The following is a 72,089-nucleotide window of genomic DNA, read 5'->3' on the forward strand; positions in this document are numbered from 1 at the left end:
AGACACCTTAGCCAAGACACATTAGCCAAGACACCTTAGCCAAGACACCTTAGCCAAGACACATTAGCCAAGACACCTTAGCCAAGACACATTAGCCAAGACACCTTAGCCAAGACACCTTAGCCAAGACACCTTAGCCAAGACACATTAGCCAAGACACATTAGCCAAGACACCTTATCCAAGACACCTTATCCAAGACACATTAGCCAAGACACATTAGCCAAGACACCTTAGCCAAGACACCTTAGCCAAGACACATTAGCCAAGACACCTTAGCCAAGACACATTAGCCAAGACACATTAGCCAAGACACATTAGCCAAGACACCTTAGCCAAGACACATTATCCAAGACACCTTAGCCAAGACACATTAGCCAAGACACCTTAGCCAAGACACCTTAGCCAAGACACCTTAGCCAAGACACTTTAGCCAAGACACATTAGCCAAGACACATTAGCCAAGACACCTTAGCAAAGACACCTTAGCCAAGACACCTTAGCCAAGACACCTTAGCCAAGACACCTTAGCCAAGACACATTAGCCAAGACACCTTAGCCAAGACACATTAGCCAAGACACCTTAGCCAAGACACATTAGCCAAGACACATTAGCCAAGACACCTTAGCCAAGACACCTTAGCCAAGACACCTTAGCCAAGACACATTAGCCAAGACACATTAGCCAAGACACCTTAGCCAAGACACCTTAGCCAAGACACATTAGCCAAGACACATTAGCCAAGACACATTAGCCAAGACACATTAGCCAAGACACATTAGCCAAGACACATTAGCCAAGACACCTTAGCCAAGACACATTAGCCAAGACACCTTAGCCAAGACACATTAGCGAAGACACCTTAGCCAAGACACCTTAGCCAAGACACATTAGCCAAGACACATTAGCCAAGACACATTAGCCGAGACACATTAGCCAAGACACATTAGCCGAGACACCTTAGCCAAGACACCTTAGCCAAGACACCTTAGCCAAGACACATTAGCCAAGACACATTAGCCAAGACACCTTAGCCGAGACACATTAGCCAAGACACCTTAGCCAAGACACATTAGCCAAGACACCTTAGCCAAGACACCTTAGCCAAGACACCTTAGCCAAGACACGTTAGCCAAGACACCTTAGCCAAGACACCTTAGCCAAGACACATTAGCCAAGACACATTAGCCAAGACACATTAGCCAAGACACCTTAGCCAAGACACCTTAGCCAAGACACCTTAGCTAAGACACCTTAGCCAAGACACCTTAGCCAAGACACATTAGCCAAGACACCTTAGCCAAGACACATTAGTCAAGACACCTTAGCCAAGACACATTAGCCAAGACACATTAGCCAAGACACATTATCCAAGACACATTAGCCAAGACACATTAGCCAAGACACCTTAGCCAAGACACATTAGCCAAGACACCTTAGCCAAGACACATTAGCCAAGACACCTTAGCCAAGACACATTAGCGAAGACACCTTAGCCAAGACACCTTAGCCAAGACACATTAGCCAAGACACATTAGCCAAGACACATTAGCCAAGACACATTAGCCAAGACACATTAGCCAAGACACATTAGCCAAGACACATTAGCCAAGACACATTAGCCAAGACACATTAGCCAAGACACCTTAGCCAAGACACATTAGCCAAGACAACTTAGCCAAGACACCTTAGCCAAGACACATTAGCCAAGACACCTTAGCCAAGACACCTTAGCCAAGACACCTTAGCCAAGACACATTAGCCAAGACACATTAGCCAAGACACATTAGCCGAGACACCTTAGCCAAGACACCTTAGCCAAGACACCTTAGCCAAGACACATTAACCAAGACACCTTAGCCGAGACACATTAGCCAAGACACATTAGCCAAGACACATTAGTAAAGACACCTTAGCCAAGACACCTTAGCCAAGACACCTTAGCCAAGACACATTAGCCAAGACACCTTAGCCAAGACACCTTAGCCAAGACACATTAGCCAAGACACCTTAGCCAAGACACCTTAGCCAAGACACCTTAGCCAAGACACATTAGCCAAGACACCTTAGCCAAGACACATTAGCCAAGACACATTAGCCAAGACACATTAGCCAAGACACATTAGCCAAGACACATTAGCCAAGACACCTTAGCCAAGACACCTTAGCCAAGACACCTTAGCCAAGACACATTAGCCAAGACACATTAGCCAAGACACATTAGCCAAGACACCTTATTAAAGACACATTAGCCAAGACACATTAGCCAAGACACCTTAGCCAAGACACCTTAGCCAAGACACCTTAGCCAAGACACCTTAGCCAAGACACCTTAGCCAAGACACATTAGCCAAGACACCTTAGCCAAGACACATTAGCCAAGACACCTTAGCCAAGACACATTAGCCAAGACACATTAGCCAAGACACATTAGCCAAGACACCTTAGCCAAGACACCTTAGCCAAGACACCTTAGCCAAGACACATTAGCCAAGACACATTAGCCAAGACACATTAGCCAAGACACCTTAGCCAAGACACCTTAGCCAAGACACATTAGCCAAGACACATTAGCCAAGACACATTAGCCAAGACACATTAGCCAAGACACATTAGCCAAGACACCTTAGCCAAGACACATTAGCCAAGACACCTTAGCCAAGACACATTAGCGAAGACACCTTAGCCAAGACACCTTAGCCAAGACACATTAGCCAAGACACATTAGCCAAGACACATTAGCCGAGACACATTAGCCAAGACACATTAGCCGAGACACCTTAGCCAAGACACATTAGCCAAGACACCTTAGCCAAGACACATTAGCCAAGACACATTAGCCAAGACACCTTAGCCGAGACACATTAGCCAAGACACATTAGCCAAGACACATTAGCCAAGACACCTTAGCCAAGACACCTTAGCCAAGACACCTTAGCCAAGACACGTTAGCCAAGACACCTTAGCCAAGACATCTTAGCCAAGACACATTAGCCAAGACACATTAGCCAAGACACATTAGCCAAGACACCTTAGCCAAGACACCTTAGCCTAGACACATTAGCCAAGACACATTAGCGAAGACACCTTAGCCAAGACACCTTAGCCAAGACACATTAGCCAAGACACATTAGCCAAGACACCTTAGCCAAGACACCTTAGCCAAGACACATTAGTCAAGACACATTAGCCAAGACACCTTAGCCAAGACACCTTAGCCAAGACACCTTAGCTAAGACACCTTAGCCAAGACACCTTAGCCAAGACACATTAGCCAAGACACCTTAGCCAAGACACATTAGTCAAGACACCTTAGCCAAGACACATTAGCCAAGACACATTAGCCAAGACACATTATCCAAGACACATTAGCCAAGACACATTAGCCAAGACACCTTAGCCAAGACACATTAGCCAAGACACCTTAGCCAAGACACATTAGCCAAGACACATTAGCGAAGGCACCTTAGCCAAGACACCTTAGCCAAGACACATTAGCCAAGACACATTAGCCAAGACACATTAGCCAAGACACATTAGCCAAGACACATTAGCCAAGACACCTTAGCCAAGACACATTAGCCAAGACACATTAGCCAAGACACATTAGCCAAGACACCTTAGCCAAGACACATTAGCCAAGACAACTAAGCCAAGACACCTTAGCCAAGACACATTAGCCAAGACACATTAGCCAAGACACCTTAGCCAAGACACCTTAGCCAAGACACATTAGCCAAGACACATTAGCCAAGACACATTAGCCGAGACACCTTAGCCAAGACACCTTAGCCAAGACACCTTAACCAAGACACATTAGCCAAGACACATTAGCCAAGACACATTAGCCAAGACACCTTAGCCAAGACACATTAGCCAAGACACCTTAGCCAAGACACCTTAGCCAAGACACATTAGCCAAGACACCTTAGCCAAGACACATTAGCCAAGACACATTAGCCAAGACACATTAGCCAAGACACCTTAGCCAAGACACATTATCCAAGACACCTTAGCCAAGACACATTAGCCAAGACACCTTAGCCAAGACACCTTAGCCAAGACACCTTAGCCAAGACACCTTAGCCAAGACACCTTAGCCAAGACACATTAGCCAAGACACATTAGCCAAGACACCTTAGCCAAGACACCTTAGCCAAGACACCTTAGCCAAGACACATTAGCCAAGACACCTTAGCCAAGACACCTTAGCCAAGACACATTAGCCAAGACATATTAGCCAAGACACATTAGCGAAGACACCTTAGCCAAGACACATTAGCCAAGACACATTAGCCAAGACACATTAGCCAAGACACATTAGCCAAGACACATTAGCCAAGACACATTAGCCAAGACACCTTAGCCAAGACACATTATCCAAGACACCTTAGCCAAGACACATTAGCCGAGACACATTAGCCAAGACACCTTAGCCAAGACACCTTAGCCAAGACACATTAGCCAAGACACCTTAGCCAAGACACATTAGCCAAGACACATTAGCCAAGACACCTTAGCCAAGACACATTAGCCAAGACACATTAGCCAAGACACATTAGCCAAGACACATTAGCCAAGACACATTAGCCAAGACACATTAGCCAAGACACCTTAGCCAAGACACATTAGCGAAGACACCTTAGCCAAGACACCTTAGCCAAAACACATTAGCCAAGACACATTAGCCAAGACACATTAGCCGAGACACCTTAGCCAAGACACCTTAGCCAAGACACCTTAGCCAAGACACATTAGCCAAGACACATTAGCCAAGACACATTAGCCAAGACACATTAGCCAAGACACATTAGCCAAGACACCTTAGCCAAGACACATTAGCCAAGACACCTTAGCCAAGACACATTAGCCAAGACACCTTAGCCAAGACACCTTAGCCAAGACACATTAGCCAAGACACCTTAACCAAGACACCTTAGCCAAGACACATTAGCCAAGACACCTTAGCCAAGACACATTAGCCAAGACACCTTAGCCAAGACACCTTAGCCAAGACACCTTAGCCAAGACACATTAGTCAAGACACATTAGCCAAGACACCTTAGCCAAGACACCTTAGCCAAGACACCTTAGCTAAGACACCTTAGCCAAGACACCTTAGCCAAGACACATTAGCCAAGACACCTTAGCCAAGACACATTAGTCAAGACACCTTAGCCAAGACACATTAGCCAAGACACATTAGCCAAGACACATTATCCAAGACACATTAGCCAAGACACATTAGCCAAGACACCTTAGCCAAGACACATTAGCCAAGACACCTTAGCCAAGACACATTAGCCAAGACACATTAGCGAAGAAACCTTAGCCAAGACACCTTAGCCAAGACACATTAGCCAAGACACATTAGTTAAGACACCTTAGCCAAGACACCTTAGCCAAGACAACTTAGCCAAGACACCTTAGCCAAGACACATTAGCCAAGACACATTAGCCAAGACACATTAGCCGAGACACCTAAGCCAAGACACCTTAGCCAAGACACCTTAGCCAAGACACCTTAGCCAAGACACATTAGCCAAGACACCTTAGCCAAGACACATTAGCCGAGACACCTTAGCCAAGACACATTAGCCAAGACACCTTAGCCAAGACACCTTAGCCAAGACACATTAGCCAAGACACATTAGCCAAGACACCTTAGCCAAGACACCTTAGCCAAGACACCTTAGCCAAGACACCTTAGCCAAGACACATTAGCCAAGACACCTTAGCCAAGACACCTTAGCTAAGACACATTAGCCAAGACACCTTAGCCAAGACACATTAGCCAAGACACATTAGCCAAGACACCTTAGCCAAGACACATTAGCCAAGACACATTAGCCAAGACACCTTAGCCAAGACACATTAGCCAAGACACCTTAGCCAAGACACCTTAGCCAAGACACCTTAGCCAAGACACATTAGCCAAGACACATTAGCCAAGACACATTAGCCAAGACACCTTAGCCAAGACACATTAGCCAAGACACCTTAGCCAAGACACATTAGCCAAGACACCTTAGCCAAGACACCTTAGCCAAGACACATTAGCCAAGACACATTAGCCAAGACACCTTAGCCAAGACACATTAGCCAAGACACCTTAGCCAAGACACATTAGCCAAGACACCTTAGCCATGACACCTTAGCCAAGACACCTTAGCCAAGACACATTAGTCAAGACACATTAGCCAAGACACCTTAGCCAAGACACCTTAGCCAAGACACCTTAGCTAAGACACCTTAGCCAAGACACCTTAGCCAAGACACATTAGCCAAGACACCTTAGCCAAGACACATTAGTCAAGACTCCTTAGCCAAGACACATTAGCCAAGACACATTAGCCAAGACACATTATCCAAGACACATTAGCCAAGACACATTAGCCAAGACACCTTAGCCAAGACACATTAGCCAAGACACCTTAGCCAAGACACATTAGCCAAGACACATTAGCGAAGACACCTTAGCCAAGACACCTTAGCCAAGACACATTAGCCAAGACACATTAGTTAAGACACCTTAGCCAAGACACCTTAGCCAAGACAACTTAGCCAAGACACCTTAGCCAAGACACATTAGCCAAGACACATTAGCCAAGACACATTAGCCGAGACACCTAAGCCAAGACACCTTAGCCAAGACACCTTAGCCAAGACACCTTAGCCAAGACACATTAGCCAAGACACCTTAGCCAAGACACATTAGCCGAGACACCTTAGCCAAGACACATTAGCCAAGACACCTTAGCCAAGACACCTTAGCCAAGACACATTAGCCAAGACACATTAGCCAAGACACCTTAGCCAAGACACCTTAGCCAAGACACCTTAGCCAAGACACCTTAGCCAAGACACATTAGCCAAGACACCTTAGCCAAGACACCTTAGCTAAGACACATTAGCCAAGACACCTTAGCCAAGACACATTAGCCAAGACACATTAGCCAAGACACCTTAGCCAAGACACATTAGCCAAGACACATTAGCCAAGACACCTTAGCCAAGACACATTAGCCAAGACACCTTAGCCAAGACACCTTAGCCAAGACACCTTAGCCAAGACACCTTAGCCAAGACACATTAGCTAAGACACCTTAGCCAAGACACATTAGCCAAGACACATTAGCCAAGACACCTTAGCCAAGACACATTAGCCAAGACACATTAGCCAAGACACCTTAGCCAAGACACATTAGCCAAGACACCTTAGCCAAGACACATTAGCCAAGACACATTAGCCAAGACACATTAGCCAAGACACCTTAGCCAAGACACATTAGCCAAGACACCTTAGCCAAGACACATTAGCCAAGACACATTAGCCGAGACACCTTAGCCAAGACACATTAGCCAAGACACCTTAGCCAAGACACCTTAGCCAAGACACATTAGCCGAGACACATTAGCCAAGACACCTTAGCCAAGACACCTTAGCCAAGACACATTAGCCAAGACACCTTAGCCAAGACACATTAGCCAAGACACATTAGCCAAGACACCTTAGCCAAGACACATTAGCCAAGACACATTAGCCAAGACACATTAGCCAAGACACATTAGCCAAGACACATTAGCCAAGACACCTTAGCCAAGACACATTAGCGAAGACACCTTAGCCAAGACACCTTAGCCAAAACACATTAGCCAAGACACATTAGCCAAGACACATTAGCCGAGACACCTTAGCCAAGACACCTTAGCCAAGACACCTTAGCCAAGACACATTAGCCAAGACACATTAGCCAAGACACCTTAGCCGAGACACCTTAGCCAAGACACATTAGCCAAGACACATTAGCCAAGACACCTTAGCCAAGACACATTAGCGAAGACACCTTAGCCAAGACACATTAGCCAAGACACCTTAGCCAAGACACCTTAGCCAAGACACATTAGCCAAGACACCTTAGCCAAGACACCTTAGCCAAGACACATTAGCCAAGACACCTTAGCCAAGACACATTAGCCAAGACACCTTAGCCAAGACACCTTAGCCAAGACACCTTAGCCAAGACACATTAGCCAAGACACATTAGCCAAGACACCTTATCCAAGACACCTTATCCAAGACACATTAGCCAAGACACATTAGCCAAGACACCTTAGCCAAGACACCTTAGCCAAGACACATTAGCCAAGACACCTTAGCCAAGACACATTAGCCAAGACACATTAGCCAAGACACATTAGCCAAGACACCTTAGCCAAGACACATTATCCAAGACACCTTAGCCAAGACACATTAGCCAAGACACCTTAGCCAAGACACCTTAGCCAAGACACCTTAGCCAAGACACTTTAGCCAAGACACATTAGCCAAGACACATTAGCCAAGACACCTTAGCCAAGACACCTTAGCCAAGACACCTTAGCCAAGACACCTTAGCCAAGACACCTTAGCCAAGACACATTAGCCAAGACACCTTAGCCAAGACACATTAGCCAAGACACCTTAGCCAAGACACATTAGCCAAGACACATTAGCCAAGACACCTTAGCCAAGACACCTTAGCCAAGACACCTTAGCCAAGACACATTAGCCAAGACACATTAGCCAAGACACCTTAGCCAAGACACCTTAGCCAAGACACATTAGCCAAGACACATTAGCCAAGACACATTAGCCAAGACACATTAGCCAAGACACATTAGCCAAGACACCTTAGCCAAGACACATTAGCCAAGACACCTTAGCCAAGACACATTAGCGAAGACACCTTAGCCAAGACACCTTAGCCAAGACACATTAGCCAAGACACATTAGCCAAGACACATTAGCCGAGACACATTAGCCAAGACACATTAGCCGAGACACCTTAGCCAAGACACCTTAGCCAAGACACCTTAGCCAAGACACATTAGCCAAGACACATTAGCCAAGACACCTTAGCCGAGACACATTAGCCAAGACACCTTAGCCAAGACACATTAGCCAAGACACCTTAGCCAAGACACCTTAGCCAAGACACCTTAGCCAAGACACGTTAGCCAAGACACCTTAGCCAAGACACCTTAGCCAAGACACATTAGCCAAGACACATTAGCCAAGACACCTTAGCCAAGACACCTTAGCCAAGACACCTTAGCTAAGACACCTTAGCCAAGACACCTTAGCCAAGACACATTAGCCAAGACACCTTAGCCAAGACACATTAGTCAAGACACCTTAGCCAAGACACATTAGCCAAGACACATTAGCCAAGACACATTATCCAAGACACATTAGCCAAGACACATTAGCCAAGACACCTTAGCCAAGACACATTAGCCAAGACACCTTAGCCAAGACACATTAGCCAAGACACCTTAGCCAAGACACATTAGCGAAGACACCTTAGCCAAGACACCTTAGCCAAGACACATTAGCCAAGACACATTAGCCAAGACACATTAGCCAAGACACATTAGCCAAGACACATTAGCCAAGACACATTAGCCAAGACACATTAGCCAAGACACATTAGCCAAGACACATTAGCCAAGACACCTTAGCCAAGACACATTAGCCAAGACAACTTAGCCAAGACACCTTAGCCAAGACACATTAGCCAAGACACATTAGCCAAGACACCTTAGCCAAGACACCTTAGCCAAGACACATTAGCCAAGACACATTAGCCAAGACACATTAGCCAAGACACATTAGCCAAGACACATTATCCAAGACACATTAGCCAAGACACATTAGCCAAGACACATTAGCCGAGACACATTAGCCAAGACACATTAGCCGAGACACCTTAGCCAAGACACCTTAGCCAAGACACCTTAGCCAAGACACATTAGCCAAGACACATTAGCCAAGACACCTTAGCCGAGACACATTAGCCAAGACACCTTAGCCAAGACACATTAGCCAAGACACCTTAGCCAAGACACCTTAGCCAAGACACCTTAGCCAAGACACGTTAGCCAAGACACCTTAGCCAAGACACCTTAGCCAAGACACATTAGCCAAGACACATTAGCCAAGACACATTAGCCAAGACACCTTAGCTAAGACACCTTAGCCAAGACACCTTAGCCAAGACACATTAGCCAAGACACCTTAGCCAAGACACATTAGTCAAGACACCTTAGCCAAGACACATTAGCCAAGACACATTAGCCAAGACACATTATCCAAGACACATTAGCCAAGACACATTAGCCAAGACACCTTAGCCAAGACACATTAGCCAAGACACCTTAGCCAAGACACATTAGCCAAGACACCTTAGCCAAGACACATTAGCGAAGACACCTTAGCCAAGACACCTTAGCCAAGACACATTAGCCAAGACACATTAGCCAAGACACATTAGCCAAGACACATTAGCCAAGACACATTAGCCAAGACACATTAGCCAAGACACATTAGCCAAGACACATTAGCCAAGACACATTAGCCAAGACACCTTAGCCAAGACACATTAGCGAAGACACCTTAGCCAAGACACCTTAGCCAAGACACCTTAGCCAAGACACATTAACCAAGACACCTTAGCCGAGACACATTAGCCAAGACACATTAGCCAAGACACATTAGTAAAGACACCTTAGCCAAGACACCTTAGCCAAGACACATTAGCCAAGACACCTTAGCCAAGACACCTTAGCCAAGACAAATTAGCCAAGACACCTTAGCCAAGACACCTTAGCCAAGACACCTTAGCCAAGACACATTAGCCAAGACACCTTAGCCAAGACACATTAGCCAAGACACATTAGCCAAGACATATTAGCCAAGACACATTAGCCAAGACACATTAGCCAAGACACATTAGCCAAGACACCTTAGCCAAGACACCTTAGCCAAGACACCTTAGCCAAGACACATTAGCCAAGACACATTAGCCAAGACACATTAGCCAAGACACCTTATTAAAGACACATTAGCCAAGACACATTAGCCAAGACACCTTAGCCAAGACACCTTAGCCAAGACACCTTAGCCAAGACACCTTAGCCAAGACACCTTAGCCAAGACACATTAGCCAAGACACCTTAGCCAAGACACATTAGCCAAGACACCTTAGCCAAGACACATTAGCCAAGACACATTAGCCAAGACACATTAGCCAAGACACCTTAGCCAAGACACATTAGCCAAGACACCTTAGCCAAGACACATTAGCCAAGACACATTAGCCAAGACACCTTAGCCAAGACACCTTAGCCAAGACACCTTAGCCAAGACACATTAGCCAAGACACATTAGCCAAGACACCTTAGCCAAGACACCTTAGCCAAGACACATTAGCCAAGACACATTAGCCAAGACACCTTAGCCAAGACACATTAGCGAAGACACCTTAGCCAAGACACCTTAGCCAAGACACATTAGCCAAGACACATTAGCCAAGACACATTAGCCGAGACACATTAGCCAAGACACATTAGCCGAGACACCTTAGCCAAGACACATTAGCCAAGACACCTTAGCCAAGACACATTAGCCAAGACACATTAGCCAAGACACCTTAGCCGAGACACATTAGCCAAGACACATTAGCCAAGACACATTAGCCAAGACACCTTAGCCAAGACACCTTAGCCAAGACACCTTAGCCAAGACACGTTATCCAAGACACCTTAGCCAAGACACCTTAGCCAAGACACCTTAGCCAAGACACATTAGCCAAGACACATTAGCCAAGACACCTTAGCCAAGACACCTTAGCCTAGACACATTAGCCAAGACACATTAGCGAAGACACCTTAGCCAAGACACCTTAGCCAAGACACATTAGCCAAGACACATTAGCCAAGACACCTTAGCCAAGACACCTTAGCCAAGACACCTTAGCCAAGACACATTAGCCAAGACACATTAGCCAAGACACATTAGCCAAGACACATTAGCCAAGACACCTTAGCCAAGACACATTAGCCAAGACACCTTAGCCAAGACACATTAGCGAAGACACCTTAGCCAAGACACCTTAGCCAAGACACATTAGCCAAGACACATTAGCCAAGACACATTAGCCGAGACACCTTAGCCAAGACACCTTAGCCAAGACACCTTAGCCAAGACACATTAACCAAGACACCTTAGCCGAGACACATTAGCCAAGACACATTAGCCAAGACACATTAGTCAAGACACCTTAGCCAAGACACCTTAGCCAAGACACCTTAGCCAAGACACATTAGCCAAGACACCTTAGCCAAGACACCTTAGCCAAGACACATTAGCCAAGACACCTTAGCCAAGACACCTTAGCCAAGACACCTTAGCCAAGACACATTAGCCAAGACACCTTAGCCAAGACACATTAGCCAAGACACATTAGCCAAGACACATTAGCCAAGACACCTTAGCAAAGACACATTAGCCAAGACACATTAGCCAAGACACATTAGCCAAGACACCTTAGCCAAGACACCTTAGCCAAGACACCTTAGCCAAGACACATTAGCCAAGACACATTAGCCAAGACACCTTAGCCAAGACACCTTAGCCAAGACACATTAGCCAAGACACATTAGCCAAGACACCTTAGCCAAGACACATTAGCCAAGACACCTTAGCCAAGACACCTTAGCCAAGACACATTAGCCAAGACACATTAGCCAAGACACATTAGCCAAGACACCTTAGCCAAGACACATTATCCAAGACACCTTAGCCAAGACACATTAGCCAAGACACCTTAGCCAAGACACCTTAGCCAAGACACTTTAGCCAAGACACATTAGCCAAGACACCTTAGCCAAGACACCTTAGCCAAGACACCTTAGCCAAGACACCTTAGCCAAGACACCTTAGCCAAGACACATTAGCCAAGACACCTTAGCCAAGACACATTAGCCAAGACACATTAGCCAAGACACATTAGCCAAGACACATTAGCCAAGACACATTAGCCAAGACACCTTAGCCAAGACACATTAGCCAAGACACCTTAGCCAAGACACATTAGCGAAGACACCTTAGCCAAGACACCTTAGCCAAGACACCTTAGCCAAGACACCTTAGCCAAGACACATTAGCCAAGACACCTTAGCCAAGACACATTAGCCAAGACACCTTAGCCAAGACACCTTAGCCAAGACACATTAGCCAAGACACATTAGCCAAGACACCTTAGCCATGACACATTAGCGAAGACACCTTAGCCAAGACACCTTAGCCAAGACACATTAGCCAAGACACCTTAGCCAAGACACATTAGCCGAGACACATTAGCCAAGACACATTAGCCGAGACACCTTAGCCAAGACACCTTAGCCAAGACACCTTAGCCAAGACACATTAGCCAAGACACATTAGCCAAGACACCTTAGCCGAGACACATTAGCCAAGACACATTAGCCAAGACACCTTAGCCAAGACACCTTAGCCAAGACACCTTAGCTAAGACACATTAGCCAAGACACCATAGCCAAGACACATTAGCCAAGACACATTAGCCAAGACACATTAGCCAAGACACATTAGCCAAGACACCTTAGCCAAGACACATTAGCCAAGACACCTTAGCCAAGACACATTAGCGAAGACACCTTAGCCAAGACACCTTAGCCAAGACACATTAGCCAAGACACATTAGCCAAGACACATTAGCCAAGACACCTTAGCCAAGACACATTAGCCAAGACACCTTATCCAAGACACATTAGCCAAGACACATTAGCCAAGACACCTTAGCCAAGACACCTTAGCCAAGACACCTTAGCCAAGACACATTAGCCAAGACACCTTAGCCAAGACACATTAGCCAAGACACCTTAGCCAAGACACCTTAGCCAAGACACATTAGCCAAGACACCTTAGCCAAGACACATTAGCCAAGACACATTAGCCAAGACACATTAGCCAAGACACCTTAGCCAAGACACATTAGCCAAGACACATTAGCCAAGACACATTAGCCAAGACACATTAGCCAAGACTCCTTAGCCAAGACACATTAGCCAAGACACCTTAGCCAAGACACATTAGCGAAGACACCTTAGCCAAGACACCTTAGCCAAGACACATTAGCCAAGACACATTAGCCAAGACACATTAGCCGAGACACCTTAGCCAAGACACCTTAGCCAAGACACCTTAGCCAAGACACATTAGCCAAGACACCTTAGCCGAGACACATTAGCCAAGACACATTAGCCAAGACACATTAGCCAAGACACCTTAGCCAAGACACCTTAGCCAAGACACCTTAGCCAAGACACATTAGCCAAGACACCTTAGCCAAGACACCTTAGCCAAGACACATTAGCCAAGACACATTAGCCAAGACACTTTAGCCAAGACACCTTAGCCAAGACACATTAGCCAAGACACATTAGCCAAGACACCTTAGCCAAGACACCTTAGCCAAGACACATTAGCCAAGACACATTAGCCAAGACACATTAGCCAAGACACCTTATCCAAGACACATTAGCCAAGACACATTAGCCAAGACACATTAGCCAAGACACCTTAGCCAAGACACATTAGCCAAGACACCTTAGCCAAGACACATTAGCCAAGACACATTAGCCAAGACACATTAGCCAAGACACATTAGCCGAGACACCTTAGCCAAGACACCTTAGCCAAGACACCTTAGCCAAGACACCTTAGCCAAGACACATTAGCCAAGACACATTAGCCAAGACACCTTAGCCAAGACACCTTAGCCAAGACACATTAGCCAAGACACATTAGCCAAGACACCTTAGCCAAGACACCTTAGCCAAGACACATTAGCCAAGACACCTTAGCCGAGACACCTTAGCCAAGACACCTTAGCCAAGACACCTTAGCCAAGACACATTAGCCAAGACACATTAGCCAAGACACCTTAGCCGAGACACATTAGCCAAAACACATTAGCCAAAACACATTAGCCAAGACACATTAGCCAAGACACCTTAGCCAAGACACCATAGCCAAGACACCTTAGCCAAGACACCTTAGCCAAGACACATTAGCCAAGACACATTAGCCAAGACACATTAGCCAAGACACATTAGCCAAGACACCTTAGCCAAGACACATTAGCGAAGACACCTTAGCCAAGACACCTTAGCCAAGACACATTAGCCAAGACACATTAGCCAAGACACATTAGCCAAGACACCTTAGCCAAGACACATTAGCCAAGACACATTAGCCAAGACACATTAGCCAAGACACATTAGCCAAGACACCTTAGCCAAGACACATTAGCCAAGACACCTTAGCCAAGACACATTAGCTAAGACACCTTAGCCAAGACACCTTAGCCAAGACACATTAGCCAAGACACATTAGCCAAGACACATTAGCCGAGACACCTTAGCCAAGACACCTTAGCCAAGACACCTTAGCCAAGACACATTAACCAAGACACCTTACCCAAGACACATTAGCCAAGACACATTAGCCAAGACACATTAGTCAAGACACCTTAGCCAAGACACCTTAGCCAAGACACCTTAGCCAAGACACATTAGCCAAGACACCTTAGCCAAGACACCTTAGCCAAGACACATTAGCCAAGACACCTTAGCCAAGACACCTTAGCCAAGACACCTTAGCCAAGACACATTAGCCAAGACACCTTAGCCAAGACACATTAGCCAAGACACATTAGCCAAGACACATTAGCCAAGACACCTTAGCCAAGACACATTAGCCAAGACACATTAGCCAAGACACATTAGCCAAGACACCTTAGCCAAGACACCTTAGCCAAGACACCTTAGCCAAGACACATTAGCCAAGACACATTAGCCAAGACACCTTATCCAAGACACCTTAGCCAAGACACATTAGCCAAGACACATTAGCCAAGACACCTTAGCCAAGACACCTTAGCCAAGACACATTAGCCAAGACACCTTAGCCAAGACACATTAGAAAAGACACATTAGCCAAGACACATTAGCCAAGACACCTTAGCCAAGACACATTATCCAAGACACCTTAGCCAAGACACATTAGCCAAGACACCTTAGCCAAGACACCTTAGCCAAGACACTTTAGCCAAGACACATTAGCCAAGACACCTTAGCCAAGACACCTTAGCCAAGACACCTTAGCCAAGACACCTTAGCCAAGACACCTTAGCCAAGACACCTTAGCCAAGACACATTAGCCAAGACACCTTAGCCAAGACACATTAGCCAAGACACCTTAGCCAAGACACATTAGCGAAGACACCTTAGCCAAGACACCTTAGCCAAGACACCTTAGCCAAGACACCTTAGCCAAGACACATTAGCCAAGACACCTTAGCCAAGACACATTAGCCAAGACACATTAGCCAAGACACCTTAGCCAAGACACCTTAGCCAAGACACCTTAGCCAAGACACCTTAGCCAAGACACCTTAGCCAAGACACCTTAGCCAAGACACCTTAGCCAAGACACATTAGCCAAGACACCTTAGCCAAGACACATTAGCCAAGACACCTTAGCCAAGACACATTAGCGAAGACACCTTAGCCAAGACACCTTAGCCAAGACACCTTAGCCAAGACACATTAGCCAAGACACCTTAGCCAAGACACATTAGCCAAGACACCTTAGCCAAGACACCTTAGCCAAGACACATTAGCCAAGACACATTAGCCAAGACACCTTAGCCATGACACATTAGCGAAGACACCTTAGCCAAGACACCTTAGCCAAGACACATTAGCCAAGACACCTTAGCCAAGACACATTAGCCGAGACACATTAGCCAAGACACATTAGCCGAGACACCTTAGCCAAGACACCTTAGCCAAGACACCTTAGCCAAGACACATTAGCCAAGACACATTAGCCAAGACACCTTAGCCGAGACACATTAGCCAAGACACATTAGCCAAGACACATTAGCCAAGACACCTTAGCCAAGACACCTTAGCCAAGACACCTTAGCTAAGACACATTAGCCAAGACACCATAGCCAAGACACATTAGCCAAGACACATTAGCCAAGACACATTAGCCAAGACACATTAGCCAAGACACATTAGCCAAGACACCTTAGCCAAGACACATTAGCCAAGACACCTTAGCCAAGACACATTAGCGAAGACACCTTAGCCAAGACACCTTAGCCAAGACACATTAGCCAAGACACATTAGCCAAGACACATTAGCCAAGACACCTTAGCCAAGACACATTAGCCAAGACACCTTAGCCACGACACCTTAGCCAAGACACATTAGCCAAGACACCTTAGCCAAGACACCTTAGCCAAGACACCTTAGCCAAGACACATTAGCCAAGACACCTTAGCCAAGACACATTAGCCAAGACACCTTAGCCAAGACACCTTAGCCAAGACACATTAGCCAAGACACCTTAGCCAAGACACATTAGCCAAGACACATTAGCCAAGACACATTAGCCAAGACACCTTAGCCAAGACACATTAGCCAAGACACCTTAGCTAAGACACATTAGCCAAGACACATTAGCCAAGACACATTAGCCAAGACACCTTAGCCAAGACACATTAGCCAAGACACCTTAGCCAAGACACATTAGCGAAGACACCTAAGCCAAGACACCTTAGCCAAGACACATTAGCCAAGACACCTTAGCCAAGACACATTAGCCGAGACACCTTAGCCAAGACACCTTAGCCAAGACACCTTAGCCAAGACACATTAGCCAAGACACCTTAGCCGAGACACATTAGCCAAGACACCTTAGCCAAGACACCTTAGCCAAGACACCTTAGCCAAGACACATTAGCCAAGACACATTAGCCAAGACACCTTAGCCAAGACACATTAGCCAAGACACATTAGCCAAGACACATTAGCCAAGACACCTTAGCCAAGACACATTAGCCAAGACACATTAGCCAAGACACCTTAGCCAAGACACCTTAGCCAAGACACATTAGCCAAGACACATTAGCCAAGACACATTAGCCAAGACACCTTATCCAAGACACATTAGCCAAGACACATTAGCCAAGACACCTTAGCCAAGACACCTTAGCCAAGACACATTAGCCAAGACACATTAGCCAAGACACATTAGCCAAGACACATTAGCCAAGACACATTAGCCAAGACACCTTAGCCAAGACACATTATCCAAGACACCTTAGCCAAGACACATTAGCCAAGACAGCTTAGCCAAGACACCTTAGCCAAGACACCTTAGCCAAGACACCTTAGCCAAGACACCTTAGCCAAGACACCTTAGCCAAGACACCTTAGCCAAGACACCTTAGCCAAGACACCTTAGCCAAGACACCTTAGCCAAGACACCTTAGCCAAGACACCTTAGCCAAGACACCTTAGCCAAGACACCTTAGCCAAGACACATTAGCCAAGACACCTTAGCCAAGACACATTAGCCAAGACACATTAGCCAAAACACATTAGCCAAGACACATTAGCCAAGACACATTAGCCAAGAAACCTTAGCCAAGACACCTTAGCCAAGACACATTAGCCAAGACACCTTAGCCAAGACACATTAGCCAAGACACATTAGCCAAGACACATTAGCCAAGACACATTAGCCAAGACACATTAGCCGAGACACCTTAGCCAAGACACCTTAGCCAAACACCTTAGCCAAGACACCTTAGCCAAGACACCTTAGCCAAGACACATTAGCCAAGACACCTTAGCCAAGACACATTAGCCAAGACACCTTAGCCAAGACACATTAGCCAAGACACATTAGCCAAGACACCTTAGCCGAGACACATTAGCCAAGACACCTTAGCCAAGACACATTAGCCAAGACACCTTAGCCAAGACACATTAGCCAAGACACATTAGCCAAGACACATTAGCCAAGACACCTTAGCCAAGACACCTTAGCCAAGACACCTTAGCCAAGACACTTTAGCCAAGACACATTAGCCAAGACACATTAGCCAAGACATCTTAGCCAAGACACCTTAGCCAAGACACCTTAGCCAAGACACCTTAGCCAAGACACCTTAGCCAAGACACATTAGCCAAGACACCTTAGCCAAGACACATTAGCCAAGACACCTTAGCCAAGACACCTTAGCCAAGACACATTAGCCAAGACACATTAGCCAAGACACCTTAGCCAAGACACATTAGCCAAGACACCTTAGCCAAGACACATTAGCCAAGACACATTAGCCAAGACACATTAGCCAAGACACATTAGCCAAGACACATTAGCCAAGACACCTTAGCCAAGACACCTTAGCCAAGACACATTAGCCAAGACACCTTAGCCAAGACACCTTAGCCAAGACACCTTAGCCAAGACACATTAGCCAAGACACTTTAGCCAAGACACCTTAGCCAAGACACATTAGCCAAGACACCTTAGCCAAGACACCTTAGCCAAGACACCTTAGCCAAGACACATTAGCCAAGACACCTTAGCCAAGACACCTTAGCCAAGACACCTTAGCCAAGACACCTTAGCCAAGACACCTTAGCCAAGACACTTTAGCCAAGACACATTAGCCAAGACACATTAGCCAAGACACCTTAGCCAAGACACATTAGCCAAGACACATTAGCCAAGACACATTAGCCAAGACACATTAGCCAAGACACATTAGCCAAGACACATTAGCCAAGACACCTTAGCCAAGACACATTATCCAAGACACCTTAGCCAAGACACATTAGCCAAGACACCTTAGCCAAGACACATTAGCCAAGACACCTTAGCCAAGACACTTTAGCCAAGACACATTAGCCAAGACACATTAGCCGAGACACCTTAGCCAAGACACCTTAGCCAAGACACATTAGCCAAGACACCTTAGCCAAGACACATTAGCCAAGACACCTTAGCCAAGACACATTAGCCAAGACACATTAGCCAAGACACATTAGCCAAGACACCTTAGCCAAGACACCTTAGCCAAGACACATTAGCCAAGACACATTAGCCAAGACACATTAGCCAAGACACCTTAGCCAAGACACCTTAGCTAAGACACATTAGCCAAGACACCTTAGCCAAGACACATTAGCCAAGACACATTAGCCAAGACACATTAGCCAAGACACATTAGCCAAGACACATTAGCCAAGACACCTTAGCCAAGCCACATTAGCCAAGACACATTAGCCAAGACACCTTAGCCAAGACACATTAGCCAAGACACTTTAGCCAAGACACATTAGCCAAGACACATTAGCCAAGACACATTAGCCAAGACACATTAGCCAAGACACATTAGCCAAGACACCTTAGCCAAGACACATTAGCCAAGACACATTAGCCAAGACACATTAGCCAAGACACCTTAGCCAAGACACATTAGCCAAGACACCTTAGCCAAGACACATTAGCCAAGACACCTTAGCCAAGACACATTAGCCAAGACACATTAGCCAAGACACCTTAGCCAAGACACATTAGCCAAGACACATTAGCCGAGACACCTTAGCCAAGACACATTAGCCAAGACACCTTAGCCAAGACACATTAGCCAAGACACATTAGCCAAGACACATTAGCCAAGACACCTTAGCCAAGACACCTTAGCCAAGACACCTTAGCCAAGACACATTAGCCAAGACACATTAGCCGAGACACCTTAGCCAAGACACCTTAGCCAAGACACCTTAGCCAAGACACATTAGCCGAGACACATTAGCCAAGACACCTTAGCCAAGACACCTTAGCCAAGACACCTTAGCCAAGACACCTTAGCCAAGACACATTAGCCGAGACACATTAGCCAAGACACCTTAGCCAAGACACCTTAGCCAAGACACATTAGCCAAGACACCTTAGCCAAGACACATTAGCCAAGACACATTAGCCAAGACACCTTAGCCAAGACACATTAGCCAAGACACATTAGCCAAGACACATTAGCCAAGACACCTTAGCCAAGACACATTAGCCAAGACACCTTAGTCATGACACATTAGCGAAGACACCTTAGCCAAGACACCTTAGCCAAGACACCTTAGCCAAGACACCTTAGCCAAGACACATTAGCCAAGACACATTAGCCGAGACACCTTAGCCAAGACACCTTAGCCAAGACACATTAACCAAGACACCTTAGCCAAGACACCTTAGCTAAGACACATTAGCCAAGACATATAAGCCAAGACACCTTAGCCAAGACACCTTAGCCAAGACACTTTAGCCAAGACACCTTAGCCAAGACACCTTAGCCAAGACAGATTAGCCAAGACACATTAGCCAAGACACATTAGCCAAGGCACCTTAGCCAAGACACCTTAGCCAAGACACCTTAGCCAAGCCACATTAGCCAAGACACATTAGCCGAGACACCTTAGCCAAGACACCTTAGCCAAGACACATTAGCCAAGACACATTAGCCAAGACACATTAGCCAAGACACCTTAGCCAAGACACATTAGCCAAGACACCTTAGCCAAGACACATTAGCCAAGACACCTTAGCCAAGACACCTTAGCCAAGACACCTTAGTAAAGACACATTAGCCGAGACACCTTAGCCAAGACACCTTAGCCAAGACACCTTAGCCAAGACACATTAGCCAAGACACATTAGCCGAGACACATTAGCCAAGACACCTTAGCCAAGACACCTTAGCCAAGACACATTAGCCAAGACACCTTAGCCAAGACACATTAGCCAAGACACATTAGCCAAGACACATTAGCCAAGACACCTTAGCCAAGACACCTTAGCCAAGACACCTTAGCCAAGACACATTAGCCAAGACACATTAGCCGAGACACCTTAGCCAAGACACCTTAGCCAAGACACATTAGCCAAGACACCTTAGCCAAGACACCTTAGCTAAGACACATTAGCCAAGACACCTTAGCCAAGACACCTTAGCCAAGACACATTAGCCAAGACACCTTAGCCAAGACACATTAGCCAAGACACCTTAGCCAAGACACATTAGCCAAGACACCTAAGCCAAGACATTTTAGCCAAGACACATTAGCCAAGACACATTAGCCAAGACACATTAGCCAAGACACATTAGCCAAGACACCTTAGCCAAGACACATTAGATAAGACACATTAGCCGAGACACCTTAGCCAAGACACATTAGCCAATAAACCTTAGCCAAGGCACATTAGCCAAGACACATTAGCCAAGACACCTTAGCCAAGACACCTTAGCCAAGACACCTTAGCCAAGACACATTAGCCAAGACACATTAGCCGAGACACCTTAGCCAAGACACCTTAGCCAAGACACCTTAACCAAGACACCTTAGCCAAGACACATTAGCCGAGACACATTAGCCAAGACACCTTAGCCAAGACACCTTAGCCAAGACACATTAGCCAAGACACCTTAGCCAAGACACATTAGCCAAGACACATTAGCCAAGACACATTAGCCAAGACACTTTAGCCAAGACACCTTAGCCAAGACACATTAGCCAAGACACATTAGCCAAGACACATTAGCCAAGACACATTAGCCAAGACACCTTAGCCAAGACACATTAGCCAAGACACCTTAGCCAAGACACATTAGCCAAGACACCTTAGCCAAGACACCTTAGCCAAGACACATTAGCCAAGACACATTAGCCAAGACACATTAGCCGAGACACCTTAGCCAAGACAGCTTAGCCAAGACACCTTAGCCAAGACACATTAGCCAAGACACCTTAGCCAAGACACATTAGCCAAGACACATTAGCCAAGACACCTTAGCCAAGACACCTTAGCTAATACACATTAGCCAAGCCACCTTAGCCAAGACACTTTAGCCAAGAAACATTAGCCAAGACACCTTAGCCAAGACACATTAGCCAAGACACATTAGCCAAGACACCTTAGCCAAGACACATTAGCGAAGACACCTTAGCCAAGACACCTTAGCCAAGACACATTAGCCAAGACACATTAGCCAAGACACATTAGCCAAGACACCTTAGCCAAGACACATTAGCCAAGACACATTAGCCAAGACACATTAGCCAAGACACATTAGCCAAGACACCTTAGCCAAGACACATTAGCCAAGACACCTTAGCCAAGACACATTAGCCAAGACACCTTAGCCAAGACACCTTAGCCAAGACACATTAGCCAAGACACATTAGCCAAGACACATTAGCCGAGACACCTTAGCCAAGACACCTTAGCCAAGACACCTTAGCCAAGACACATTAACCAAGACACCTTACCCAAGACACATTAGCCAAGACACATTAGCCAAGACACATTAGTCAAGACACCTTAGCCAAGACACCTTAGCCAAGACACCTTAGCCAAGACACATTAGCCAAGACACCTTAGCCAAGACACCTTAGCCAAGACACATTAGCCAAGACACCTTAGCCAAGACACCTTAGCCAAGACACCTTAGCCAAGACACATTAGCCAAGACACCTTAGCCAAGACACATTAGCCAAGACACATTAGCCAAGACACATTAGCCAAGACACCTTAGCCAAGACACATTAGCCAAGACACATTAGCCAAGACACATTAGCCAAGACACCTTAGCCAAGACACCTTAGCCAAGACACCTTAGCCAAGACACATTAGCCAAGACACATTAGCCAAGACACCTTATCCAAGACACCTTAGCCAAGACACATTAGCCAAGACACATTAGCCAAGACACCTTAGCCAAGACACCTTAGCCAAGACACATTAGCCAAGACACCTTAGCCAAGACACATTAGAAAAGACACATTAGCCAAGACACATTAGCCAAGACACCTTAGCCAAGACACATTATCCAAGACACCTTAGCCAAGACACATTAGCCAAGACACCTTAGCCAAGACACCTTAGCCAAGACACTTTAGCCAAGACACATTAGCCAAGACACCTTAGCCAAGACACCTTAGCCAAGACACCTTAGCCAAGACACCTTAGCCAAGACACCTTAGCCAAGACACCTTAGCCAAGACACATTAGCCAAGACACCTTAGCCAAGACACATTAGCCAAGACACCTTAGCCAAGACACATTAGCGAAGACACCTTAGCCAAGACACCTTAGCCAAGACACCTTAGCCAAGACACCTTAGCCAAGACACATTAGCCAAGACACCTTAGCCAAGACACATTAGCCAAGACACATTAGCCAAGACACCTTAGCCAAGACACCTTAGCCAAGACACCTTAGCCAAGACACCTTAGCCAAGACACCTTAGCCAAGACACCTTAGCCAAGACACCTTAGCCAAGACACATTAGCCAAGACACCTTAGCCAAGACACATTAGCCAAGACACCTTAGCCAAGACACATTAGCGAAGACACCTTAGCCAAGACACCTTAGCCAAGACACCTTAGCCAAGACACATTAGCCAAGACACCTTAGCCAAGACACATTAGCCAAGACACCTTAGCCAAGACACCTTAGCCAAGACACATTAGCCAAGACACATTAGCCAAGACACCTTAGCCATGACACATTAGCGAAGACACCTTAGCCAAGACACCTTAGCCAAGACACATTAGCCAAGACACCTTAGCCAAGACACATTAGCCAAGACACATTAGCCAAGACACATTAGCCGAGACACCTTAGCCAAGACACCTTAGCCAAGACACCTTAGCCAAGACACATTAGCCAAGACACATTAGCCAAGACACCTTAGCCGAGACACATTAGCCAAGACACATTAGCCAAGACACATTAGCCAAGACACCTTAGCCAAGACACCTTAGCCAAGACACCTTAGCTAAGACACATTAGCCAAGACACCATAGCCAAGACACATTAGCCAAGACACATTAGCCAAGACACATTAGCCAAGACACATTAGCCAAGACACATTAGCCAAGACACCTTAGCCAAGACACATTAGCCAAGACACCTTAGCCAAGACACATTAGCGAAGACACCTTAGCCAAGACACATTAGCCAAGACACATTAGCCAAGACACATTAGCCAAGACACCTTAGCCAAGACACATTAGCCAAGACACCTTAGCCACGACACCTTAGCCAAGACACATTAGCCAAGACACCTTAGCCAAGACACCTTAGCCAAGACACCTTAGCCAAGACACATTAGCCAAGACACCTTAGCCAAGACACATTAGCCAAGACACCTTAGCCAAGACACCTTAGCCAAGACACATTAGCCAAGACACCTTAGCCAAGACACATTAGCCAAGACACATTAGCCAAGACACATTAGCCAAGACACCTTAGCCAAGACACATTAGCCAAGACACCTTAGCTAAGACACATTAGCCAAGACACATTAGCCAAGACACATTAGCCAAGACACATTAGCCAAGACACCTTAGCCAAGACACATTAGCCAAGACACCTTAGCCAAGACACATTAGCGAAGACACCTAAGCCAAGACACCTTAGCCAAGACACATTAGCCAAGACACCTTAGCCAAGACACATTAGCCGAGACACCTTAGCCAAGACACCTTAGCCAAGACACCTTAGCCAAGACACATTAGCCAAGACACCTTAGCCGAGACACATTAGCCAAGACACCTTAGCCAAGACACCTTAGCCAAGACACCTTAGCCAAGACACATTAGCCAAGACACATTAGCCAAGACACCTTAGCCAAGACACATTAGCCAAGACACATTAGCCAAGACACATTAGCCAAGACACCTTAGCCAAGACACATTAGCCAAGACACATTAGCCAAGACACCTTAGCCAAGACACCTTAGCCAAGACACATTAGCCAAGACACATTAGCCAAGACACATTAGCCAAGACACCTTATCCAAGACACATTAGCCAAGACACATTAGCCAAGACACCTTAGCCAAGACACCTTAGCCAAGACACATTAGCCAAGACACATTAGCCAAGACACATTAGCCAAGACACATTAGCCAAGACACATTAGCCAAGACACCTTAGCCAAGACACATTATCCAAGACACCTTAGCCAAGACACATTAGCCAAGACAGCTTAGCCAAGACACCTTAGCCAAGACACCTTAGCCAAGACACCTTAGCCAAGACACCTTAGCCAAGACACCTTAGCCAAGACACCTTAGCCAAGACACCTTAGCCAAGACACCTTAGCCAAGACACCTTAGCCAAGACACCTTAGCCAAGACACCTTAGCCAAGACACCTTAGCCAAGACACATTAGCCAAGACACCTTAGCCAAGACACATTAGCCAAGACACATTAGCCAAAACACATTAGCCAAGACACATTAGCCAAGACACATTAGCCAAGAAACCTTAGCCAAGACACCTTAGCCAAGACACATTAGCCAAGACACCTTAGCCAAGACACATTAGCCAAGACACATTAGCCAAGACACATTAGCCAAGACACATTAGCCAAGACACATTAGCCGAGACACCTTAGCCAAGACACCTTAGCCAAACACCTTAGCCAAGACACCTTAGCCAAGACACCTTAGCCAAGACACATTAGCCAAGACACCTTAGCCAAGACACATTAGCCAAGACACCTTAGCCAAGACACATTAGCCAAGACACATTAGCCAAGACACCTTAGCCGAGACACATTAGCCAAGACACCTTAGCCAAGACACATTAGCCAAGACACCTTAGCCAAGACACATTAGCCAAGACACCTTAGCCAAGACACATTAGCCAAGACACCTTAGCCAAGACACCTTAGCCAAGACACCTTAGCCAAGACACTTTAGCCAAGACACATTAGCCAAGACACATTAGCCAAGACATCTTAGCCAAGACACCTTAGCCAAGACACCTTAGCCAAGACACCTTAGCCAAGACACCTTAGCCAAGACACATTAGCCAAGACACCTTAGCCAAGACACATTAGCCAAGACACCTTAGCCAAGACACCTTAGCCAAGACACATTAGCCAAGACACATTAGCCAAGACACCTTAGCCAAGACACATTAGCCAAGACACCTTAGCCAAGACACATTAGCCAAGACACATTAGCCAAGACACATTAGCCAAGACACATTAGCCAAGACACATTAGCCAAGACACCTTAGCCAAGACACCTTAGCCAAGACACATTAGCCAAGACACCTTAGCCAAGACACCTTAGCCAAGACACCTTAGCCAAGACACATTAGCCAAGACACTTTAGCCAAGACACCTTAGCCAAGACACATTAGCCAAGACACCTTAGCCAAGACACCTTAGCCAAGACACCTTAGCCAAGACACATTAGCCAAGACACCTTAGCCAAGACACCTTAGCCAAGACACCTTAGCCAAGACACCTTAGCCAAGACACCTTAGCCAAGACACTTTAGTCAAGACACATTAGCCAAGACACATTAGCCAAGACACCTTAGCCAAGACACATTAGCCAAGACACATTAGCCAAGACACATTAGCCAAGACACATTAGCCAAGACACATTAGCCAAGACACATTAGCCAAGACACCTTAGCCAAGACACATTATCCAAGACACCTTAGCCAAGACACATTAGCCAAGACACCTTAGCCAAGACACATTAGCCAAGACACCTTAGCCAAGACACTTTAGCCAAGACACATTAGCCAAGACACATTAGCCGAGACACCTTAGCCAAGACACCTTAGCCAAGACACATTAGCCAAGACACCTTAGCCAAGACACATTAGCCAAGACACCTTAGCCAAGACACATTAGCCAAGACACATTAGCCAAGACACATTAGCCAAGACACCTTAGCCAAGACACCTTAGCCAAGACACATTAGCCAAGACACATTAGCCAAGACACATTAGCCAAGACACCTTAGCCAAGACACCTTAGCTAAGACACATTAGCCAAGACACCTTAGCCAAGACACATTAGCCAAGACACATTAGCCAAGACACATTAGCCAAGACACATTAGCCAAGACACATAAGCCAAGACACCTTAGCCAAGCCACATTAGCCAAGACACATTAGCCAAGACACCTTAGCCAAGACACATTAGCCAAGACACTTTAGCCAAGACACATTAGCCAAGACACATTAGCCAAGACACATTAGCCAAGACACATTAGCCAAGACACATTAGCCAAGACACCTTAGCCAAGACACATTAGCCAAGACACATTAGCCAAGACACATTAGCCAAGACACCTTAGCCAAGACACATTAGCCAAGACACCTTAGCCAAGACACATTAGCCAAGACACCTTAGCCAAGACACATTAGCCAAGACACATTAGCCAAGACACCTTAGCCAAGACACATTAGCCAAGACACATTAGCCGAGACACCTTAGCCAAGACACATTAGCCAAGACACCTTAGCCAAGACACATTAGCCAAGACACATTAGCCAAGACACATTAGCCAAGACACCTTAGCCAAGACACCTTAGCCAAGACACCTTAGCCAAGACACATTAGCCAAGACACATTAGCCGAGACACCTTAGCCAAGACACCTTAGCCAAGACACCTTAGCCAAGACACATTAGCCGAGACACATTAGCCAAGACACCTTAGCCAAGACACCTTAGCCAAGACACCTTAGCCAAGACACCTTAGCCAAGACACATTAGCCGAGACACATTAGCCAAGACACCTTAGCCAAGACACCTTAGCCAAGACACATTAGCCAAGACACCTTAGCCAAGACACATTAGCCAAGACACATTAGCCAAGACACCTTAGCCAAGACACATTAGCCAAGACACATTAGCCAAGACACATTAGCCAAGACACCTTAGCCAAGACACATTAGCCAAGACACCTTAGTCATGACACATTAGCGAAGACACCTTAGCCAAGACACCTTAGCCAAGACACCTTAGCCAAGACACCTTAGCCAAGACACATTAGCCAAGACACATTAGCCGAGACACCTTAGCCAAGACACCTTAGCCAAGACACATTAACCAAGACACCTTAGCCAAGACACCTTAGCTAAGACACATTAGCCAAGACATATAAGCCAAGACACCTTAGCCAAGACACCTTAGCCAAGACACTTTAGCCAAGACACCTTAGCCAAGACACCTTAGCCAAGACAGATTAGCCAAGACACCTTAGCCAAGACACATTAGCCAAGACACCTTAGCTAAGACACCTTAGCCAAGACACATTAGCCAAGACACATTAGCCAAGGCACCTTAGCCAAGACACCTTAGCCAAGACACCTTAGCCAAGCCACATTAGCCAAGACACATTAGCCGAGACACCTTAGCCAAGACACCTTAGCCAAGACACATTAGCCAAGACACATTAGCCAAGACACATTAGCCAAGACACCTTAGCCAAGACACATTAGCCAAGACACCTTAGCCAAGACACATTAGCCAAGACACCTTAGCCAAGACACCTTAGCCAAGACACCTTAGTAAAGACACATTAGCCGAGACACCTTAGCCAAGACACCTTAGCCAAGACACCTTAGCCAAGACACATTAGCCAAGACACATTAGCCGAGACACATTAGCCAAGACACCTTAGCCAAGACACCTTAGCCAAGACACATTAGCCAAGACACCTTAGCCAAGACACATTAGCCAAGACACATTAGCCAAGACACATTAGCCAAGACACCTTAGCCAAGACACCTTAGCCAAGACACCTTAGCCAAGACACATTAGCCAAGACACATTAGCCGAGACACCTTAGCCAAGACACCTTAGCCAAGACACATTAGCCAAGACACCTTAGCCAAGACACCTTAGCTAAGACACATTAGCCAAGACACCTTAGCCAAGACACCTTAGCCAAGACACATTAGCCAAGACACCTTAGCCAAGACACATTAGCCAAGACACCTTAGCCAAGACACATTAGCCAAGACACCTAAGCCAAGACATTTTAGCCAAGACACATTAGCCAAGACACATTAGCCAAGACACATTAGCCAAGACACATTAGCCAAGACACCTTAGCCAAGACACATTAGATAAGACACATTAGCCGAGACACCTTAGCCAAGACACATTAGCCAATAAACCTTAGCCAAGGCACATTAGCCAAGACACATTAGCCAAGACACCTTAGCCAAGACACCTTAGCCAAGACACCTTAGCCAAGACACATTAGCCAAGACACATTAGCCGAGACACCTTAGCCAAGACACCTTAGCCAAGACACCTTAACCAAGACACCTTAGCCAAGACACATTAGCCGAGACACATTAGCCAAGACACCTTAGCCAAGACACCTTAGCCAAGACACATTAGCCAAGACACCTTAGCCAAGACACATTAGCCAAGACACATTAGCCAAGACACATTAGCCAAGACACTTTAGCCAAGACACCTTAGCCAAGACACATTAGCCAAGACACATTAGCCAAGACACATTAGCCAAGACACATTAGCCAAGACACCTTAGCCAAGACACATTAGCCAAGACACCTTAGCCAAGACACATTAGCCAAGACACCTTAGCCAAGACACCTTAGCCAAGACACATTAGCCAAGACACATTAGCCAAGACACATTAGCCGAGACACCTTAGCCAAGACAGCTTAGCCAAGACACCTTAGCCAAGACACATTAGCCACGACACATTAGCCAAGACACATTAGCCAAGACACATTAGCCAAGACACCTTAGCCAAGACACCTTAGCTAATACACATTAGCCAAGACACCTTAGCCAAGACACTTTAGCCAAGACACATTAGCCAAGACACCTTAGCCAAGACACATTAGCCAAGACACATTAGCCAAGACACCTTAGCCAAGACACATTAGCCAAGACACATTAGCCAAGACACATTAGCCAAGACACCTTAGCCAAGACACATTAGCCAAGACACATAAGCCGAGACACCTTAGCCAAGACACATTAGCCAAGACACCTTAGCCAAGACACATTAGCCAAGACACATTAGCCAAGACACATTAGCCAAGACACCTTAGCCAAGGCACCTTAGCCAAGACACCTTAGCCAAAATACCTTAGCCAAGCCACATTAGCCAAGACACATTAGCCGAGACACCTTAGCCAAGACACCTTAGCCAAGACACCTTAGCCAAGACACATTAGCCAAGACACATTAGCCAAGACACCTTAGCCAAGACACATTAGCCAAGACACCTTAGCCAAGACACATTAGCCAAGACACATTAGCCAAGACAGCTTAGCCAAGACACATTAGCCAAGACACATAAGCCGAGACACCTTAGCCAAGACACATTAGCCAAGACACATTAGCCAAGACACATTAGCCAAGACACATTAGCCAAGACACATTAGCCAAGACACCTTAGCCAAGACACCTTAGCCAAGACACATTAGCCAAGACACATTAGCCGAGACACCTTAGCCAAGACACCTTAGCCAAGACACCTTAGCCAAGACACCTTAACCAAGACACATTAGCCAAGACACATTAGCCAAGACACCTTAGCCAAGACACCTTAGCCAAAACACCTTAGCCAAGACACCTTAGCCAAGACACATTAGCCAAGACACATTAGCCAAGACACCTTAGCCAAGACACATTAGCCAAGACACATTAGCCAAGACACATTAGCCAAGACACATTAGCCAAGACACCTTAGCCAAGACACATTAGCCAAGACACCTTAGCCAAGACACATTAGCCAAGACACCTTAGCCAAGACACCTTAGCCAAGACACATTAGCCAAGACACATTAGCCGAGACACATTAGCCAAGACACCTTAGCCAAGACACATTAGCCAAGACACCTTAGCCAAGACACCTTAGCCAAGACACATTAGCCAAGACACATTAGCCAAGACACTTTAGCTAAGACACATTAGCCAAGACACCTTAGCCAAGACACATTAGCCAAGACACCTTAGCCAAGACACATTAGCCAAGACACATTAGCCAAGACACATTAGCCAAGACACCTTAGCCAAGACACATTAGCCAAGACACATTAGCCAAGACACCTTAGCCAAGACACCTTAGCCAAGACACATTAGCCAAGACACATTAGCCAAGACACATTAGCCAAGACACCTTAGCCAAGACACCTTAGCCAAGACACATTAGCCAAGACACATTAGCCAAGACACATTAGCCAAGACACCTTAGCCAAGACACCTTAGCCAAGACACCTTAGCCAAGACACATTAGCCAAGACACCTTAGCCAAGACACATTAGCGAAGACACCTTAGCCAAGACACATTAGCGAAGACACCTTAGCCAAGACACATTAGCCAAGACACCTTAGCCAAGACACATTAGCCAAGACACCTTAGCCAAGACACATTAGCCAAGACACCTTAGCCAAGACACATTAGCCAAGACACATTAGCCAAGACACATTAGCCAAGACACATTAGCCAAGACACATTAGCCAAGACACCTTAGCCAAGACACCTTAGCCAAGTCACCTTAGCCAAGACACAGTAGCCAAGACACATTAGCCGAGACACCTTAGCCAAGACACCTTAGCCAAGACACATTAGCCAAGACACATTAGCCAAGACACCTTAGCCAAGACACCTTAGCCAAGACACATTAGCCAAGACACCTTAGCCAAGACACATTAGCCAAGACACATTAGCCAAGACACCTGAGCCAAGACACATTGGCCAAGACACCTTAGCCAAGACACCTTAGCCAGGACACATTAGCCAAGACACCTTAGCCAAGACACCTTAGCCAAGACACCTTAGCCAAGACACCTTAGCCAAGACACCTTAGCCAAGACACATTAGCCAAGACACCTTAGCCAAGACACATTAGCCAAGACACATTAGCCAAGACACATTAGCCAAGACACATTAGCCAAGACACCTTAGCCAAGACACCTTAGCCAAGACACATTAGCCAAGACACATTAGCCAAGATACCTTAGCCAAGACACATTAGCCAAGACACATTAGCCGAGACACCTTAGCCAAGACACCTTAGCCAAGACACCTTAGCCAAGACACATTAGCCAAGACACCTTAGCCAAGACACATTAGCCAAGACACATTAGCCAAGACACCTTAGCCAAGACACATTAGCCAAGACACATTAGCCAAGACACATTAGCCGAGACACATTAGCCAAGACACCTTAGCCAAGACACATTAGCCAAGACACATTAGCCAAGACACCTTTGCCAAGACACTTTAGCCAAGACACATTAGCCAAGACACATTAGCCAAGACACCTTAGCCAAGACACCTTAGCCAAGACACCTTAGCCAAGACACCTTAGCCAAGACACATTAGCCAAGACACATTAGCCGAGACACCTTAGCCAAGACACATTAGCCAAGACACCTTAGCCAAGACACATTAGCCAAGACACATTAGCCAAGACACCTTAGCCAAGACACCTAAGCCAAGACACCTTAGCCAAGACACATTAGCCAAGACACCTGAGCCAAGACACCTTAGCTAAGACACATTGGTCAAGACACCTTAGCCAAGACACATTAGCCAAGACACATTAGCCAAGACACATTAGCCAAGACACATTAGCCAAGACACCTTAGCCAAGACACCTTAGCCAAGACACATTAGCCAAGACACATTAGCCGAGACACCTTAGCCAAGACACCTTAGCCAAGACACATTAGCCAAGACACATTAGCCAAGACACATTAGCCGAGACACATTAGCCAAGACACCTTAGCCAAGACACCTTAGCCAAGACACATTAGCCGAGACACCTTAGCCAAGACACATTAGCCAAGACACATTAGCCAAGACACATTAGCCAAGACACCTTAGCCAAGACACCTTAGCCAAGACACCTTAGCCAAGACACATTAGCCAAGACACATTAGCCGAGACACCTTAGCCAAGACACCTTAGCCAAGACACCTTAGAAAAGACACATGAGCCAAGACACCTTAGCCAAGACACCTTAGCTAAGACACATTAGCCAAGACACCTTAGCCAAGACACATTAGCCAAGACACATTAGCCAAGACACCTTAGCCAAGACACCTTAGCCAAGACACATTAGCCAAGACACCTTAGCCAAGACACATTAGCCAAGACACATTAGCCAAGACACCTTAGCCAAGACACCTTAGCCAAGACACTTTAGCCAAGACACATTAGCCAAGACACATTAGCCGAGACACCTTAGCCAAGACACATTAGCCAAGACACATTAGCCAAGACACATTAGCCAAGACACATTAGCCAAGACACATTAGCCAAGACACCTTAGCCAAGACACCTTAGCCAAGACACCTTAGCCAAGACACATTAGCCAAGACACATTAGCCGAGACACCTTAGCCAAGACACCTTAGCCAAGACACCTTAACCAAGACACCTTAGCCAAGACACATTAGCCGAGACACATTAGCCAAGACACCTTAGCCAAGACACATTAGCCAAGACACCTTAGCCAAGACACATTAGCCAAGACACATTAGCCAAGACACCTTAGCCAAGACACCTTAGCCAAGACACCTTAGCCAAGACACCTTAGCCAAGACACATTAGCCAAGACACCTTAGCCAAGACACATTAGCCAAGACACATTAGCCAAGACACATTAGCCAAGACACATTAGCCAAGACACATTAGCCAAGACACCTTAGCCAAGACACCTTAGCCAAGCAGATTAGCCAAGACACATTAGCCAAGACACCTTAGCCAAGACACCTTAGCCAAGACACATTAGCCAAGACGCATGAGCCAAGACACATTAGCCAAGACACATTAGTCGAGACACATTAGCCAAGCGCCGGATGGACTTCCTTACGAGGCAGTCATGGTGGCCATGAAAGCGTATCCGGCAGTGTTCCAAACCGTGCTGCAGACCACTCTCCTGTCTGGGCAGTTCCCGTCGTTGTGGAAGAAGCAAAAGCTGGTTCTTATACCAAAGCCGGGCAAGCCACCGGGTGACCCGTCAGCCTTCAGGCCGTTGGGTCTCATCGACACCATGGCTAAGGTTCAGGAGATGACGCTTCTGGATCGTTTGGTTCAATACACGGAAGGCGAACACGGACTTTCTGAGCGCCAGTTCGGTTTTCGGAAGAAGCGCTCAACGGTTGACGCAGTACTGGCGGTGCTCGAGAAAGGCAACGCAGCGTTTCGTCGGAAAAGGTGTGGTGCTCGCTACTGTGCAGTCGTCACTATAGACGTCAAAAACGCATTCAACAGCGCTAGTTGGGAGGCGATAGCAGTTGCGTTGGAGAACATGAGGGTTCCCCCGTATTTGTGCAGGGTGCTGAGGAGCTACCTCCACGGCCGCGTTTTGCAGTACGAAACAGGCGAGGGGGTTAAAACGTCCACCATTACAGCCGGAGTTCCACTGGGATCAGTTCTTGGTCCCACCCTGTGGAACGTCATGTATAACGGAGTACTAACCCTCGCTCTTCCTCCAAAAACTGAGCTCACCGGCTTTGCAGACGACATTGCGTTAACAGTCATCGGCGAATCCATCGAGGAGGTTGAGATGTTAGCCACGGATGCTGTCGGTAGAATCGATGAATGGATGAAAGCAGCCTGCTTAGAAATTGCGCACGCGAAAACAGAGTTCATACTCATCAGCAGCCATAAGGAAGTGCAGAAGGCATCGATACTGGTGGGCTCAGAGCACATTGAGTCCGTCAGGAATCTCAAATACCTTGGGATTCGAATCGATGACCGGCTGAAATTCAACCACCATCTAGATGATGCATGCAATAAAGCCATGAAGACCGCAAATGCATTGGCATCATTCATGCCAAACATAGGTGGACCCAGCAGCAGCATACGACGTCTTCACGCAAGCGTTGCCATATCCGTTATAAGATATGGTGCGCCAGTCTGGGCGCATATTCTGTCGGAAAAGCAGCACCAGAATACTGTACGTAGAGTACATCGGCGATTGGCCATGCGTGTTGCTAGTGCTTACCGTACCATCTCGTACGATGCGGTTTGCGTGATATCGGGTATGATGCCCCTATGCATCATTCTTGAGGAGGACTTGGAGAATTTCCGGACGGCACGTGCGGGGGAACCTCTCACTGCAGCTGTAAAGAAACGCATCAGGGCAGAGACGACGCAGAAATGGCAGAGCAGCTGGTCAAGTTCAACAACAGGCAGATGGACCTATTCGCTGATTCCCGATGTTGCGGCATGGGTTGGAAGGACGCATGGTGACGTAGACTTCTTCGTCACGCAGATTCTTTCCGGCCATGGCTGCTTCCGGAGCTACTTGCATAGGTTTACGCACGCGTCTTCGCCGCGGTGCCCAGCTTGTCCGGACGCCGACGAGACGGCAGAACATGTCATGTTCGGCTGTCCAAGGTTCATCGCCGAACGTCAGCAGCTGAACGACATGTGCGATACGGAGGTTGGGCACTCAAACTTGGTGCAGCTGATGCTCCAGAACAGCAATATGTGGGAGGCTGCGTCGACGATGATGCGCCAGGTCGTTACAAAGCTGCAGCGGTGGTGGAGAGAAGACCAGATGCATGGTCTTGCCTGAGTGTTTAGTGTGAAGTGTTGTGTTGTTTGTGTGTGCGTGTGTGACCGTCCAGTGTAAAACCTACATGTGCTCGAGAGTGTTATATGTTGCTAGTACGTACCAAGTAGACTAGGTGCACAGCACTGCCCCTCCCATGAAGTAATACCGCGAGGTGATTCCGTGGAAGGGTGCACAGGGTTCAAGGAGAGTTTTTTACTGGGTAAAAATCCCATGTCCCCCACTGTGGGTGTCTTTCGAAGATTTTAAACTCCTTGTAAAAAAAAAAACCTTAGCCAAGACACCTTAGCCAAGACACCTTAGCCAAGACACATTAGCCAAGACACATTAGCCAAGACACATTAGCCAAGACACCTTAGCCAAGACACCTTAGCCAAGACACATTATCCAAGACACCTTAGCCAAGACACATTAGCCAAGACACCTTAGCCAAGACACCTTAGCCAAGATACCTTAGCCAAGACACATTAGCCAAGACACCTTAGCCAAGACACCTTAGCCAAGACACCTTAGCCAAGACACATTAGCCAAGACACATTAGCCGAGACACCTTAGCCAAGACACCTTAGCCAAGACACCTTAGCCAAGACACATTAGCCGAGATACATTAGCCAAGACACCTTAGCCAAGACACCTTAGCCAAGACACATTAGCCAAGACACCTTAGCCAAGACACCTTAGCCAAGCAGATTAGCCAAGACACATTAGCCAAGACACATTAGCCAAGACACCTTAGCCAAGACACATTAGCCAAGACGCATTAGCCAAGACACTTGAGCCAAGACACATTAGTCGAGACACATTAGCCAAGACACATTAGCCAAGACACCTTAGCCAAGACACATTAGCCAAGACACTTTAGCCAAGACACCTTAGCCAAGACACATTAGCCAAGACACATTAGCCGAGACACCTTAGCCAAGACACCTTAGCCAAGACACCTTAGCCAAGACACATTAGTCGAGACACAATAGCCAAGACACCTTAGCCAAGACACCTTAGCCAAGACACATTAGCCAAGACACCTTAGCCAAGACACATTAGCCAAGACACCTTAGCCAAGACACATTAGCCAAGACACCTTAGCCAAGACACCTTAGCCAAGACACCTTAGCCAAGACACATTAGCCAAGACACATTAGCCGAGACACCTTAGCCAAGACACCTTAGCCAAGACACATTAGCCAAGACACCGTAGCCAAGACACCTTAGCCAAGACACATTAGCCAAGACACCTTAGCCAAGACACCTTAGCCAAGACACATTAGCCAAGACACCTTAGCCAAGACACCTTAGCCAAGACACATTAGCCAAGACACCTTAGCCAAGACACATTAGCCAAGACATCTTAGCCAAGACACATTAGCCAAGACACCTTAGCCAAGACACATTAGCGAAGACACCTTAGCCAAGACACATTAGCCAAGACACATTAGCCAAGACACATTAGCCAAGACACCTTAGCCAAGACACCTTAGCCAAGACACCTTAGCCAAGACACCTTAGCCAAGACACATTAGCCAAGACACCTTAGCGAAGACACCTTAGCCAAGACACATTAGCCATGACACCTTAGCCAAGACACATTAGCCAAGACACCTTAGCCAAGACACATTAGCCAAGACACCTTAGCCAAGACACATTAGCCAAGACACATTAGCCAAGACACATTAGCAAAGACACCTTAGCCAAGACACATTAGCCGAGACACATTAGCCAAGACACCTTAGCCAAGACACATTAGCCAAGACACATTAGCCAAGACACATTAGCCAAGACACATTAGCCGAGACACCTTAGCCAAGACACCTTAGCCAAGACACCTTAGCCAAGACACATTAGCCAAGACACATTAGCCATGACACCTTAGCCAAGACACATTAGCCAAGACACATTAGCCAAGACACATTAGCCAAGACACATTAGCCAAGACACATTAGCCAAGACACCTTAGCCAAGACACATTAGCCAAGACACCTTAGCCAAGACACATTAGCCAAGACACATTAGCCAAGACACCTTAGCCAAGACACCTTAGCCAAGACACCTTAGCCAAGACACCTTAGCCAAGACACATTAGCCAAGACACATCAGCCAAGACACCTTAGCCAAGACACATTAGCCAAGACACGTTAGCCAAGACACCTTAGCCAAGACACATTAGCCAAGACACCTTAGCCAAGACACCTTAGCCAAGACACATTAGCCAAGACACATTAGCCAAGACACCTTAGCCGAGACACATTAGCCAAGACACATTAGCAGAGACACATTAGCCAAGACACCTTAGCCAAGACACCTTAGCCAAGACACATTAGCCAAGACACCTTAGCCAAGACACATTAGCCAAGACACATTAGCCAAGACACATTAGCCAAGACACCTTAGCCAAGACACCTTAGCCAAGACACCTTAGCCAAGACACATTAGCCAAGACACATTAGCCGAGACACCTAAGCCAAGACACCTTAGCCAAGACACCTTAGCCAAGACACATTAGCCAAGACACCTTAGCCAAGACACCTTAGCCAAGACACATTAGCCAAGACACCTTAGCCAAGACACATTAGCCAAGACACCTTAGCCAAGACACATTAGCGAAGACACCTTAGCCAAGACACCTTAGCCAAGACACATTAGCCAAGACACATTAGCCAAGACACCTTAGCCAAGACACCTTAGCCAAGACACCTTAGCCAAGACACCTTAGCAAATACACCTTAGCCAAGACACCTTAGCCAAGACACATTAGCCAAGACACCTTAGCCAAGACACATTAGCGAAGACACCTTAGCCAAGACACCTTAGCCAAGACACATTAGCCAAGACACAATAGCCAAGACACCTTAGCCAAGACACCTTAGCCAAGACACCTTAGCCAAGACACATTAGCCAAGACACATTAGCCAAGACACATTAGCCAAGACACCTTAGCCAAGACACCTTAGCCAAGACACATTAGCCAAGACACATTAGCCAAGACACCTTAGCCAAGACACATTAGCCAAGACACATTAGCCAAGACACCTTAGCCAAGACACATTAGCCAAGACACATTAGCCAAGACACCTTAGCCAAGACACCTTAGCCAAGACACATTAGCCAAGACACCTTAGCCAAGACACATTAGCCAAGACACCTTAGCCAAGACACATTAGCCAAGACACATTAGCCAAGACATTAGCCAAGACACATTAGCCAAGACACCTTAGCCAAGACACCTTAGCCAAGACACCTTAGCCAAGACACATTAGTCGAGACACCTTAGCCAAGACACATAAGCCAAGACACATTAGCCAAGACACCTTAGCCAAGACACCTTAGCCAAGACACATTAGCCAAGACACATTAGCCAAGACACATTAGCCAAGACACCTTAGCCAAGACACCTTAGCCAAGACACCTTAGCCAAGACACCTTAGCCAAGACACATTAGCCAAGACACCTTAGCCAAGACACCTTAGCCAAGACACCTTAGCCAAGACACATTAGCCAAGACACATTAGCGAAGACACATTAGCCAAGACACATTAGCCAAGACACATTAGCCAAGACACCTTAGCCAAGACACATTAGCCAAGACACATTAGCCAAGACACATTAGCCAAGACACATTAGCCGAGACACCTTAGCCAAGACACCTTAGCCAAGACACCTTAGCCAAGACACATTAGCCAAGACACCTTAGCCAAGACACCTTAGCCAAGACACATTAGCCAAGACACATTAGCCGAGACACCTTAGCCAAGACACCTTAGCCAAGACACATTACCCAAGACACATTAGCCAAGACACCTTAGCCAAGACACATTAGCCAAGACACATTAGCCAAGACACCTTAGCCAAGACACATTAGCCAAGACACATTAGCCAAGACACATTAGCCGAGACACATTAGCCAAGACACCTTAGCCAAGACACATTAGCCAAGACACATTAGCCAAGACACATTAGCCAAGACACATTAGCCAAGACACATTAGCCAAGACACCTTAGCCAAGACACATTAGCCAAGACACCTTAGCCAAGAAACCTTAGCCAAGACACATTAGCCAAGACACCTTAGCCAAGACACCTTAGCCAAGACACATTAGCCAAGACACATTAGCCGAGACACCTTACCCAAGACACCTTAGCCAAGACACCTTAGCCAAGACACATTAGCCAAGACACCTTAGCCAAGACACCTTAGCCAAGACACATTAGCCAAGACACCTTAGCCAAGACACCTTAGCCAAGACACTTTAGCCAAGACACATTAGCCAAGACACCTTATCCAAGACACATTAGCCAAGACACATTAGCCAAGACACCTTAGCCAAGACACCTTAGCCAAGACACCTTAGCCAAGACACATTAGCCAAGACACATTAGCCAAGACACATTAGCCAAGACACCTTAGCCAAGACACCTTAGCCAAGACACATTATCCAAGACACCTTAGCCAAGACACATTAGCCAAGACACCTTAGCCAAGACACCTTAGCCAAGACACCATAGCCAAGACACATTAGCCAAGACACCTTAGCCAAGACACCTTAGCCAAGACACATTAGCCAAGACACATTAGCCAAGACACCTTAGCCAAGACACCTTAGCCAAGACACCTTAGCCAAGACACATTAGCCAAGACACATTAGCCGAGACACCTTAGCCAAGACACCTTAGCCAAGACACCTTAGCCAAGACACCTTAGCCAAGACACATTAGCCGAGACACATTAGCCAAGACACCTTAGCCAAGACACCTTAGCCAAGACACATTAGCCAAGACACCTTAGCCAAGACACATTAGCCAAGCAGATTAGCCAAGACACATTAGCGAAGACACCTTAGCCAAGACACATTAGCCAAGACACATTAGCCAAGACGCATTAGCCAAGACACCTTAGCCAAGACACATTAGTCGAGACACATTAGCCAAGACACCTTAGCCAAGACACCTTAGCCAAGACACATTAGCCAAGACACCTTAGCCAAGACACCTTAGCCAAGACACATTAGCCGAGACACCTTAGCCAAGACACCTTAGCCAAGACACCTTAGCCAAGACACATTAGCCAAGACACATTAGTCGAGACACATTAGCCAAGACACCTTAGCCAAGACACCTTAGCCAAGACACATTAGCCAAGACACCTTAGCCAAGACACATTAGCCAAGACACCTTAGCCAAGACACCTTAGCCAAGACACCTTAGCCAAGACACCTTAGCCAAGACACCTTAGCCAAGACACATTAGCCAAGACACATTAGCCGAGACACCTTAGCCAAGACACCTTAGCCAAGACACATTAGCCAAGACACCTTAGCCAAGACACCTTAGCCAAGACACCTTCGCCAAGACACATTAGCCAAGACACCTTAGCCAAGACACATTAGCCAAGACACATTAGCCAAGACACCTTAGCCAAGACACCTTAGCCATGACACCTTAGCCAAGACACCTTAGCCAAGACACCTTAGCCAAGACACCTTAGCCAAGACACATTAGCCAAGACACCTTAGCCAAGACACATTAGCGAAGACACCTTAGCCAAGACACATTAGCCAAGACACATTAGCCAAGACACCTTAGCCAAGACACCTTAGCGAAGACACATTAGCCGAGACACATTAGCCAAGACACCTTAGCCAAGACACATTAGCCAAGACACATTAGCCAAGACACATTAGCCAAGACACATTAGCCAAGACACATTAGCCGAGACACCTTAGCCAAGACACATTAGCCAAGACACCTTAGCCAAGACACATTAGCCAAGACACATTAGCCAAGACACATTAGCCATGACACCTTAGCCAAGACACCTTAGCCAAGACACATTAGCCAAGATACATTAGCCAAGAAACATTAGCTAAGACACATTAGCCGAGACACATTAGCCAAGACACCTTAGCCAAGACACCTTAGCCAAGACACATTAGCCAAGACACCTTAGCCAAGACACATTAGCCAAGACACATTAGCCAAGACACATTAGCCAAGACACCTTAGCCAAGACACCTTAGCCAAGACACATTAGCCAAGACACATTAGCCGAGACACCTTAGCCAAGACACCTTAGCCAAGACACCTTAGCCAAGACACCTTAGCCAAGACACCTTAGCCAAGACACCTTAGCCAAGACACCTTAGCCAAGACACATTAGCCAAGACACCTTAGCCAAGACACATTAGCCAAGACACCTTAGCCAAGACACATTAGCGAAGACACATTAGCCAAGACACATTAGCCAAGACACCTTAGCCAAGACACATTAGCGAAGACACATTAGCCAAGACACCTTAGCCAAGACACCTTAGCCAAGACACCTTAGCCAAGACACATTAGCCAAGACACCTTAGCCAAGACACATTAGCCAAGACACATTAGCCAAGACACCTTAGCCAAGACACCTTAGCCAAGACACCTTAGCCAAGACACATTAGCCAAGACACATGAGCCAAGACACATTAGCCAAGACACGTTAGCCAAGACACCTTAGCCAAGACACCTTAGCCAAGACACCTTAGCCAAGACACATTAGCCAAGACACCTTAGCCAAGACACATTAGCCAAGACACCTTAGCCAAGACACATTAGCCAAGACACATTAGCCAAGACATTAGCCAAGACACCTTAGCCAAGACACATTAGCCAAGACACATTAGCCAAGACACATTAGCCAAGACACCTTAGCCAAGACACCTTAGCCAAGACACATCAGCCAAGACACATTAGCCGAGACACATTATCCAAGACACCTTAGCCAAGACACATGAGCCAAGACACATTAGCCAAGACACATTAGCCAAGACACATTAGCCAAGACACATTAGCCGAGACACCTTAGCCAAGACACCTTAGCCAAGACACCTTAGCCAAGACACATTAGCCAAGACACATCAGCCAAGACACCTTAGCCGAGACACATTAGCCAAGACACCTTAGCCAAGACACATTAGCCAAGACACATTAGCCAAGACACATTAGCCAAGACACATTAGCCAAGACACATTAGCCGAGACACCTTAGCCAAGACACCTTAGCCAAGACACCTTAGCCAAGACACATTAGCCAAGACACCTTAGCCAAGACACATTAGCCAAGACACATTAGCCAAGACACATTAGCCAAGACACATTAGCCAAGACACATTAGCCGAGACACCTTAGCCAAGACACCTTAGCCAAGACACCTTAGCCAAGACACATTAGCCAAGACACCTTAGCCAAGACACCTTAGCCAAGACACATTAGCCAAGACACATTAGCCAAGACACCTTAGCCAAGACACCTTAGCCAAGACACATTAGCCAAGACACCTTAGCCAAGACACATTAGCCAAGACACATCAGCCAAGACACATTAGCCGAGACACATTAGCCAAGACACCTTAGCCAAGACACATTAGCCAAGACACATTAGCCAAGACACATTAGCCAAGACACATTAGCCAAGACACATTAGCCAAGACACCTTAGCCAAGACACATTAGCCAAGACACCTTAGCCAAGACACCTTAGCCAAGACACCTTAGCCAAGACACATTAGCCAAGACACCTTAGCCAAGACACCTTAGCCAAGACACATAAGCCAAGACACCTTAGCCAAGACACATTAGCCAAGACACATTAGCCAAGACACATTAGCCATGACACCTTAGCCAAGACACCTTAGCCAAGACACATTAGCCAAGACACATTAGCCAAGACATATTAGCCAAGACACATTAGCCAAGACACCTTAGCCAAGACACATTAGCCAAGACACATTAGCCAAGACACCTTAGCCAAGACACCTTAGCCAAGACACCTTAGCCAAGACACCTTAGCCAAGACACATTAGCCAAGACACATTAGCCGAGACACCTTAGCCAAGACACCTTAGCCAAGACACCTTAGCCAAGACACCTTAGCCAAGACACATTAGCCAAGACACCTTAGCCAAGACACATTAGCCAAGACACCTTAGCCGAGACACATTAGCCAAGACACCTTAGCCAAGACACAATAGCCAAGACACCTTAGCCAAGACACATTAGCCAAGACACATTAGCCAAGACACCTTAGCCAAGACACCTTAGCCAAGACACATTAGCCAAGACACATTAGCCGAGACACCTTAGCCAAGACACCTTAGCCAAGACACCTTAGCCAAGACACATTAGCCAAGACACATTAGCCGAGACACATTAGCCAAGACACCTTAGCCAAGACACATTAGCCAAGACACATTAGCCGAGACACCTTAGCCAAGACACCTTAGCCAAGACCCCTTAGCCAAGACACATTAGCCAAGACACATTAGCCGAGACACATTAGCCAAGACACCTTAGCCAAGACACCTTAGCCAAGACACATTAGCCAAGACACATTAGCCAAGACACATTAGCCAAGACACCTTAGCCAAGACACATTAGCCAAGACACCTTAGCCAAGACACCTTAGCCAAGACACATAAGCCAAGACACCTTAGCCAAGACACATTAGCCAAGACACATAAGCCGAGACACATTAGCCAAGACACCTTAGCCAAGACACATTAGCCAAGACACATTAGCCGAGACACATTAGCCAAGACACCTTAGCCAAGACACCTTAGCCAAGACACATTAGCCAAGACACATTAGCCAAGACACATTAGCCAAGACACATTAGCCATGACACCTTAGCCACATTAGCCCTTAGACACATTAGCCAAGACACATTAGCCAAGACACATTAGCCAAGACACCTTAGCCAAGACACCTTAGCCAAGACACATTAGCCAAGACACCTTAGCCAAAACACATTAGCCAAGACACATTAGCCATGACACCTTAGCCAAGACACCTTAGCCAAGACACCTTAGCCAAGACACATTAGCCAAGACACATTAGCCAAGACACCTTAGCCAAGACACCTTAGCCAAGACACATTAGCCAAGACACATCAGCCATGACACCTTAGCCAAGACACCTTAGCCAAGACACCTTAGCCAAGACACATTAGCCAAGACACATTAGCCAAGACACCTTAGCCAAGACACCTTAGCCAAGACACATTAGCCAAGACACATTAGCCAAGACACATTAGCCAAGACACCTTAGCCAAGACACCTTAGCCAAGACACCTTAGCCAAGACACCTTAGCCAAGACCCATTAGGCAAGACACATTAGCCAAGACACCTTAGCCCAGACACATTAGCCAAGACACATTAGCCAAGACACATTAGTCAAGACACCTTAGCCAAGACACCTTAGCCAAGACACCTTAGCCAAGACACATTAGCCAAGACACCTTAGCCAAGACATCTTAGCCAAGACACATTAGCCAAAACACCTTAGCCAAGACACATTAGCCAAGACACCTTAGCCAAGACACCTTAGCCAAGACACCTTAGCCAAGACACATTAGCCAAGACACATTAGTCAAGACACCTTAGCCAAGACACCTTAGCCAAGACACATTAGCCAAGACACCTTAGCCAAAACACATTAGCCAAGACACATTAGCCATGACACCTTAGCCAAGACACCTTAGCCAAGACACCTTAGCCAAGACACCTTAGCCAAGACACATTAGCCAAGACACATTAGCCGAGACACCTTAGCCAAGACACCTTAGCCAAGACACCTTAGCCAAGACACATTAGCCAAGACACATTAGCCGAGACACATTAGCCAAGACACCTTAGCCAAGACACATTAGCCAAGACACATTAGCCGAGACACCTTAGCCAAGACACCTTAGCCAAGACACCTTAGCCAAGACACATTAGCCAAGACACATTAGCCGAGACACATTAGCCAAGACACATTAGCCAAGACACCTTAGCCAAGACACCTTAGCCAAGACACATTAGCCAAGACACATTAGCCGAGACACCTTAGCCAAGACACCTTAGCCAAGACACCTTAGCCAAGACACATTAGCCAAGACACATTAGCCGAGACACCTTAGCCAAGACACCTTAGCCAAGACACCTTAGCCAAGACACATTAGCCAAGACACATTAGCCGAGACACCTTAGCCAAGACACCTTAGCCAAGACACATTAGCCAAGACACCTTAGCCAAGACACCTTAGCCAAGACAGATTAGCCAAGACACCTTAGCCAAGACACATTAGCCAAGACACATTAGCCAAGACACCTTAGCCAAGACACCTTAGCCAAGACACCTTAGCCAAGACACATTAGTTAGCCAAGACACCTTAGCCAAGACACATTAGCCAAGACACCTTAGCCAAGACACATTAGCCAAGACACATTAGCCAAGACACCTTAGCCAAGACACCTTAGCCAAGACACATTAGCCAAGACACCTTAGCCAAGACATCTTAGCCAAGACACATTAGGTAAACACCTTAGCCAAGACACCTTAGCCAAGACACCTTAGCCAAGACACCTTAGCCAAGACACCTTAGCCAAGACACATTAGCCAAGACACATTAGTCAAGACACCTTAGCCAAGACACCTTAGGCAAGACACATTAGCCAAGACACCTTAGCCAAGACACCTTAGCCAAGACACCTTAGCCAAGACACATTAGCCAAGACACATTAGCCAAGACACATTAGCCAAGACACCTTAGCCAAGACACCTTAGCCAAGACACCTTAGCCAAGACACCTTAGCCAAGACACATTAGGCAAGACACATTAGCCAAGACACCTTAGCCCAGACACATTAGCCAAGACACATTAGCCAAGACACATTAGCCAAGACACATTAGCCACGACACCTTAGCCAAGACACATTAGCCAAGACACATTAGCCAAGACACCTTAGCCAAGACACATTAGCCAAGACACTTTAGCCAAGACACATTAGCGAAGACACCTTAGCCAAGACACATTAGCCAAGACACATTAGCCGAGACACCTTAGCCAAGACACCTTAGCCAAGACACCTAAGCCAAGACACATTAGCCAAGACACATTAGCCAAGACACATAAGCCGAGACACATTAGCCAAGACACCTTAGCCAAGACACCTTAGCCAAGACACATTAGCCAAGACACATTAGCCAAGACACATTAGCCAAGACACATTAGCCAAGACACCTTAGCCAAGACACCTTAGCCAAGACACATTAGCCAAGACACCTTAGCCAAGACACCTTAGCCAAGACACATTAGCCAAGACACCTTAGCCAAGACACCTTAGCCAAGACACCTTAGCCAAGACACTTTAGCCAAGACACATTAGCCAAGACACATTAGCCAAGACACATTAGCTAAGACACCTTAGCCAAGACACCTTAGCCAAGACACCTTAGCTAAGACACATTAGCCAAGACACCTTAGCCAAGACACATTAGCCAAGACACATTAGCCAAGACACCTTAGCCAAGACACATTAGCCAAGACACATTAGCCAAGACACCTTAGCCAAGACACCTTAGCCAAGACACATTAGCCAAGACACATTAGCCGAGACACCTTAGCCAAGACACCTTAGCCAAGACACATTAGCCAAGACACCTTAGCCAAGACACCTTAGCTAAGACACATTAGCCAAGACACCTTAGCCAAGACACATTAGCCAAGACACATTAGCCAAGACACATTAGCCAAGACACCTTAGCCAAGACACCTTAGCCAAGACACATTAGCCAAGACACATTAGCCGAGACACCTTAGCCAAGACACCTTAGCCAAGACACCTTAGCCAAGACACATTAGCCAAGACACATTAGCCGAAACACATTAGCCAAGACACCTTAGCCAAGACACCTTAGCCAAGACACATTAGCCAAGACACCTTAGCCAAGACACATTAGCCAAGACACATTAGCCAAGACACATTAGCCAAGACACCTTAGCCAAGACACCTTAGCCAAGACACCTTAGCCAAGACACCTTAGCCAAGACACCTTAGCCAAGACACATTAGCCAAGACACATTAGCCGAGACACCTTAGCCAAGACACCTTAGCCAAGACACCTTAGCCAAGACACATTAGCCAAGACACCTTAGCCAAGACACCTTAGCTAAGACACATTAGCCAAGACACCTTAGCCAAGACACATTAGCCAAGACACATTAGCCAAGACACATTAGCCAAGACACATTAGCCAAGACACATTAGCCAAGACACATTAGCCAAGACACCTTAGCCAAGACACATTAGCCAAGACACCTTAGCCAAGACACATTAGCCAAGACACCTTAGCCAAGACACATTAGCCAAGACACATTAGCCAAGACACATTAGCCAAGACACCTTAGCCAAGACACCTTAGCCAAGACACCTTAGCCAAGACACATTAGCCAAGACACCTTAGCCAAGACACATTAGCCAAGACACATTAGCCGAGACACCTTAGCCAAGACACCTTAGCCAAGACACCTTAGCCAAGACACCTTAGCCAAGACACATTAGCCGAGACACATTAGCCAAGACACCTTAGCCAAGACACCTTAGCCAAGACACATTAGCCAAGACACCTTAGCCAAGACACATTAGCCGAGACACCTTAGCCAAGACACATTAGCCAAGACACCTTAGCCAAGACACATTAGCCAAGACACCTTAGCCAAGACACCTTAGCTAAGACACATTAGCCAAGACACCTTAGCCAAGACACATTAGCCAAGACACATTAGCCAAGACACCTTAGCCAAGACACATTAGCCAAGACACATTAGCCAAGACACCTTAGCCAACACACATTAGCCAAGACACCTTAGCCAAGACACATTAGCCAAGACACATTAGCCGAGACACCTTAGCCAAGACACCTTAGCCAAGACACCTTAGCCAAGACACCTTAGCCAAGACACATTAGCCGAGACACATTAACCAAGACACCTTAGCCAAGACACCTTAGCCAAGACACATTAGCCAAGACACCTTAGCCAAGACACATTAGTCGAGACACCTTAGCCAAGACACATTAGCCAAGACACCTTAGCCAAGACACCTTAGCCTAGACACCTTAGCCAAGACACATTAGCCAAGACACATTAGCCGAGACACCTTAGCCAAGACACATTAGCCAAGACACCTTAGCCAAGACACCTTAGGCAAGACACATTAGCCAAGACACCTTAGCCAAGACACCTTAGCCAAGACACTTTAGCCAAGACACATTAGCCAAGACACATTAGCCAAGACACCTTAGCCAAGACACCTTAGCCAAGACACATTAGCCAAGACACCTTAGCCAAGACACATTAGCCAAGACACATTAGCCAAGACACATTAGCCAAGACACCTTAGCCAAGACACCTTAGCCAAGACACCTTAGCCAAGACACATTAGCCAAGACATATAAGCCGAGACACCTTAGCCAAGACACCTTAGCCAAGACACCTTAGCCAAGACACATTAGCCAAGACACCTTAGCCAAGACACCTTAGCTAAGACACATTAGCCAAGACACCTTAGCCAAGACACATTAGCCAAGACACATTAGCCAAGACACCTTAGCCAAGACACCTTAGCCAAGACACATTAGCCAAGACACCTTAGCCAAGACACATTAGCCAAGACACATTAGCCAAGACACCTTAGCCGCGACACATTAGCCAAGACACATTAGCGAAGACACCTTAGCCAAGACACCTTAGCCAAGACACCTTACCCAAGACACCTTAGCCAAGACACCTTAGCCAAGATACATTAGCCAAGACACCTTAGCCAAGACACATTAGCCAAGACACCTTAGCCAAGACACCTTAGCCAAGACACCTTAGCCAAGACACTTTAGCCAAGACACATTAGCCAAGACACATTAGCCAAGACACCTTAGCCAAGACACCTTAGCCAAGACACATTAGCCAAGACACCTTAGCCAAGACACCTTAGCCAAGACACATTAGCCGAGACACCTTAGCCAAGACACCTTAGCCAAGACACATTAGCCAAGACACCTTAGCCAAGACACCTTAGCCAAGACACCTTAGCCAAGACACCTTAGCCAAGACACATTTGCCAAGACACCTTAGCCAAGACACCTTAGCCAAGACACCTTAGCCAAGACACCTTAGCCAAGACACATTAGCCAAGACACATTAGCCGAGACACATTAGCCAAGACACCTTAGCCAAGACACCTTAGCCAAGACACATTAGCCAAGACACATTAGCCGAGACACATTAGCCAAGACACCTTAGCCAAGACACCTTAGCCAAGACACCTTAGCCAAGACACTTTAGCCAAGACACATTAGCCAAGACACATAAGCCAAGACACCTTAGCCAAGACACCTTAGCCAAGACACATTAGCCAAGACACATTAGCCAAGACACCTTAGCCAAGACACATTAGCCAAGACACCTTAGCCAAGACACCTTAGCCAAGACACCTTAGCCAAGACACTTTAGCCAAGACACATTAGCCAAGACACATTAGCCAAGACACATTAGCCAAGACACATTAGCCAAGACACCTTAGCCAAGACACATTAGCCAAGACACATTAGCCGAGACACCTTAGAGAAAAAAAATTAGCCAAGACACCTTAGCCAAGACACATTAGCCAAGACACATTAGCCAAGACACATTAGCCAAGACACCTTAGCCAACACACCTTAGCCAAGACACCTTAGCCAAGACACATTAGCCAAGACACATTAGCCGAGACACTTTAGCCAAGACACCTTAGCCAAGACACCTTAGCCAAGACACCTTAGCCAAGACACATTAGCCGAGACACATTAGCCAAGACACCTTAGCCAAGACACATTAGCCAAGATACCTTAGCCAAGACACATTAGTTAGCCAAGACACCTTAGCCAAGACACATTAGCCAAGACACCTTAGCCAAGACACATTAGCCAAGACACATTAGCCAAGACACCTTAGCCAAGACACCTTAGCCAAGACACCTTAGCCAAGACACATTAGCCAAGACACATTAGCCGAGACACATTAGCCAAGACACATTAGCCAAGACACCTTAGCCAAGATACATTAGCCAAGACACCTTAGCCAAGACACCTTAGCCAAGACACCTTAGCCAAGACACCTTAGTCAAGACACATTAGCCAAGACACCTTAGCCAAGACACATTAGCCAAGACACATTAGCCAAGACACATTAGCCAAGACACCTTAGCCAAGACACCTTAGCCAAGACACATTAGCCAAGATACCTTAGCCAAGACACATTAGTTAGCCAAGACACCTTAGCCAATCCACGGGTAATGTAGGTGAAGTGGCCAGGTCTTCACTCGTGGAGGCCCAGCCTGCACCCCAGTCTCCCAGAAAACAGCTGTCTCCCGGTCCGACCAAAGAGGAGGTGGAAGAGCTGATGCACACGACGGAATTGATCTTGGAGGCCAACAACAAGCTTCTGCTTAAGTTGAACGCTGTAAAACAGTGGACACAGGAACAAACACAAGCACAAACACAGATAAACCAAACATCAGACAACCCAAACAGCAAAGACACCACACAAACAGACAAACCAACAAACACACAGGACACCCAAACAAACAACCCCTCGACCCACACAAACAAAATGACAAAAACACCAAAAGACACAAACACCAAAACACAAACAAACAAAAAGACCGAAACCACACAAAACTCTGAAACAGACATCCCCACGACCACGGACACACCCTTGACCCTCTCAAACGATGAGACAAGCAACATAACAGATAAACACACAGACACACAGACAGCCAAAAAGACAAAGAAACGCAAACGCAGACAAAACAAGAGCAAGACTACGGGCAACAGACAGGACCAGGACAAGTCTCAAGAACCGGCACCCGAATGGACAAAAGTTCTGAGCAAACAGGCCAAGCGACGGGCACGGAGGAAGCAGCGGAAGCAGGAAACAGTGGCGCTTGACGCGAGCCAGCATCAGCAGCGGCAGCAACCGGAGCATCAGCAACAACCAAAGCAACCGAAGCAGCGCGCGCATCGCGTCCCAGATGCGTTGGAGTTGGAAACAACGAACAACACAACACAGGACGAGATGATGCGCATCCTCAAGGAAAAGCTGGGGGATGATCGGCAGAAAGTGGAGCGTGTAAGGATGAATTTCCAGGGGAATATTCTTCTGGAACTGTCCTGCAAGAGCCACGACGAGACGCTTGAGATGTGGCGGAAAGTGTCCGAAGCACTGGAGGGCAAAGCGAAAGCCCGACCACGGACCCCCACAACTCGCCTCACCTGCACGAACATTCCACCAAGCTGCACCAACGAGGAAATTGCAACGGACCTTAGCACAGCCCTGGGAGTTACGATCTACGCGGACCAGATCAGTACCGTTAAATCCAATTACGGAACGCTGGTCGCATTTTTCGGATGCCCAGAGGTGGCAGTAACGGACGACGTGCTACTAAAACAGCATGTTGTCGGATTCAGCCAGTGCTGCCGGTTCAAGAAGGTTGAGGTGAAGCGCCAATGTTATCGGTGCTACGAGTTTGGCCACATTGCCACTCACTGCCGTGGGAAGGATCGGTCAAGCAAGTGTCATCGATGTGCGGAGACTAAGCACTCAGGACCGTGCACCAAGGAACGGAAATGCCTCGTCTGCAAGGGCCCGGAAGCAATCGGGCACTCGTTCGGACAGCGCAACTGCCGCCAAGTAGGAGAAGGGGTAAAAAACCGGCCTCGTCATGATTAATGTCCTTCAACAGAACCTTAATCACAGCCAGCTGGCCCAGGACATGCTGATGCAGACTGCTCGGAACGAAGGCTGCGACATAGTGTTGATCGCCGATCCATATCGGATTCCGGAGAACAACGGTAACTGGGTCGCGGATCCGACGGGCAGAGTTGCAGCAGTATCGACAGGAAGATACCCTATCCAACGCATAATCGAGAATCGGCGGGATTACTTCGTCGTGGTCGAAATGCGTGGTATCGTTTTCTGCTCCGTGTATCTACCTCCTGTGGGGTCCGATTTGTCAGTGGAGGATTATCGACGCAAATGGACCGAAATTGCGTCGGTGATTCCGCGGAATCGGGACACCGTGATCGGCGGGGACGTCAACGCCTGGTCAGGAGCGTGGGGGATGGAACGCAGACACAACGATGGAGAACGAGTTCATAGGGGAGCAGTGGTGATGGATGCTATGGCATCACTTGAGCTAGTCTTGTTGAACCGGGGCAACCGGCCAACCTGGAGCAACAACAGTGGCCGTAGTTCCATTATCGACGTTTCCTTCTGCAGCTCGTCTCTTCTGGGGGAAAATAACTGGCGAGTCTGCGACGAAAATCCAAGTGACCACAATACCATCAAGTTTGCGGTCGGGAGGACGACGACGCAGCGTAACCTGGGACACAGTGCACAGCAGGCTTCGGAGAGCAGATGGGCAACCCGGTATTTCAACAAGGACTTGTTCGTTGAAATTTTGGGGTCACTGGACATCTACAACCGCACCCTCTTGGCGGACGAGTTGACGCAGGCAATGTCAACTGCCTGCGACGCGACGATGCCGAGATTGCCAGCAGCACGGGGGGGGGGACGATCGGTGTACTGGTGGAATAACGAAATTTCCCAGTTACGTCGCACTTACATCGGGATGCGGAGAAGACTCAGGCGAGCCCGAACGGAAGAGCAGCGACAGGATCGCCGTCCGGCGTACACAGCAGCGAGAGCAGCACTGGAGCAAGCGGTCAAGCGGAGCAAGAAGGAGCAGGGCGATCAACTTCCGGAACAGCTGGGGCCCCACGGATTCGGGCCAGGCTACAAAATCCGGAGGCAGATGTGGCAAGGAGCCCGAGTACCGATGGAACGGGATCCAGCCAAGCTGCAGCACATCGTCGGCGAACTTTTTCCGGTGCAACCGCCCATGGAATGGCCCACGGCAACAGGATTGACGGACGAGGACACGGCACGGGATGCCGTTACCGAGGACGAGCTGGTGAGCATTGCAAAATCGCTCAATCCCCAGCGTGCCCCAGGAGACGACAACATTCCGAACGTGGCCTTGATTGCGGCGATGACGGCGTTTCCACGCGTCTTCATGAGAACGTTCCAGCATTACATCGATTCCGGCCACTTCCCCGTCGAATGGAAGAGGCAACGGCTAGTGCTGTTCTCGAAGGCCGGGAAACCACCCGGAGAATCATCGTCGTACCGGCCAATCTGCCTGCTGAGTGTTCTGGGAAAAGTGTTGGAGCGACTCATACAGCGCAGACTTACGGAGCATCTGGATGCAACGGGCGGTCTCGCTGATGCCCAATACGGATTCAGGAAAGGACGCTCAACCATGGATGCCATCAACAGGGTGATTGCCAACGGAAGGGTTGCGCTCGACAAGAAGCGCAGGGGCGATCGACTGTGTGCGATGGTGACAATCGACGTGAAGAACGCCTTCAACACGGCCAACTGGACAGCGATCGGAGCAGCTCTGCAGCGAAGGAACACGCCACCGTACCTCCAGGCGTTGCTGCGGAACTACTTCACCAATCGCACGCTCCACTACGAAACGGATGAAGGAATGGTCTCGTTACCAGTATCGGCAGGCGTCCCGCAGGGTTCGGTTCTAGGACCAACACTGTGGAATGTTATGTACGATGACCTTCTTCGTTTGGAGCTGTTCGGAAAGCGTGCGGACATTATAGGGTTTGCTGACGACGTGGCGTTTACCCTTATCGGGAGGGACCCGCAGGAAATCAGCAACCTTGCTACGAGGAACCTGGAGATGATCGAGCGTTGGATGGATGGAGTGGGACTGAAGCTGGCTGTTACGGACGCGACAAAATTCACAAGCGTACGCGTAAGAAAATTCGATCTATCATAAGAAAGAAAAAGATTTACTTTCACCAGGCAGGAGGCATGCGAGGTTAATCAATAGCTGGCATTGAAAAATGTCACATGGGGTTTGGATTAGACCAAATTAGATAAGAACATTAGAAAGGTTTGTTCTACGGCAATTAAATCACGCGTTGCGTAGGTCAAGCGAAGGAGGTCTAAAATGGAAAATAGAATAACCGACTCGAGTGCGTTCAACTCAGGGTAAGGAACGCATGTGCAGCACAATGACCTGCTTTCAATGGCATAAACATTTAATAACAAAAAAGGTTTAGGATAGAGCACCAAAACAGAACCTAGCCATGTGTTTATTTAGGATGAAACCAAAAGAAAATAGGGAAAGATCAACGCGATCTAACGCCACCGCGTTGCGGTAGGCAAGCAAGTAATAAACACATCACAAGGATTGGCTTGTTCGAGCCTTGATATTTTAAACAATCGATTACCCGGAATAGTTAGGAATAGGGCATCTTGAAATGCTAATATCAATAAGGTACCGAAACGGGTAAACAGCATCCATCTACGAACGAGAGGAAAACAAATAGCGATAAGCGCAATACGCCCGCAAGCCGTAGCATATGGCAGGCAATAATAAACTTGCACTTGATCCTTAAAACAATTCCATCGGGTAGCCGCTTGCATCTGAGTAACGTACGCACAGTAGCGGTAAGGAAACACGCGCCTATGCGCTCGGTGCAATTAACTAAACAAGGCCGAATCGGATCGCATTACAGAATCCTAAACTAACATTAGGAGGTAAACTAGGAATTTACCCTTACGTTCTTGAAACTAACACACACTTACTGCGTGTAGAACAAGAACTAATACCATTAAACTTTGTTAGTATATAAGCTGGATAATTTTCAATAAAACTTCACTTGTTATCCGAACTTGGAACCTACGAGTCTTTTCTGTAGGCGATTCGAGCGGCACTCCACATTAGGAATTGATATTGAGTTTTCAATACACAGCCTACTGTCAGAACTGCTCAATCGCCGATCTACGGAAAATAGCCTATCAACGGCAAAAGAAACTTGCGCAAGAAGTTTCCAGTTGACTATCCTTCGCGTAGTCAACTTAATACGGCGGACCGTAGTCCGATTTGTTCCCGTCAGCAACAAATGGTGGCTCCAGAGAGGAGTTTGCAATAGCTTGCGCGAAATTGCATTCTCTGTGACCGAATCACGCAAGAAAGGTGTGCTGTCGCCAAAAGAACAGCAATATAGTTCTGTGTATCAAGTGACTAGTGAAGACGGTTAAAAGTGATTAAGCGTCGCAACAATCTAAGTCAGTAGAAAAGCAGAACTTTCAGTAATGCAGTTACAAGTGACGTTAAAACTGATGGTGAAAAATTGATAAGAAGTTTTCAATTATTTAGTTACTAAACGAACGAAAGAAATCGTTCATAAACACTATACTTGAACTTCTACTATCGTGAAAAGTGAGCAATATACGGGCAAAGGTGTCAAGTTCAGACTCATCATTCGCGGTTTTATCATTCACCATCACACAACGATTCCAGCCGGTGCATCAAAGGAAGGTAAAAACGATCCGATAAAAGAGGGTAAGTTAAACCATCCTTATTAATAAGCACGGCAAGGAAATCATTGATTCGTCCAAAATGCCTTACAAATTCACAACAAATACAAACGGCAGGTGCCGACTTTGTTATGAGGTGGATACCTCTGAAGAAACAATGGTCACATGTTCGGAGTGTGACCGATGGTTTCACCTGGAATGTGTCAAATTGACACAGAAACCATTGCCAGAGGAATGCTGGCTATGTGGCAAGTGCCAACAGATTAAGTACGAGCTTAATCGACAAAAGGGTGAAATCAAGGCTTTCGCAGAAAGCGAAGTAAATAATAAGGAAGGAAGTTTAGGGAAGAAACAAAGCTTCGAAGAAATTGTATCACAATTAATAGTTAGCCAACAACAGCAAACGAAGGAGTTCGTTAAACTAATGGCAACTAACGGTGGTGAATCCACCCAGATAGGAATCCTGATCAAGAGACAGGCCTTGATGCAATTGCCCAAATTCGATGGCAACCCTAAGCAATGGCCCAACTTCAAGAAAACGTTTGACGACACGTCCAAAGAAGGACAATTTTCTAACTTAGAAAACTTGAATCGTCTCAAACAAGTTTTACAAGGAACAGCTTATAAAAGTGTTCAACAATTGATGATGGAGGCCGAAAATGTTCCCGAGATAATAAAACGTTTAAATGAGACTTTCGGGAGACCAGATTTAGTATACCTGGAGTTGCTAAACGATCTTCAAAAAATACGAAAGGAATCCAGAAACGTGGTCTCGGAAATGACGAGTGCTTTGGAAAACCTCGTCAAAATTGTACACCTGATGGAAAGACCGACATACCTAAATGACCATAGATTAGTTATGGATTTAACGGCTAAGTTACCGCATCACATTCAAGTGAAAAGAGCGGAACATATGGCGGCTGCATCGTCATCACTAGACGTGCAGAATTTAGAAGAATTATGTCGGTGGCTCAAACCCTACGCCAAGACGGCGGAAATGATGAACACGATCACGGTTCATACTCAAAAGGGGCATGTTAATTTACATGATCAGGGTACTTCGCAGAAACAAACCTCTATTCAAAAAGGAAAAGTTGTCAAACAGGCTAAAAAGATAACTAGAAGTTGTCTGATATGTAGCAAGCCGCATAAGACGGTTAAATGCTTCGCACTGGTAAAGCGAATTCCATCACAGCGAGAGAAAATAGCAAATGAAAATCAATTGTGTTTTGGATGCTTGACATCAAACAAACATACAATCAAGGATTGTAGATTAGCTAAACCATGTGGAATCGCCAGGTGCAAGGATAAGCATCACAAGATGCTCCATGTAAAACAAGTTGTTCCAATCCAACCGGAGCAGATAAATAACCACCACGAGGTGGAAGGAACATGTGAAACTTACTATCAAATATTACCGGTAAGATTGATTAATGGAAATAGATCCATTAATACTTATGCATTTTTGGACCCTGGATCATCATTGACAATGATAGATGCGAATGTCGCTCGACAATTGAATTTAACCGGGCCAAAAACACCGCTTCAGCTCACATGGGCACAAGGCATAGAAACGGTTCATGAAACTAGCCAACAAGTCCAATTGCTCATCAAAGGTGCAACGAAAAGAGGTTTTCGTTTAAAGGACGTAAGAACAATTAGAGAATTGAAATTGCCAGTCCAATCGCTATGTTACGATGAGATGAGTGAGAAATATCGTCACTTAAAAAAGTTACCAATTGAAAGTTTTGAAAACGTTCGTCCTACAATTTTGATAGGACTGAACAACAATCATTTATTAATGGGGATTAAACATCGATATGGCAAACCTGAAGAGCCAATTGGAATGAAAACTAGACTAGGTTGGTTAGTCTATGGGAAACTAGGTAGCAATGAATTGTTACAGCAAGAACATGCTATGATAGTCCAAGAAAAAGATAGCATGCGTGAAACGATGCATAAGGGCGGACAGATAAAATCCGCTCAAGTAAAAACTGCAATAGGTACATACTGCAGAACCGCTACTGGGATAGCATTTTTGGACGCTTATAACGAAAAAGAAGTTATAAAGCAAGAAGGCAAGGAGTCGAAAAAAGAATCGATGTCATTAGATAAAAATATCAATGGGGTCCACGCAGAAGACACTATCACAGAAAAAAGTGATCAATTGCCAATAAAGCGTAAGGTAAAGAAACGTCAAATAAAACCTTGCGCAAGGAACGCTAAGATCCTAAGGGCTAGCACAAAAGATGTCACGGCTGCAAAGGAAGCAAACGAGCGTTTAAAAATATACCAATCGAATACTGCTAATCCTCGTTGGGGAAAATATAATACGTGGAACCTGGTAATAATGATGTTGCTTTTCATTTCAGCAAGAGCCTTCGGGAGTCCGGCAAACGGTCTAATTGCATATGACTGTGCAAACGATAATATCAACATAACGAGTTATTCGCTCACAAAAGTAGCTTCTTGTATGCCTCAATTCAAGAATATAACAACAGTAGAGACCAGAATACAAGTATTACAAAGAAGTCCAAAGACAGTAACTCACGTTCACCAATGTAAGGTAATAATCAAGAGAACGATTAAGCATTGCGGAGCTTGGTCTCACACATCAGAATATGAAAAAGGGTTTGCATATATTATAAAGGAATTCACCCCAGGAGAATGTAAATATGACCAAACGTTAGGTGAGGTTTCACTCTCTCTCAATCACAAGGTTAGGGAAGTACGACGCAATCAAACTACAAGAGGGCAATCGTTAGTCATCGGCAGTGTCAAGGGCTCAGCGTGCGTAGGAGGACTCTACACGACGCCATCTGGTAGATGGGAAAACGCGTTGGTGTATTACGAGTACGAAATCAGCATGTTCGACTATACGGCAACGGTTGACATCGAAGAAGACCAAATAACACTGCGAAATGGCGTTGTATGTCCGTATAGTGTTGGTTGGTGTTTGGATTCCGAGTACGGTTACCTCACCTGGGAGGTGGATCGTCAAAAACTGTGCGAGAGAACTGAGTTCGAAATCATCTACGAGGGTACGGTCAACAAGACGTTCGGCAACGACGGAATTGCTAATACGAATGCTGTGTATACCTTACTGACAAACGAGCAAATGTTTTCCATAAGGGCTCGCGATGTGAAGCAAATCTGCGGCTTTGACAGCTATAAAACAGACCATCCGAGGATATTCATACTTGAGTTAAACGGTTATCAATCGCCGTTTCAACGCAAGGCGGTAAATGGGAGAAACTTGGATCTCTTTACCTACTTCAACTCCAAAATAACTTTAGTGGAAGTTACCTCGGGCAAAAGCTGAACGACGTCTACACAACGGTGATGACGGAATTGTGCAAGGTCGACAAGGCGCTTCTAGAAACAAAGCTAACGCTAGCACGTCTGAATCCTAGCGAGTTCGTTTCTAATTTGATTAAACGACCTGGGCACACGGCGGTAGTTGCCGCAGAAATATTGTACATCATTGAATGCAAACCGGTGTTCGTCACCTATGAGAAAAGAGATGAATGCTATCAGGAAGTTCCGGTAAAATACAACAATCGCTCGATGTTCATAGCGCCAGTAACTAGAATGTTACAACTGAAAGGCACCCAAATAGTTTGCTCGCCAATTCTTCCCGCGAAATTCAACATCGGAGGAAGATGGTATACAACAGATCAAAGGCTACGAGAGACGACGGCACCGCAAGAGTTAACGACAGACATCATAACAAGCTGGTCCTACACTCCACTACCAAGTCTGATGAAAAGTGGTGTATATGACTATGAAAGTCTACAACAAATGAAGGACATGGTGTATGAACAAAGCAATAAGAGGATCGCCTCTTCGGTCATACACAAGATGATATCTGGTCAGCATCCAAACCTTCAAGGCTTCACGTTTGATACTCTAATCCCCGAGAATATCATTCACGGCGCGTTCGATAAATACTGGTCTAAGTTCGTATCCTGGTCAACGTGGCTGGGCAACGTAACGTCTACAGCAATTGGTATCTACATGTTCACTCGAGTTGTTAAGTTCATCATTGACACCGTAATTCATGGTAGAATCCTGTACGACATCTATGGCATCGGCTGGCAGCTCTTAGCCGCATTTTGGGATTCGTTAACGAATCTGTTATCTCATCGAAGCCACATGCACCGAGATCGATACGAAAACAAACCACCAGAAGTCATCACAATTAACGAGGACAACGACGAGGAAACTAAGGTACCACGTCTTCCAAACACCAAAACCAAGCTATACCCCAACATATGCGCCATCGATAGTCATCACTAGCAGCGTCATCATAGCAGCGTCATCCTACAAGTATGCCCACTCTTCAACTCATCAGCTAAAGCAGCAACATGCGTCCAATTCAGGTATCGGAGAGAGCTAAGTAGGAAATAATGTCGCGAAATTTGGTAAAACTAACAGGTAGTTTTACCAGGGGTGGAATGTTACGGACGCGACAAAATTCACAAGCGTACGCGTAAGAAAATTCGATCTATCATAAGAAAGAAAAAGATTTACTTTCACCAGGCAGGAGGCATGCGAGGTTAATCAATAGCTGGCATTGAAAAATGTCACATGGGGTTTGGATTAGACCAAATTAGATAAGAACATTAGAAAGGTTTGTTCTACGGCAATTAAATCACGCGTTGCGTAGGTCAAGCGAAGGAGGTCTAAAATGGAAAATAGAATAACCGACTCGAGTGCGTTCAACTCAGGGTAAGGAACGCATGTGCAGCACAATGACCTGCTTTCAATGGCATAAACATTTAATAACAAAAAAGGTTTAGGATAGAGCACCAAAACAGAACCTAGCCATGTGTTTATTTAGGATGAAACCAAAAGAAAATAGGGAAAGATCAACGCGATCTAACGCCACCGCGTTGCGGTAGGCAAGCAAGTAATAAACACATCACAAGGATTGGCTTGTTCAAGCCTTGATATTTTAAACAATCGATTACCCGGAATAGTTAGGAATAGGGCATCTTGAAATGCTAATATCAATAAGGTACCGAAACGGGTAAACAGCATCCATCTACGAACGAGAGGAAAACAAATAGCGATAAGCGCAATACGCCCGCAAGCCGTAGCATATGGCAGGCAATAATAAACTTGCACTTGATCCTTAAAACAATTCCATCGGGTAGCCGCTTGCATCTGAGTAACGTACGCACAGTAGCGGTAAGGAAACACGCGCCTATGCGCTCGGTGCAATTAACTAAACAAGGCCGAATCGGATCGCATTACAGAATCCTAAACTAACATTAGGAGGTAAACTAGGAATTTACCCTTACGTTCTTGAAACTAACACACACTTACTGCGTGTAGAACAAGAACTAATACCATTAAACTTTGTTAGTATATAAGCTGGATAATTTTCAATAAAACTTCACTTGTTATCCGAACTTGGAACCTACGAGTCTTTTCTGTAGGCGATTCGAGCGGCACTCCACATTAGGAATTGATATTGAGTTTTCAATACACAGCCTACTGTCAGAACTGCTCAATCGCCGATCTACGGAAAATAGCCTATCAACGGCAAAAGAAACTTGCGCAAGAAGTTTCCAGTTGACTATCCTTCGCGTAGTCAACTTAATACGGCGGACCGTAGTCCGATTTGTTCCCGTCAGCAACACTGGCCCATCAAAAGACCGGCTACATGATCTTCTGCACTCATCACAACCCGCAGGTAGGTCAACTACGTGCGGGGGGACACACGATCGTATCCACGGAATCGCTCAAGTACCTGGGGGTCGAGCTCTGCCGCAAACAGCACCACGGTCGGCATTTGGAGAAGGTTTGCAGCAAGGCATCACGTATCACGAATGTCTTGACCGCTCTGATGCCGAATAAGTGTGGCCCAAAAAGCAGCAGAAGGAGACCCTTGGTTAACGTTGGGAATAGCATTGTCCGTTACGCGGCACCATCGTGGGGACGGACGCTTCTTCAGAAGGACGTTCACCGGACCACGGTTCAGAGGACGCACCGCACAGGAGTTCTTCGAGTGGCCAGTGCCTTCCAAACGGTCTCCTACGATGCCGCTTGCGTGGTCGCAAGCACTATCCCGTTAGTCCTTCTCCTAGAGGAGGACATCCGCTGCCACGACGAAAAGGTAGCGAGGGGAAGTCCAGGACCAGACATACGAAAGCGGCAAAGGGAAGAGACCATGGGACGCTGGCAACAACAATGGACAGCCGGAGCGGGGCAGCCGAGATCGCCGGGGATGAAGACGAGGAGAATTATCCCGGACATTATGTCCTGGGTAAATCGCAAGCACGGAGAAATTGATTTTTATCTCTCTCAACTCTTTACAGGGCATGGGTTTCTCCGGAGCTACTTCGTCGAAAAAGGCATCCTCGACGGCTCGCCAAACTGTCCGGTGTGTGAACACCAAGTGGAAGATGTCGACCACGTAATGTTCCACTGTCCACGGTTTGCTCGAACCCAACACGAGATGCAGCAGCAGAGCCACACCCGCTTGACGATAGAAAATCTTGCAGCGGAAATGTGTGCCAACAGCAGCACATGGGAAGCAGTCCGGACCGCCGCAAGGACCATCTTCAGAAACCTCCAAGTGAGATGGAATGAGGAAAGTCCACCTACGGCCAGACGGAGACGACAACAACGACGGCGGAACACGGTACAAACGGGACAGCAACAGCTGCCGCCGTGACCGCACCAAAGGATGACGACAACGGAAGCAGCAGCAGCAGCAACGAGTAACCAGAGCAGCAGCAGGAGCTAGACCCCACCGGAAGTAGCGGCTACGGACGGGCGGAATTAAGCAGCAGCAGCGGAAGGAAGGCACGAAGCAGCAGCAGCAGCTGAGACAACTAGGACGGATGACGCAGTAGCAGCATTGGAAAGCAGCAGCGCGTCAACAGGATGGTTGCATCGCACAAACGTTCCTGCATGGAGTACTACGCACATCAAGCGCATCGGCAGGGTTCGGATCAGGTCGAGGAGTGGCTTAGTTAGGGTCCCATCGGCTGCCGGGTCCGCTTCACGGGCCCAGCGTCACGATGAATCCCACATAACCCATCTCGGAGGGATTGGTTTGTAGCCGCAAGCCGCCCTTCGAGGTGGGTACCTTTTGAAGGTTCCCTCCCCGTTAACAAAAAAAAAAAAAAAAAAAAGACACCTTAGCCAAGACACATTAGCCAAGACACCTTAGCCAAGACACATTAGCCAAGACACATTAGCCAAGACACCTTAGCCAAGACACCTTAGCCAAGACACATTAGCCAAGACACCTTAGCCAAGACACCTTAGCCAAGACACATTAGCCAAAACACCTTAGCCAAGACACATTAGCCAAGACACCTTAGCCAAGACACCTTAGCCAAGACACATTAGCCAAGACACATTAGCCGAGACACCTTAGCCAAGACACCTTAGCCAAGACACCTTAGCCAAGACACATTAGCCAAGACACCTTAGCCAAGACACCTTAGCTAAGACACATTAGCCAAGACACCTTAGCCAAGACACATTAGCCAAGACACATTAGCCAAGAAACCTTAGCCAAGACACATTAGCCAAGACACCTTAGCCAAGACACATTAGCCAAGACACCTTAGCCAAGACACCTTAGCCAAGACACCTTAGCCAAGACACTTTAGCCAAGACACATTAGCCAAGACACATTAGGCAAGACACATTAGCCAAGACACATTAGCCAAGACACATTAGCCAAGACACCTTAGCCAAGACACATTAGCCAAGACACCTTAGCCAAGACACATTAGCCAAGACACCTTAGCCAAGACGCCTTAGCCAAGACACCTTAGCCAAGACACATTAGCCGAGACACCTTAGCCAAGACACCTTAGCCAAGACACCTTAGCCAAGACACCTTAGCCAAGACACATTAGCCGAGACACATTAGCCAAGACACCTTAGCCAAGACACCTTAGCCAAGACACATTAGCCAAGACACCTTAGCCAAGACACATTAGCCAAGCAGATTAGCCAAGACACATTAGCCAAGACACCTTAGCCAAGACACCTTAGCCAAGACACCTTAGCCAAGACACATTAGCCAAGACACATTTGCCGAAACACATTAGCCAAGACACATTAGCCAAGACACCTTAGCCAAGATACATTAGCCAAGACACATTAGCCGAGACACATTAGCCAAGACACCTTAGCCAAGACACCTTAGCCAAGACACATTAGCCAAGACACCTTAGCCAAGACACATTAGCCAAGACACATTAGCCAAGACACATTAGTCAAGACACCTTAGCCAAGACACCTTAGCCAAGACACATTAGCCAAGATACCTTAGCCAAGACACATTAGTTAGCCAAGACACCTTAGCCAAGACACGTTAGCCAAGACACCTTAGCCAAGACACATTAGCCAAGACACATTAGCCAAGACTCCTTAGCCAAGACACATTAGCCAAGACACCTTAGCCATGACACCTTAGCCAAGACACCTTAGCCAAGACACCTTAGCCAAGACACATTAGCCAAGACACCTTAGCCAAGACACCTTAGCCAAAACACATTAGCCAAGACACATTAGCCAAGACACATTAGTCAAGACACCTTAGCCAAGACACATTAGCCAAGACACATTAGTCAAGACACCTTAGCCAAGAGACCTTAGCCAAGACACATTAGCCAAGACACCTTAGCCAAGACACATTAGCCAAGACACCTTAGCCAAGACACCTTAGCCAAGACACTTTAGCCAAGACACATTAGCCAAGACACCTTAGCCAAGACACCTTAGCCAAGACACATTAGCCAAGACACCTTAGCCAAGACACATTAGCCAAGACACATTAGCCAAGACGCATTAGCCAAGACACCTTAGCCAAGACACCTTAGCCAAGACACATTAGCCAAGACACATTAGCCGAGACACCTTAGCCAAGACACCTTAGCCAAGACACCTTACTCAAGACACATTAGCCAAGACACCTTAGCCAAGACACCTTAGCTAAGACACATTAGCCAAGACACCTTAGCCAAGACACATTAGCCAAGACACATTAGCCAAGACACCTTAGCCAAGACACATTAGGCAAGACACATAAGCCAAGACACATTAGCCATGACACCTTAGCCAAGACACCTTAGCAAAGACACATTAGCCAAGACACATTAGCCAAGATACATTAGCCAAGACACCTTAGCCAAGACACATTAGCCAAGACACATTAGCCAAGACACCTTAGCCAAGACACATTAGCCAAGACACCTTAGCCAAGACACATTAGCGAAGACACCTTAGCCAAGACACATTAGCCAAGACACATTAGCCGAGACACCTTAGCCAAGACACATTAGCCAAGACACATTAGCCAAGACACCTTAGCCAAGACACATTAGCCAAGACACCTTAGCCAAGACACCTTAGCCAAGACACATTAGCCAAAACACCTTAGCCAAACACATTAGCCAAGACACCTTAGCCAAGACACCTTAGCCAAGACACTTTAGCCAAGACACATTAGCCAAGACACATTAGTCAAGACACCTTAGCCAAGACACCTTAGCCAAGACACATTAGCCAAGACACCTTAGCCAAGACACCTTAGCCAAGACACCTTAGCCAAGACACTTTAGCCAAGACACATTAGCCAAGACACATTAGCCAAGACACCTTAGCCAAGACACCTTAGCCAAGACACTTTAGCCAAGACACATTAGCCAAGACACATTAGCCAAGACACATTAGCCAAGACACCTTAGCCAAGACACCTTAGCCAAGACACCTTAGCCAAGACACATTAGCCACGACACATTAGCCGAGACACCTTAGCCAAGACACCTTAGCCAAGACACATTAGCCAAGACACCTTAGCCAAGACACCTTAGCTAAGACACATTAGCCAAGACACCTTAGCCAAGACACATTAGCCAAGACACATTAGCCAAGACACATTAGCCAAGACACCTTAGCCAAGACACCTTAGCCAAGACACATTTGCCAAGACACATTAGCCAAGACACCTTAGCCAAGACACCTTAGCCAAGACACCTTAGCCAAGACACCTTAGCCAAGACACATTAGCCAAGACACATTAGTCGAGACACTTAAGCCAAGACACCTTAGCCAAGACACCTTAGCCAAGACACATTAGCCAAGACACCTTAGCCAAGACACATTAGCCAAGACACCTTAGCCAAGACACATTAGCCAAGACACATTAGCCGAGACACATTAGCCAAGACACCTTAGCCAAGACACCTTAGCCAAGACACCTTAGCCAAGACACCTTAGCCAAGACACATTAGCCAAGACACATTAGCCAAGACACATTAGCCAAGACACCTTAGCCAAGACACCTTAGCCAAGACACATTAGCCAAGACACATTAGCCAAGACACCTTAGCCAAGACACCTTAGCCAAGACACATTAGCCAAGACACATTAGCCAAGACACATTAGCCAAGACACCTTAGCCAAGACACCTTAGCCAAGACACCTTAGCCAAGACACCTTAGCCAAGACACATTAGCCAAGACACATTAGCCGAGACACCTTAGCCAAGACACCTTAGCCAAGATACCTTAGCCAAGACACATTAGCCTAGACACCTTAGCCAAGACATCTTAGCCAAGACACATAAGCCAAGACACCTTAGCCAAGACACATTAGCCAAGACACATTAGCCAAGACACATTAGCCAAGACACCTTAGCCAAGACACCTTAGGCAAGACACATTAGCCAAGACACATTAGCCGAGACACCTTAGCCAAGACACCTTAGCCAAGACACATTAACCAAGACACATTAGCCGAGACACATTAGCCAAGACACCTTAGCCAAGACACCTTAGCCAAGACACCTTAGCCAAGACACATTAGCCAAGACACCTTAGCCAAGACACATTAGCCAAGACACATTAGCCAAGACACCTTAGCCAAGACACATAAGCCAAGACACATTAGCCAAGACACATTAGCCAAGACACATTAGCCAAGACACCTTAGCCAAGACACCTTAGCCAAGACACATTAGCCAAGACACATTAGCCAAAACACATTAGCCAAGACACATTAGCCATGACACCTTAGCCAAGACACATTAGCCAAGACACATTAGCCAAGACACCTTAGCCAAGACACCTTAGCCAAGACACCTTAGCCAAGACACATTAGCCAAGACACATTAGCCGAGACACCTTAGCCAAGACACCTTAGCCAAGACACCTTAGCCAAGACACATTAGCCAAGACACCTTAGCCAAGACACCTTAGCCAAGACACATTAGCCAAGACACCTTAGCCAAGACACTTTAGCCAAGACACATTAGCCAAGACACATTAGCCAAGACACCTTAGCCAAGACACCTTAGCCGAGACACCTTAGCCAAGACACATTAGCCAAGACACATTAGCCGAGACACCTTAGCCAAGACACCTTAGCCAAGACACATTAGCCAAGACACCTTAGCCAAGACACCTTAGCCAAGACACATTAGCCAAGACACATTAGCCGAGACACCTTAGCCAAGACACCTTAGCCAAGACACCTTAGCCAAGACACATTAGCCAAGACACCTTAGCCAAGACACCTTAGCCAAGACACCTTAACCAAGACACCTTAGCCAAGACACATTAGCCAAGACACCTTAGCCAAGACACCTTAGCCAAGACACCTTAGCCAAAACACCTTAGCCAAGACACATTAGTTAGCCAAGACACCTTAGCCAAGACACATTAGCCAAGACACCTTAGCCAAGACACATTAGCCAAGACACCTTAGCCAAGACACCTTAGCCAAGACACCTTAGCCAAGACACATTAGCCAAGACACCTTAGCCAAGACACCTTAGCCAAGACACATTAGCCAAAACACCTTAGCCAAGACACATTAGCCAAGACACCTTAGCCAAGACACCTTAGCCAAGACACATTAGCCAAGACACCTTAGCCAAGACACATTAGCCAAGACACATTAGCCGAGACACCTTAGCCAAGACACATTAGCCAAGACACCTTAGCCAAGACACATTAGCCAAGACACATTAGCCAAGACACATTAGCCAAGACACCTTAGCCAAGACACCTTAGCCAAGATACATTAGCTAAGACACCTTAGCCAAGACACCTTAGCCAAGACACCTTAGCCAAGACACATTAGCCAAGATACCTTAGCCAAGACACATTAGTTAGCCAAGACACCTTAGCCAAGACACATTAGCCAAGACACCTTAGCCAAGACACATTAGCCAAGACACATTAGCCAAGACACCTTAGCCAAGACACCTTAGCCAAGACACCTTAGCCAAGACACATTAGCCAAGACACCTTAGCCAAGACACATTAGCCAAGACACATTAGCCAAGACACATTAGCCAAGACACCTTAGCCAAGACACCTTAGCCAAGACACCTTAGCCAAGACACCTTAGCCAAGACACATTAGCCAAGACACATTAGCCGAGACACCTTAGCCAAAACACCTTAGCCAAGACACCTTAGCCAAGACACCTTAGCCAAGACACATTAGCCGAGACACATTAGCCAAGACACCTTAGCCAAGACACATTAGCCAAGACACCTTAGCCAAGACACATTAGCCAAGCAGATTAGCCAATACACATTAGCCAAGACACATTAGCCAAGACACCTTAGCCAAGACACCTTAGCCAAGACACATTAGCCAAGACACATTAGCCGAGACACATTAGCCAAGACACATTAGCCAAGACACCTTAGCCAAGACACATTAGCCAAGACACATTAGCCAAGACACATTAGCCAAGACACCTTAGCCAAGACACCTTAGCCAAGACACATTAGCCAAGATACCTTAGCCAAGACACATTAGTTAGCCAAGACACCTTAGCCAAGACACATTAGCCAAGACACATTAGCCAAGACACATTAGCCAAGACACCTTAGCCAAGACACCTTAGCCAAGACACATTAGCCAAGACACCTTAGCCAAGACACCTTAGCCAAGACACATTAGCCAAGACACCTTAGCCAAGACACATTAGCCAAGACACCTTAGCCAAGACACATTAGCCAAGACACATTAGCCAAGACACATTAGCCAAGACACCTTAGCCAAGACACCTTAGCCAAGATACATTAGCTAAGACACATAAGCCGAGACACATTAGCCAAGACACCTTAGCCAAGACACCTTAGCCAAGACACATTAGCCAAGATACCTTAGCCAAGACACATTAGTTAGCCAAGACACCTTAGCCAAGACACATTAGCCAAGACACCTTAGCCAAGACACATTAGCCAAGACACATTAGCCAAGACACCTTAGCCAAGACACCTTAGCCAAGACACCTTAGCCAAGACACATTAGCCAAGACACCTTAGCCAAGACACATTAGCCAAGACACATTAGCCAAGACACATTAGCCAAGACACCTTAGCCAAGACACCTTAGCCAAGACACCTTAGCCAAGACACCTTAGCCAAGACACATTAGCCAAGACACATTAGCCGAGACACCTTAGCCAAGACACCTTAGCCAAGACACCTTAGCCAAGACACCTTAGCCAAGACACATTAGCCGAGACACATTAGCCAAGACACCTTAGCCAAGACACATTAGCCAAGACACCTTAGCCAAGACACATTAGCCAAGCAGATTAGCCAATACACATTAGCCAAGACACATTAGCCAAGACACCTTAGCCAAGACACCTTAGCCAAGACACATTAGCCAAGACACATTAGCCGAGACACATTAGCCAAGACACATTAGCCAAGACACCTTAGCCAAGACACATTAGCCAAGACACATTAGCCAAGACACATTAGCCAAGACACCTTAGCCAAGACACCTTAGCCAAGACACATTAGCCAAGATACCTTAGCCAAGACACCTTAGCCAAGACACATTAGCCAAGACACATTAGCCAAGACACATTAGCCAAGACACATTAGCCAAGACACATTAGCCAAGACACCTTAGCCAAGACACCTTAGCCAAGACACATTAGCCAAGACACCTTAGCCAAGACACCTTAGCCAAGACACATTAGCCAAAACACCTTAGCCAAGACACATTAGCCAAGACACCTTAGCCAAGACACCTTAGCCAAGACACTTTAGCCAAGACACATTAGCCAAGACACATTAGTCAAGACACCTTAGCCAAGACACCTTAGGCAAGACACATTAGCCAAGACACCTTAGCCAAGACACCTTAGCCAAGACACCTTAGCCAAGACACTTTAGCCAAGACACATTAGCCAAGACACATTAGCCAAGACACCTTAGCCAAGACACCTTAGCAAAGACACATTAGCCAAGACACCTTAGCCAAGACACCTTAGCCAAGACACCTTAGCCAAGACACATTAGCCAAGACACATTAGCCGAGACACCTTAGCCAAGACACCTTAGCCAAGACACATTAGCCAAGACACCTTAGCCAAGACACCTTAGCTAAGACACATTAGTCAAGACACCTTAGCCGAGACACCTTAGCCAAGACACATTAGCCAAAACATCTTAGCCAAGACACATTAGCCAAGACACCTTAGCCAAGACACCTTAGCCAAGACACTTTAGCCAAGACACATTAGCCAAGACACATTAGTCAAGACACCTTAGCCAAGACACCTTAGGCAAGACACATTAGCCAAGACACCTTAGCCAAGACACCTTAGCCAAGACACCTTAGCCAAGACACTTTAGCCAAGACACATTAGCCAAGACACATTAGCCAAGACACCTTAGCCAAGACACCTTAGCAAAGACACATTAGCCAAGACACCTTAGCCAAGACACCTTAGCCAAGACACATTAGCCAAAACACCTTAGCCAAGACACATTAGCCAAGACACCTTAGCCAAGACACCTTAGCCAAGACACATTAGCCAAGACACCTTAGCCAAGACACATTAGCGAAGACACCTTAGCCAAGACACCTTAGCCAAGACACATTAGTTAGCCCAGACACCTTAGCCAAGACACATTAGCCAAGACACATTAGCCAAGACACATTAGCCAAGACACATTAGCCAAGACACCTTAGCCAAGACACCTTAGCCAAGACACCTTAGCCAAGACACCTTAGCCAAGACACATTAGCCAAGACACCTTAGCCAAGACACCTTAGCCAAGACACATTAGCCAAGACACCTTAGCCAAGACACATTAGTCAAGACACATTAGCCAAGACACCTTAGCCAAGACACCTTAGCCAAGACACATTAGCCAAGACACATTAGCCGAGACACATTAGCCAAGACACCTTATCCAAGACACAATAGCCAAGACACATTAGCCAAGACACCTTAGCCAAGACACCTTAGCCAAGACACATTAGCCAAGACACCTTAGCCAAGACACCTTAGCCAAGACACCTTAGCCAAGACACATTAGCCAAGACACCTTAGCCAAGACACATTAGCCAAGACACCTTAGCCAAGACACCTTAGCCAAGACACCTTAGCCAAGACATATTAGCCAAGACACATTAGCCAAGACACATTAGCCAAGACACCTTAGCCAAGACACATTAGCCAAGACACCTTAGCCAAGACACCTTAGCCAAGACACATTAGCCAAGACACCTTAGCCAAGACACCTTAGCCAAGACACATTAGCCAAGACACCTTAGCCAAGACACCTTAGCCAAGACACATTAGCCAAGACACCTTAGCCAAGACACCTTAGCCAAGACACATTAGCCAAGACACCTTAGCCGAGACACATTAGCCAAGACACATTAGCGAAGACACCTTAGCCAAGACACCTTAGCCAAGACACCTTAGCCAAGACACATTAGCC

General features: G+C 46.6%; 1 long non-coding RNA gene across 2 annotated transcripts; it reads right to left on the reverse strand.

Annotated features, from left to right (window-relative positions):
* Positions 1 to 10,570: 10,570 nt before the first annotated feature.
* On the reverse strand, positions 10,571 to 44,804 carry LOC125774523 (uncharacterized). 2 transcript variants are annotated; one of them, XR_007421005.1, is made up of 3 exons: positions 44,092 to 44,804; positions 12,257 to 14,748; positions 10,571 to 10,632 (listed from the first exon to the last, which is right to left on the reverse strand). It is a non-coding gene; the product is annotated as an uncharacterized LOC125774523 (long non-coding RNA). The 2 variants fall into 2 exon arrangements; XR_007421006.1 differs by lacking the exon at positions 44,092 to 44,804 and adding an exon at positions 38,371 to 38,407 and having other exon boundaries at positions 12,257 to 14,300.
* Between the last annotated feature and the right edge of the window lie 27,285 nt (positions 44,805 to 72,089).

This window comes from Anopheles funestus, unplaced genomic scaffold (genome assembly GCF_943734845.2).
Source record: "Anopheles funestus unplaced genomic scaffold, idAnoFuneDA-416_04 scaffold_18_ctg1, whole genome shotgun sequence".
In the NCBI taxonomy this organism is placed as follows: Eukaryota; Metazoa; Arthropoda; class Insecta; order Diptera; family Culicidae; genus Anopheles; species Anopheles funestus.